Consider the following 64,668-nt stretch of genomic DNA (forward strand, 5'->3'; position numbering starts at 1 on the left):
ACAGGAGTCCTAGGACTTACGATCAGAAAGGTGAGGGAAAGGCGGAAGATAGATGGCTGTGGTCAAATACAGCAGCTCCAAAACATGGAAGCAGCTGTTTCTAGTAATGCAAGCTACAAGATGTGTTCTCATGGGTGCTGCAAGAGACTGAGGAAGTGAGAAACCATTAAGTTAAATGGTACTTGGCACGAATGTTAATATTAAAAGAAGCCTGCCTACTGGAAACAAGCAAGCCTAGGCTGGATCTGGAGGCCTGAGTCCTACTTACAGTTTTCCTAACAAACTGCCGCCTTAGGGAAGTCACTGCCATTCCCTGGGGTTGAACCAGAAGACATCTCAGAGCTCTTCCTGATCTAAAAGTTAAGGACTTTTGGACAATGGCAGGGACGGTTGAAGAGAAGGACACCTTTTATCGGGTTAGTTACCCCCTCTTCAAAGGGACGTCCGGAACCTTTCTTCTGTGCTTTCTGCCCGGACGTGCAGAAGTGGAGGCCGGAAGTCATTTGTCGGGAGGTTCCGGGTTCCCTGGGCTACTACGATGGCGATGAGTTTCGAGTGGCCGTGGCAGTATCGCTTCCCGCCCTTCTTTACGTGAGGCTCAGACCCCGAGAAGCCCCGCTGTGCCTCCCTCTCCGCTCCGGACCCTGGGCTCAGCCCTGCTGCTTCACATAGGGAGGGGGAGAAAGAACCCAGCTATCACCACCCTAGTCCCTGCTTCTTCCCCTTAACGCGCCCGGGGCGCTGTCTCTCGCCCGCTGACGCCCTCTAATTCTGCGCCCCACCTCCTTCACCCGGCAGGTTACAGCCGAACGTGGACACCCGGCAGAAGCAGCTGGCCGCCTGGTGCTCGCTGGTCCTATCCTTCTGCCGCCTACACAAACAGTCCAGCATGACGGTGATGGAAGCTCAGGAGAGCCCTCTCTTCAACAACGTCAAGCTGCAGCGTATCCTCCCTCAGGCTTCCCACCCTTACCTGCCGCGATCTCGTAGATGCACTTCCACTTTCTCAAGTGCCCAGATTCCAAACCCCCAGCCTTTCATCCATGATAGATAGGTTCCCCCAAAACTGGATCTGGGAAAGAGCGAGCATGTGTAGCTGACATCCATTTTACCGCTCCCACCCGCTCAATGCAGTACCAAACCCTAGGGTCAGCCCCTTGTTTTAGGCAGTAATGAATGCTCTGGTGTCATTCAGGTCTTAGGCTATCTGCCTCTGCCGTTGAATCCCAGCCTTATCAGCCTCAGCCCTTTTGGCTATTTGAATCTGCTGCCCTCTCCTGTCTGAGGCTTAAACCTCTACTATCACTAATAACTTTATCAGCTCACCCCAAATCTCCAGCCAGAGAGTTAGGATCATTTATTTTTGCTGCCTGATTCATCCCTAAAATATCTCAAGGGAACGGAGGGGACAGAGGGTGAGGAATGTTAGCACCTTTCATTTTCTAAAGCTTTTCCTTTTCATCAGAAGAATTTCTCATTACCCTCTTCCCCACCAATATCCAGAAAATGGTAATTTATATGCTGTTGGGGAATTGTATGTATATATGTGTGGGAGGGAGGTGGGGGCAAGTGGCTCTCTGTACTGACTGGCAATTTTGCTCCCACCCAAATCAAATGTATGCCATTCCCTTAATGTTTAACCAGGGAAGCTCCCTGTGGAATCAATCCAGATTGTATTAGAAGAATTGAGGAAGAAAGGTAGGTTCAGTTCCCTTTATTTCTTATTTTTGCCTCTTACTTGGGTTTTTTGAAGGAAGATTAGGAAAGTATTTCCTCTTTAATAACTCTTTTCTCTCTCCTGACTTGGAACCTAGACAGTTCAATTCCCCCCTCCCTCCTTTGTATACAAAATTGAAATCTCTCCATCTGTGCCTTAAGACCTGCAGAGAGGTAAAAGGAGGAGAATGGTGCCCTGTAGATAGTAATAGTAAATCAAATATTGAATCTCTGAAAGCTGAGTCTCTTCCACTCTGTTCCACTTGAGTATAAGTGTCTGTTTTACAGGGAACCTCGAGTGGTTGGATAAGAACAAGTCTAGCTTCCTGATCATGTGGCGGAGGCCAGAAGAATGGGGGAAACTCATCTATCAGTGGGTGAGAACATTCTCTAATTAAATACTCAGCAGTGGCCCATTGTGGAGGCGAACTATATCTGTGCCCCAGCAGATAACTGGTGTTCCCAGATCCAGACTGAGCAAAGTGGGGAGGGGGCAGAAAGAGGAGGTACAAACCTTCCAGGCAAGCTTCTTTTTCAGTGACTCAATTTCCCTGGCTGCACAGAATTTCCCTTTCTTTGCCTGTAGACATCCAGGGACTACATGAGGCCATGTTTGGAGAATGCAGTACTGGGAACCATGGGTGCTATTGTTGGCTAGAGTCTCTGGCCACAGGAGATAAATGGGGAAAGGAAGAAAAAACCCCCAACAACCTGGAGCCCCTCCCCCACTGCATCATTATGGGGCTGTCTACAAAATGAATAGGACATTCTGAACCAGTGTGTGTGTAGGGACAGAATACTCTCTCCCCCAAATTCCGAGCCACCACAAGCCCTAAACTTTCCCAGGGGAGAGGGAAGGGGAAGAAGCATCAACAATCCAAACATAATAAACACACACTACCTGTTCCTGAACAGGAAAACAAACAGAATGAGAGGTCACTCCTCAGACACGTGAAGGCCTGTGGTTTAGTGGTTCTGAATGTCTGTGTACACATATAAATATAGCACCTGCAGGGTTTGTGGGTTTCAGACCACTCTGCAGAGGGAACAGTGATCTCTGCTTTGGGACTAGGTACCATTCCTGGATCAGAGAGGTGTTGCTGTTGAGGTTACCTTCTCTCAGGATATTCCTGGTCCCTATTTAATCCCTGTTTTCTGTCTCCACAGGTTTCCAAGAGTGGCCAGAACAACTCTGTGTTCACCCTGTATGAACTGACCAACGGGGAAGACACAGAGGATCAGGGTAATGCCTTCCTTCCCACCCCCCTCTTAGTTTTGTCCTCTGAGTCCTCTCCCCTGTCTTGATAAAATTGGCCTTCAGATTTCCCATTTCTCTGCCTCTGAATTCCAAGTACTACATAGTAAAAAATTTCATAGCCCACGTCCAAGATTCCATAAACCACCTGAACTCATGCAAAAAAAAAAAAAAAATTGTGTGAGTGTATGTACATTTTACTAGGGATAGAGTCTATATTATTTTAAGATTTTCAAGGGCATCTATGACCATGAAAAGTTAAGAATTACTGGTGTAGATGCCAAGTGAGGAACCAGGGCCAGGGATTAAACCTGACATCTCATTCCTTGCTGACTCAGGCTTTCTTTCACCCTTTATTCTTATAGAAGGCTCAAGATTTGTGGGCGTCAACTGAAGAGATTGGGTTAACACCTCTACCTCCAACCCTTTTTTAATACTTTGATTTCTGGCCAGGCAAGGATTTGTATATTTGATTTTTGCATAGTGTAAACACACTCGTACCTCTTTTCTCTCTGGCTCTGTATTTTGATCCCCAGGATCATGAAAAGTTCCAGTTTTACCTGGGGTAACAAGGGGCACCTCCCCTCTCTGCCAAGCCCTGGCTGCCCCAGCAGAATTTACAGCTCTTGGCTTTTCCCCCTGCCTTGCAGGCCTCTGCTTGCTACTCCCACCATCACCCATGACTTCAGTGCTGCAGCCTTGCCCAGTCCACCACTTAGGTTGGGAAAAACTGGAGGCTCTTTCAGAAAGTAAGCTTCCTGACTTAAGAGCTGGGCCCCCGCAAGGGGCGAGATGTGCAAGCCTGTTAAGGCTTGTCTCCTGCCTCTTACATCTCCACGTGATATCTGGCATTATCTCTAGGCACTCAGCTGGCCCTTGACTCCTAGCCTTGCCCCCTTTTAACTAGGAAAGGGCAGATATGTGCTGAGCCTTAACAGTCTCCTTGCCTGGGATTCTGGTTATACTTTGTGTTCAGACATTCTCCTGATGGGTATAGATGTGCAATTAGGGTCAGTGTCCAGTGATAAGGACCCTGGCTTTACCTAGGCATAACTATCAGGGTGGGTCTCCTTCTTTGTGGCCCCCAAGCAGATGGTGTCACCCTTGTGCATCAGCCACTAATGAGGAAGGGTTGTGGGGATTGAGTCTGACATGAGAACCAGGGAGGGGGAAGTAAGCATTGAATTCTCACTTTGTGCTGACATAGGCTTTCTTCCATCCCTTACTCTTAAAGAGTACTCCGGAAGTGTGGGAGGTAGCTGCAGCAGTATAGGTGGCATCTGCGTCCCCTACTTTTCAAGGTCTCAGCTTCCAGCTACACTGCTTTCCTCAGAGGGCCCAGGCTCCAAGGAACTGAGTGTCCCTGACTGCCCCATCTCTCCCTGTCCAGAGTTTCATGGGCTGGATGAAGCAACCCTACTGCGGGCTCTGCAGGCCCTACAGCAGGAGCACAAGGCAGAAATCATCACCGTCACCGATGGCCGAGGCGTCAAGTTCTTCTAGCAGAGTCCTGTCTCCCTTTTTTTTCTGACCTCCCACCCTTCCAGGGCTTTCAAAAGGAGACCGACCCGTGTCCTCCCAGACCGGATCTGTGACTCCACCAAACTCAAAAAGGGCTCCAATCCTGAAGGCTGGGACCCAGGGATGGGTTTTCCACTTACCCCACATCTAGGGTAGGGTGAGGCTGAGGCACCAGGGTAAAAGATGTGCTTATTGCTATCCTACCTCCTCTCCCATCCTAGACTGTCCCTGACTCAGAGTCTGTAAACCTAACACTTCACATATGTTCCCATATGTAAGTACATACACACACACGCCTACACAAGCTTCTGTCTCCTCCCCCTCCCACCTCCTTAGCTGCTGTTTTTTCCCCTGTCAGGCTGGTGCTGGATCCTTCGGGGATGGGGGAAGCCCTGGCTGCAGGCAGCCTTGCGGGCAATTTGAAGATAGGAGGCCCAAGAAGGGGCCTGGCAGTGGGAGGCGGGGCTGGTCACTGATTTATGATATTAAAAAGCTCAACTCCCACTGCCTGCCTCCAAGTTAATACTGGAAAGGGGATAGGGAGGGCTGTGAACTGTTACCATTTGAGTAAATCCCAGCCCACCTGAGGGGAGAGAAGGCCAGGGGCCTTTGTGAATGAAAAGGTCCCCCAGGACTGGGGGGTTCCAGTGAGCCTGTGGTTTCACATCCGCTAGGTAGGCTATGTGGGGGAGTGCTGATGGAACACAGCTTGGGGACAGACTGCTTTCTGTGTCTGCAGGTGGAGTTACTTCCCCTCACCTCATCTCCCCCATTAAAGTCCTGTATGACTTTGAAGCCCCTCCCTCCACCCATCTGGTTTGGGTGGGGTAGTTGTAGTCTGAGGGGAGTTGAGGGGGCAGGTAAACCGGATGTGGACTTTGGTTTATTGGAGACTTTGGCAAACAAGCGGGAGGAAGGAGAGCCCGCACAGCAAAAACAGCGACTCTGACCAGGGCCAGGCTGGGGCCAAGATGGAGGGGGTTTGACTGAACGGGTGACCCCGGCCGTTGGTTTTGGGAAGAGGCATGTCCTGGGGTGCAGACACTCATCCCTGTGCAGCCGGGGGTAGGGGGAGGAAAACGGCATCAAAGAAAATCAGACCTTTCTCTCTACTGACCTCAGTATGGGCCTGGGGCTTCTCCAGTCCCTAGCCGGTGCCGTCTTATCTGGGGTGCGCAGACGGATGGTAGCCTTTCCCTAGCCACCCCGTCAGGGCCCAGGAGCCGCGGTTACGTTTCCTCTCCCTGTCCCCAGCGTCCCGCCCCCTACACCCCCCACCCATCCCCGCACTAACACTCCAGTACGGGAGGACACGCACCGGGCTCCTGCCTGGATAGGAAACTGAAGGTCGGTGCGCTGGCAGGCCCCGGGGAGAGGGCCAGCGGCCGGGGGCGGGGCAGCGGCTGAGGTGAGCTGCTCCGCGAACTCCGCACCGCCCTCCCCCAGCTCCGGAGGGGGCAGGGCGGGGAGCGCTCCCGGCTCCTCGGGGAGGCCCAGGGGGGTCGGATAGGGGCGGGGCCGGGGGCGGGGCCGCTGGGAGGCGAGCCCGGTGCTGGGGCCCCAGCTGCTCTGCCCAGGCGCTGCGCACCGAGCCAGTCAGCCTGTCAGGCTGCCTCTTCTCCAGTCTCCCGGCTTGCGGCTCTGCGGCGCCCGGCTTTTCCCCATGCTGGCACTCCCGGGCCCCGAGACCGTGGTCCCCACGTCCCAGACCGAGGCCGACCTGGCCCTGCGGCCCCCGCCGCCCCTCGCCGCCGCAGGGCCGCCCCGCCTCGGGCCCCCTCCTCGCCGGGCGCGCCGCTTCTCTGGCAAGGCTGAGACCCGGCCGCGCTCTTCCCGTCTCAGCCGCCGCAGCTCCGTCGACTTGGGACTGCTGAGTTCTCGGTCCCAGCCAGCCTCCCTCGTTCCTGAGCCCCCCGATCCGCTGGCCTCCGCTGTTCCGGGCCCCGCAAGAAGTCCACCGCCCAGCTCGGAAGAGCCCCCTGAGGGCACATGGACGGGGGGAGTCCGGACGAAGGCTGCAGACTCGGCATGTTCCGAGGTCGCGGGCTCTGCAAGAAGCCCGGGGTCTGGGGAGCCGTCGAAGGTCCCCGAAGCTGCGGCCCGGGAGCGGCGGCGGGAGCTGGAGGAGAAGGAAGACACGGAGACCCAGGCTGTGGCGACGTCCCCAGACGGCAGATATCTCAAGTTTGACATTGAGATTGGACGTGGCTCCTTCAAGACGGTGTATCGAGGGCTGGACACGGACACCACTGTAGAAGTGGCCTGGTGTGAGCTGCAGGTGTGACTGGGTGCCCCTCAGTGGCACTTGGGGATGGGACCCTTTGGGGGGTCTTGGGGTGGGAGACCTGTGAACAGCAGCAAGGGAGGGACATGTTTTTTCAGTCAGATATCCAGATATTCCACTCCTCTTGCTCTGATGAGCTATGGATCTGGCTGACTCTGGGCTGCAGAAGGAGAAACTGAGGCAGGTAGTGTATGGTGGCTCCCCTACGGACATGGATATTCCCGCCTTTAAAGTCTTCGTACCCAATCCTGAGAGGTGGGGAAAAGGGGATGGAAATTGGATGAGGGAGCCAGTTGGAATCTGGGGAGACTGACCCCACCAATTTCCTCCTGCAGGTACCCACTATCTTCCTCTCTCTTTTCCCTAAATCCTAAGACCCTTAGTGTGATTCTGGTCCTCCCCAACCCCTCTCCCCCTCCACCCCTCTGCCCTGCACCATTGCAGCTTAGGAGGTGGGGAGGCCAGAAGCTGGGGCTGGGTCCTCTCCACCTCCATAAGATTTATGAGAGCTGTGGCAGGATGGAGCTCTCCCAGACTCTTTCTGGAACAGTCAGACTCTGGAACATCTCCATAGCTGGGGGGTGGGGGGTGGTCAGGGAGCTCCAGTCCTGGCCTGAGTTTAGTCCTGTTTCTCAACCCACTGCCTACTTGAGCTTTCCCTTCCCAGACCTTGTGGGGAGTAGGGGGATGTGGGTCCACAGGACCTTCCTCCCATGGCTCGCTTTCTGTCTATTGGTGGGGAGAACTCAGTCAACTCTGAGTCCAGGGCTTCAACTTCCGATTGGGGGATGGAGCCCAAGGAAAGGGTCTCTCCCCTCCAGCCCTGGCATGGGGCTTGCCCCTTGCTCCTGCCAGTGCTGCACCCCAGGCTCGAGGCCAGGCAAAGAAGAGGCAGCCAAACTCTGGGTGGTGGAGGGGGGAGCGTTGAGACAGGGTGGCTGGTCTTGTATTCTTTCTCTCTTCTGTACCTCCTCCACAGCCTCTGTACCTTCCTCGGCAGCTCTCCCACCTCCTGTCTGAATCTAGTAGTTACCAGTTTATGGGACCAGCCCCCTTCCTGGCCCCAATTCCCTGCTCACCGCCTGCCTGCTGCCTGCCTGGTGCCTGCCCACTGCCTGCCCCTGTTCTCCCTCTCCCGCCCCACAGCCAGCCCGGGCAGCCACAATGGCGCTATTGAGCACTGGGCTCTCCCACCTGGCTTCATAAAGGCGCTTGTGTCCAGTGTGGGGGGGTCTAATGGGTGGACCCATGGCCCAGGAGGGGCACATCCTTGGAGCAGTCCGAGGGGGCAGACTGGCAGTTCAGGGTCTAGGGCCTACTGGGCAAGCGTTCCCACACACCTGGCCCTATCTATCAGCTCTGATCCTCACCTCTCCCCCAGCCTCACCACATGTGCCCCATCCCCCTCTCCTGGGTTTGGCATGACCTCCTCCTCCATCCCACAGACTCGGAAACTGTCTCGGGCTGAGCGGCAACGCTTCTCAGAGGAGGTCGAGATGCTCAAGGGACTGCAGCACCCCAACATCGTCCGCTTCTATGACTCATGGAAGTCAGTGCTGAGGGGTCAGGTTTGCATCGTGCTGGTCACCGAACTCATGACCTCGGGCACGCTCAAGACGTGAGCTCTGCGCCTGGAGGGGACGGGAGGAGGGCTGGGATGTGTCCCAATCCTTCTGAAATTTCTCCCAGGCTCCTCAAATCCTGCATGTGCAGGCCCAAGTCCAGGCTTGCTATCTCCCACCCACCCATTCTGTGTCCCTGCCTCCGTGAATGGCAACGCCCACCGAGCACACCAGCCAAAAACGTGGGCGTCTCTGCAGATTCCTCCTCTCCCTCCAGGGTAGGCATAACATACACTTCCACCCCTCCACCTCCATCAGACTGTCTTCAAGTCCCTCCTTAACATCTCCTTACTCACTTTCTCTGCCCCTCTTCCCCCTACACACACACCTCTCTAGCCTGGAGCCTACAGCAGCTCCTTAAAGCGGCTCCCACTACTCTGCCTCTCTCCAAGCCAAAATCTTCTGACATCCAGGGGGAACTTTCTCATTTGCAAATCTGATCTCATTATTCCCCTCCTTAAAACCTCTTTGAGGCATCCCTTGGCTCTTGGGATAAAGTCCTCACTTATTAACCTGCTCACAAAGTCCTTCGGATTCAGCCTCATCTTTAGCCTAATTTCCAGACAAACTGAATTCCCAGCATCTCCTCCCACCCTGCCCTGTCACTCACTGCCTCCAGTGCCTTTGAACAGGAAACAAGCCTGTCTGCCTGGAAAGTCTCCATCCTTTCCCCTTTCACCCTTGAACTCCAATTCACCTTTCAAGATGCAACACACAAGTTATTTCCTCTGTGAAACCCTCCCCCGCCTTTGGGGTACTTAGTCATCTTTCCATGCTCCTGCAGCACCTAGGCCAAGGCCCTGTCTGAGAACTTACCACCCAGCCGGTCTGGTAACCTCACGCTACCCACTCCACCTCCTGGCTCAGTTTGTCCACAGGGCTGGCGTGGACCTAGAATAGGAGAATGCTCACAGGAGACACAGAGGCATGGCGCAGGTGGAGCGAGGCAGAGCTGCCCGGTGAGGGCCCTCTCCCCCGCATACGTGTCCCCACCGCGACCCTGGCTATGCGCCCTGCGCTCCCCCAGGTACCTGAGGCGGTTCCGTGAGATGAAGCCTCGAGTCCTTCAGCGCTGGAGCCGCCAAATCCTGCGGGGCCTTCATTTCCTACACTCCCGGGTGCCGCCCATCCTGCACCGGGATCTCAAGTGTGACAATGTCTTCATCACGGGCCCTACTGGCTCTGTCAAGATCGGGGACCTGGGTCTGGCCACGCTCAAGCGTGCTTCCTTCGCCAAGAGCGTCATCGGTGCGTCCCTGCAGGAGAGCCCTCACAATTCCTACCTCTCCCTGCGGAGTCCTTTGAGATCCGAGGCATTAGGAGACCATGGGGAAGCTGGGGAGACCTGTAGCACCTTCCTGACCCCCCAACATACACACATAGGGGAGGGCTGGCCACTTGGCCTCCAATATCCAGCACCCTGGGATGCTAGCCTGTGGGACTCCCACGTGGAGGGAGGAGGACAGAAGGCAGGCTCTGCAGCCAAATCCCTGCTGTGAATCTTACAGGGACCCCGGAGTTCATGGCTCCCGAGATGTATGAGGAAAAGTATGATGAAGCCGTGGACGTGTATGCCTTTGGCATGTGTATGCTGGAGATGGCTACCTCAGAGTACCCATACTCCGAGTGTCAGAATGCCGCGCAGATTTACCGCAAGGTCACTTCGGTAAGAGGAGGTGGGAGATGAGAGGGAATTCCAGTCCCCCTCACATTTTTCTGCCCCCACCACCCAGCGGTCAATGCCCTTTCCCTTAATGAAGACAGGCCAGACTCAAAGATATCCTGCTGAACGCCAAAGAGTACTAGATGCACGTATACCCTCTCCAGTTACGAGCTATTTAGAAAAATATGTGTAGCGGTCCCAGAGTTTACAAACGATTTCACATCCAATCTCTTACCAGATCTTTCCAGCTCTCCCGGGAGGTGAGCGGGGCAAATGTTATGCCTTGTGTTTTATAAAGGAAATAACAGGCTCCGTGGGAGACTTGTTCAAGGTCACACTGCCAATATGTGGGGAGACTGGGGTTGAAAATCACCTCTCCCAGTAGCAGTCGCTGTGCTTTTGCCACTGCACACGCTGCTCTTAGACGGTGTGTGTGTGTGTGTGTGTGTGTGTGAAGCAGAGAAGGGTACAGAGGATCGTAGGCCTCATGCAGCCTCCGTCCCTAGGGTACAAAACCGAACAGCTTCTATAAGGTGAAAATGCCAGAGGTGAAGGAGATCATCGAAGGCTGCATCCGCACCGATAAGAACGAGAGGTGGGGAGGAGGGGCGGGGTGGGGATGCGGGCGCGGGCTGCAGCGTGGCCTCAGCGTGGGCCGCAGCGTGGGCCAAGCGGCTTGGCTCACCGTGGCACCGCCCCCAGGCTCACCATCCAGGACCTGTTGGCTCACGCCTTCTTCCGCGAGGAGCGAGGCGTGCACGTGGAGCTGGCGGAGGAGGACGACGGCGAGAAGCCAGGCCTCAAGCTCTGGCTGCGCATGGAGGACGCCCGGCGTGGAGGGCGTCCACGGGACAACCAGGCTATCGAGTTCCTGTTCCAGCTGGGCCGGGATGCAGCTGAGGAGGTGGCACAGGAGATGGTGAGAGGAGAACAGACTGTGCAAGACATGTGTGGAGGGTGGTGTGTGTGAGCCCCGAACTCAGGGGCCGGTACAAAGGAGCATGCCACTGGGGTGGTGGGAGGAGGGCCCAACTCTCCTGCAGACATCTCCTGCAGGTGTCTTCCTGCCTCTCTCCCTAACACACCCGCACTCATGCCCTGTGTTCCTGACAGGTTGGCGTTTCCTTTCCCAGAACAAACCCTGGGCCCTCCAACCTCCTTGCTTTTGTTCAAACTGATTGATCCATCTTCCCGGGATGGCCTTCCCTCCATATATTTATCCATTTATTTCTCTCTCTTTAGTCTCTCTCCACCCCCACCCCTCTCTCTTTTTCTTTTTTTCTCCATGCTTAGAATCATCAATTTCAGGAAGCCTTCTTCTCCAGAGTTAAAATTAAACTTTCCTTTCCACTTCATCAGGTCTTCCATGGCAGCACCCCACCACATACCTGTTCTGATTTCTACGTGGATACTGTCTTATCTTTCTCTTCCACTAGACCAATAGCCCACATCCCTGCATGGCTTACAGGCAAGCTCAGAGAGATTGAATACTTTATTTAAGTCCCCCAGCAAGTAAGCAGTGAGAGCTGGGTTTAAACTCAGGTTGTTCACATTTCAAGTCACATCAGCCTGCTCCATCTCCTTTCCACATCCAGTAAACCTTCTCTGAAATGAATAAGGAGGTGACAAATGGAAGATGGTAGACGGGTAGAGGCATCTATGGGAGACAGAAGATGGGGCAGGGGGAGGAGGGAGAAGTTTGGGAGCTAGTTTAGGAGCTGGTGGTGAAGAGAGGGAATATGGTGTTCTCCAAAGAGAAATGGCACCTGAAAGGGTGGAGATAATCTGTGGCGAGTCAAGAACCTTAGAATGTGCTTAAAATATGGCAGAACAGGTCTTCAAAGCCCAGCTCAAACCAGACCTGAAATCAAATCCTGATCCAGTACTTACTAAAGGGATTCTCAACCTTGACAGTATTGACATTTTGGACTTAGTAATTCTTTATTTGGGGAACTGTCCTATGCATTGTAAGATGTTGAGCAAAATCCCTGGTCTGTACTCACTAGATGCCAGTAGCTGCTTCTCATAGTTGTAACAACTGAAAATGTGTCCCAACATTGCCATTGTCCCTTAGGGGGCAAAATCCTCCCCTGACTCCTCAACCCCCGTTGAGAACCAGGACTGTAAAACCATCTGAAGGTCATTTACTTTACTTATCTCTCTCTAGAATGGGGCTGATAGAGGAGCGATTGTACTCAGTGATTGAGTGCCTGCTTCCCATGTATGAGGTCCTGGGTCTAATCCCCAGTACCTCCCAAAAAACAAACAAAAAACCTAAAATGGGACTGATGAAACTTGTCTCAAAAGCTATTGGGGTGCTTGCTTCGGCAGCACATATACTAAAATTGGAACGATACAGAGAAGATTAGCATGGCCCCTGCGCAAGGATGACACGCAAATTCGTGAAGCGTTCCATATTTTTTTCGGGACGTGGAGTTGTCCTGGGTGGTGCTTCACGGACAATTACGGGACATTGTAGATCCCCCCAGGGCCCACTGGATGGAACGTGAGAGAGTCTGGGCTATGATGTGGACCATTGACTATGGGGTGCAGTGATGCTCAGAGGTGAACTTGCCAGGTGCAATGGATGTGTCATGATGATGGGAGAGAGTGTTGCTGTGGGGGGAGTGGGGGGTGGGGGCTGTGGGGTTGAATGGGACCTCATATTTTTTTTAATGTAATTAAAAATAATAATAATAAATAAATAATTTTTTTAAAAAAAGCTATTGGGAAGTTTTAATGATAATGATAATGTAAGAATTTGCCAGGTAACATAGTGGATAATTAGTAAATGTTGGTTACCTTCCTTCCCTACTCCACCCTGGAAGCCCCAAGGAGATGTCCAATCTTTGAGAGGTGTCCCAACCTGTGCTTCTCACCCCTCTAACTCCAGGTGGCTCTGGGCTTGGTCTGCGAAGCTGATTACCAGCCAGTGGCCCGTGCAGTACGTGAGCGGGTTGCTGCCATCCAGCGAAAGCGAGAGAAGCTGCGCAAAGCTCGGGAGTTAGAAGCCCTTCCACCCCCAACAGGACCCCTGCCAGCCACTGCCCCCGTGGCTCCTGGCCCTCCCAGTACCTTCCCGCCTGAGCCCGAAGAGCCAGAGGCAGACCAACACCAGCCCTTCCTCTTCCGCCATGCCAGCTACTCATCTACCACCTGTAAGTCACCCCTGACCTTGGGACCTGGGTCCCAGAACCCTTGACCTTTGCCCCCCACCCACCCAGAAGTTCATCCCAGCAGCACTGTCACTCACCTTACCTTCCACCTCTAGCCATGAAGCTCCCTCTGTGAAAGAACACTTCCATAGCCCCAGTCAGTCATTGCTCAGGCAGCTCCCCTCCTTTGCCATCACTCCTCTTTATTTCCCCTCTTTTGATCCCCTCCCTCCCCCACCAGCGGATTGCGAGACTGATGGCTACCTCAGCTCCTCTGGCTTCCTGGATGCCTCAGACCCTGCCCTTCAGCCCCCTGGGGGGGTGCCATCCAGCCCTGCTGAGTCCCATCTCCGCCTGCCCTCGGTGAGAGGGGGTCACGCGGGGGGCTCCCAGCCATTCCAAGCCTATGACCTGTGTCCCTTCTTCTGAAGTCCACCCCCATGACCTAGCCCCATATCCCTGGAAGTCCACCACTCTTGTCCTCCTCATCTTCCCCAGTTCCACGTCCTTACTACCTCAGCATCCTTGCCATCATCTCCCTGGATGCCAAGGATTATTTTCCCCTGACCTCATGAACCCTTGTCCTATTTCAGGCTTTTGCTCTATCCATTCCACGTTCTGGCCCTGGCAGTGACTTTTCCCCTGGGGACAGGTATGTTCTGGTGTGAGTTGGAGTGCTAGGGTGAGCTGTATGGAATGTTGGGGACCCAGTGTCTACTCTGACGTTCCTTCTATTTCCTTTCCCTTTTCCAGTTATGCCTCAGATGCAGCATCAGGCCTTAGTGATGTGGGAGAAGGGATAGAACGGATGAGGAGACCCCCAGGAAGAAATCTCCGGCGCAGACCCCGATCCCGGCTGCGGGTCACTAGTGTAAGGAAGGGACACAGGAGACAGGGACTAGCCTAGAAGGCCCAAGAAGGACCTGTCAGTGGGATGGCGGAGGTCAGCCAGAAAAAGGGAGTAGCAGTGGGCGATATGGGTACCCAAGAGGCAGGAGATGGTTTCTAATATCAGACCTGGGGAGTGGAGCCTGCTTCTCTAATCCCAATCTGGCCACTGTCAAGTGGCTGCAATGGGATCTGGACATGGGATGAGGACAGAAAGCTTGACTCGTCACCTCTGCTGTCTTTGAATCTAAAGGTCTCAGACCAGAATGACAGAGTGGTTGAGTGCCAGCTACAGACACACAACAGCAAGATGGTGACCTTCCGATTTGATCTGGATGGGGACAGTCCAGAAGAAATCGCAGCTGCCATGGTGAGGGGGCAGAGTGATGAGGACAGAGTATTTGGGTCTGAAACAAGTGTCTCCCTCCTGATGACCCCTGGTGCTAAAACCCCTCAAGCCAGACAGCAAGAGCTTTTGAGACTAACAGAGATAGGGTAGACATACACGTGCTACATGTAAAGTGCATGCCAGATATGCAACACTGATGTTTTAAGAAAAGGAATCGGCTGGGACAGCGGGGGGAAGCAATGGGACTCAGGCAAGGTCTCCACAGATGGAGAAGAAAGGCAGTGAAGGGTGGAGAGGGTGTGTCTAGCTGGACGTCCAGCATAAACAAAGGCATGGGGTAGGGAGTGACTTGGATATAGGGCTGGGAAGGCTTCAAGAGGAGACCAACACTAGAAGTAAGGGTTCCTGTAGGAGAATCACAGGAAACAAGGCTGGACAGGTAGAGTAGGCCTGGATTTTAGAAGGTCTTAAGAATTAGGCAGAGTGTAACATGGTGAGATAAGGTTTTAGGGGGCTGGGGGTTTGGAATCCATATGGAAGACAGACACAAGAGGCCAGATATGGACCAAAGAGATATGGGGAAAAGAAGAGAAGAAGTGAATCTGAGGACTGTTTCAGGAAAATGACTTACTCATAATCCAATAACCTATTGACATACTACAATGCATATAAGGGATGCTCAGTAAATATTTGCTGAGTTGATAGGATAGGGGGTTAGGGAGAGGGGAGGTCAAGGGCACCTTGTAGCTTGGAGGGACTGGGCTGATGGGAGCAGGTCACCAAAGGAAAGAGGAAGTTGGAAAGGAAAGTAGGGTTTTTAGGGGTCATGATGAGGTTGAGTGATAGAAGAATAGCCAAGAGAGATCCTTTAAAGACGTGGGAAATGGATCAGGAGGAGGATTTAGGAAGTCAGTACAGAGTTGAGAGGGAAGGGAGATGGGCTGGCAAATCCAGAGGCATAGAAGGCCTGAGAGTATATCTCAGTAGATGGCCCAATTCCGGAATGGAAAGCGGAGGGGGGCAGGGCAAGTCATTTAAGAACACAGCGGTAGGGCCAGAGAGGTAGGAAGAGCCCTAGAAGGAAGATGTTAGTAAAAACTGAGGGATGGAAGGGTGGGCACCCTTGAGCTCAGAGGGAGGGCTGGGAAGTGCCTGAGCCACTGAGGATACCTGGGGACTGGGGGCAGGAGAGGAAAGCAGGCAGGGCACATTGGCACAGAGGTGCCGCCTGCTCTCCCCAGGTGCGGCATGTTGCCCTGGGCCCCTCCACTTTGGGGTTCAGGAGAGGAGGAGCCTCCATGGGAAATGACCAGGACAAGGCCTGGAACTCTGGGGAGGAGGCCCTGGGGGAACCAGGGTCGCCCCCAAAGGACAGTCCTCAGTCCCAGTCCTTAAGTCCTTCTTGGTGCTCGAGGGAGCAGTTGCAGCCTGACAGCTTCCTAGGCCTGCCTAGAAATCCTACTTCCCCTTGCCCCCCAGGTGGCCCAAGGATTACCCTACTAGCACTAGCACTCTGGTATCCCAACCACGAGGCTGAAGGGGGACCTTGGCTGGTAGGGGGGGCCAGCTGTGGAATGGGTACCACCTTCTTGAACCTGACCTTGTCATCCATCATTCTGGCTTTAGGCCCTCATCCCCCTTGACAGGTTATCAGAATGGAGAGGGAGTGGATGTGGTTCAAGCACTTGAGCGCCTGCTTCCCACATGAGAGGTCCCAGGTTTGGTCCCTGGTGTCTCTTAAAAACAAAAAAGCAAACAAATGAAAAAACCAACTCAGGGGAGCAGTTGTGGCTCAGTGGTTGAGTGCCAGCTTTCCACATGTAAGGTCTGGGGTTCAATCTCCTGCCCTGGTACCTCAAAAAAAAAAAAAAAAAAAAAGAAAGAAAAAAGAAAAGAAAAGAATGGAGAACACCTGCTCAGGTATGCAGGGTTCCCAGTGATGTGCTATGGAGACATCTTTTTCTTGGCTTCTCCTTCTCTGCCCTGTGGGTACCGGATTCCCCTAAACCTGCCAAGGCCCTCCAGCAGGTGGTAGGCTCCCTACAGCTGCTGCTCCCATCCCCTATCAGATGCCCCTGGTTCCTGGCTGCTCTACCACCTCGCTCAGGGGGCTGAGGTGATTGCCCTCACTAGCCTCCTGTAGATAAGCCAGGGAGGGCCAAGACCCAGCTCCCTGGGTCTCCACACCTGCTGCTAGCCCCCCAGACCCTGTCTCTGGCCACCCAGGGCCCAGTGATCCCCCAAGCTCTTCTCTCTTCCCTGACGCATCTCTCCCTCTGATCCCAGACACTCATTCTCCATTGTCCCTCTGGAGCAGAGTGAGTCCCCCACCCCCGGGCAGGTTCTGTTCACAATAAAGCAGTGTTGGTTTGCGGGGGTGGGAAGTGAGGAGAGAATTGCAAGGAGTTGGCATAGGGTGAAGCCTGAGGCAAGGCCACCCTGCCTTTTGTTAGAGGAAGGTCTTTGTGTGAGACCAATTCAGTGGCAATGGGGCAGAGGATGCCAGCCTCTGGCTTGAAGGAGGGAAGGAAATGGTAGAGACTTCAGGAACTCTCTCTAAAGCTTCTTCTCCATCATATCATTCACCTTGTGTGCGGGACAATGTCAAATATCACCTGGCACATGAGGTTTATCACCTTCTATCAAGCCACTTGATTTTTCCAGTCTTTCCTCTGGCCACACTGGTTTCCTAATGGTCCTCTGAAGAGGCTGGAGGGAAGCCTTTCAGCCTCTGCTTCCGTCTGCTCAGGGATTTCTCATCCTGAGAGGATTTTCTACTGGGCTTTCAAGCCCACACAGATCCCCTCCAGCAAAAGTAACCGTGCCTCCCCCATTCAGGGTCCCTTGCCCTCTCTTGTCTCCTTACCAGTCTACCTTCTTCTCTGAAGCAGAATTCTCCTAAGACTTAGATCTGATTTTATTGACTTTTGCCCCCAAAACTCCATGTGGCTACAGAGTGAGGTCCAACTTCCAGAGCCTGGCCTTTAAAAATCATAGCACTTGCAGCTATACTTGAGGCCTCACTATTTGTGACTGCCCTGTCCCTTTGTACCTCAAACCTTTTGCTCACGCTGCTCTCTTGGCCTAGACTGCCCTTCTCATCTTGATGAACAGTGTGGAATAGAGGAAAGGATGGGCTTTTATGTAAGACCTGAGTTCAAATTTCGGCTGTTATTTACTATCTCCCTTAACGTGGGCAAGTTCCTTAACCTCTCTGAACCTCAGTTGCTCAGCAATAAAATGTGGATGATAATACTTATTTTGCAAAGATGTTCTGAGGATTAAATAATATATGAGAGGTGTCCATACATGATAGATCCTCAATAAGGGGTTACTTTTCTTATTCATCATTCCTGCTCAGCTCCAAGGACTTCCCCTGTGAAGCTGTCCCAGCTTCCCTCCATCCACCTGGGGATAGTATGACTTCCTCCCTGTTTAGAATAGCATTTTTATCCATCTCTCACTTATAAGCGCCCTAGTTATCATGGGCTGACTTGAAATGTATTGGGTTATCTATTTGTCTCCTCCACTGGGTTGTGGGTTTCTTCAGGGTTTGGATTTTGTTCCCCCACAGGACCTAGTGCAATGCCTGAAATAGTAGGTCCTAAATAAGTGTTTGTGGAAATGACTGTTACCATTTATTGCCTTATTTTTACTTACTTTCTGTGGGTATGTGGGGGGATATGTATGTGGGCCTGCAATGTATACTTTATAAGCCTTATGAAGGCAGGAATTGTGTCCCAAAGCATGGGAGGCAACAGTGGTATATGGGAAAGAATTCAGGCTCTGGGTTTAGATAGACCTGGGTTCAAATCCTGTGATCCTGGGCAGACTGAATTTAACCTCTTTGAGCATTGGTTAGCTTAACTCTAAAATGGAGGTATTAATACTACCCCAGAAGGCTGTTGGCGATGGTAAATGTGATAATACATGTAAAGTGCCTGGTCTATACCATCCTATCAATATTAGCTCCTTTCCTCTAAGCTGTTTTTACTGTACACCACACATACATTGCTTAGCATGCCGTAGGTACTTACTAAACACTTGTTATAGGTTGGTGGTTGACAGAAGCACTGGTTGTGAGGGTTGGTTTTTAAAGATCAGGGACAAGTGGGGTTACTGAGCCCTCATTCGTCATCCTACTGACCCTCTCCAGGTGTATAACGAGTTCATTCTGCCCTCGGAGAGAGATGGATTCCTGAGCCGGATTCGGGAGATTATCCAGCGTGTAGAGACCCTGTTGAGGAGAGATACAGGCTGTGTGGAGGCTGCTGAAGACACTCTGGCCCCCCAGGTCAGACCCCTCTGGGCACCCTCCAGGGGGAAGAGACTCTGCTCCAATGTTCCATCCTCCACAGTCCCCTTGGATCGAAATCCTCATCTCTGAGACCCTAAAACTGTGGTTCTTAAGCTTTGTTGGATCATGAACTCCATTTGAAAACCTAATGAAAGCCATGGACCCTTGTTCTAAAAAACTGTTCAATGTCTGTTTTTTAAAACTCTTGATTTTGAAAAAATTTCAAAGTTACAGAAAAGTTTCAAGAATTTTACAAAGAACTCCCAGGTGCCCTTTGTCCAGGTTGAGCAAATGTTAATATTTTGCTGCATTAACCTTATCATTCTCTTTTCCTCACCTTCTCTAAATGTATATATAAATGTATTATTTATTTCTGAGCCATTTGAGAGCAAGTTGCAGAAGTCACATATGCCCCTTTTAGCACACATGCTTTGGAATCCCTCGAACTCATCTGTGGACTCCTCGAGGTTCATGGGTGCTAGCCTAAGAGCCCCAGCCTGAAACCTCCCATCCAAATCCCAGCTCTTCCCACTGACTGTGGGCCCCCTTCTCTCCCTCAGGAGGAGCCAGTGCCAGTGCCTGCCCTCCCGGGCCCCCTACCATACCTCTCCAGTGGTATGTACTGAGTGCTGCCCCTGCTCACCCCAGGCGTGGGGGCTGCTCCTGGGTTTGCCTGGGAAGGGCATAAGGAATGGGAGGTAGGAACCTCAGTATGCCCTCTTCCCCAGCAGAGCCCCAGAGCAGTGCTTCCCTGGAGCAGAAGAGCTGGACGGCCTTCTCCACCTCCTCATCTTCTCCTGGAACCCCCTTGTCTCCTGGAAACTCATTTTCCCCCGGAACCCCTCTTTTCCCAGGTCCCATCTTCCCCATCACTTCTCCCCCATGTTGCCCCAGCCCCTCCCCATTCTTCCCCATTTCATCCCAGTTCTTTTCAAATCCCCCTCCACAACCTCCCAGCTCTCCACTTCCATTTTCCTCTAGTGCATCCCAGTTTCCAATCCCATCTTCCCCGTTTCCCCAGCGTCCACTCCTCGCAAGCTCTCCCCCCACATTTTCTCCCAGTTGTCCTCAGGTCACTGTTAATGTCCCTTCCTTTCCCCTAAGTCCCTCCCCTCCCCTCCCCTCCACCACAGCAGCTCCTCTCCTCTCTCTGGCTAGTGCCTTCTCCCTGGCTGTGATGACTGTGGCCCAGTCCCTACTATCCCCCTCACCTGGGCTCCTTTCCCGATCTCCTCCAGCCCCTCCTGACCCCTTGCCTAGTTTACCTCCTCCTCTTCCCCTTGTTCCTTGTGGCCCAGAGAGCCCTTCACCCCTCATAGCCGAGGTGGGGAGTGAGGTGAGTAGGAAACCAAGAGATATGATTAGGGAGGCTTTATTTTGGATCTTCTCCTTACGGACCCACATTTTATAGGCCTCTCCAAATCCTGCTTGGCCATTCCTGGGTGAAACCAGACTGGCACCCATCTCTGAAGGTGAGGTCTCTAACCACTGATCTTCCCCTGCCCATTATCCCCACTCCACTGAGCTCTCTCTTTCTATGCCTCCACTTTCTCTCTCTACAGAGGGAAAGCCCCAGCTTGTTGGGCGTTTCCAAGTGACTTCATCCAAGGAACCAGCTGAGCCTCTTCCCCTGCAGCCAGCATCCCCAGCTCTCTCCAGTTCTCTGAAGCCTCCAACCCCTCAGCTGGCCTCGGAGAGCTCAGATACCGAGGATAGTGCTGGAGGCAGGCCAGAGATCAGGGAAGATCTGGCTGAGAGTGACCGTGCAGCTGAAGGCCTGGGGGCTGGAGCTGAGGAGGAGGAAGGGGTTGATGGGAAGGAACCCCGAGGGGGGGTCAGCCCCCCAGCCCTGGGCCATCCCAGCCCCGTGTGGATGAACTACTCCTACAGCAGCCTGTGTCTGAGCAGTGAGGAGTCAGAGAGCAGTGGGGAGGATGAGGAGTTCTGGGCTGAGCTGCAGAGCCTTCGGCAGAAGTGAGTCTGGGGAGGTTGGAGGAGCAAGAGGCAGACTTGGGAGAGCAGGATGTGTGGCTGGCCCTCACATGCACCTGGTGCATCCTCAGGCACTTGTCAGAGGTGGAGGCACTACAGACGCTGCAGAAAAAGGAAATTGAGGACTTGTACAGCCGGCTTGGGAAGCAACCCCCGCCAGGCATCGTGGCCCCGGCTGCCATGCTGTCCAGCCGCCAACGCCGCCTCTCCAAGGGCAGCTTCCCCACCTCCCGCCGCAACAGCCTTCAGCGCTCCGAGCCCCCGGGCCCTGGTGAGCCTGCAGTCACCCAGCTCTCACCTTTCCCCTGAAATGCCCTCCCTACCAATCTGGCTTTCTTCTAGGCCCTGGGGAATCTGCCCTTTGGTCTGGGGGCACTAGCCCCCCTCTACCTGAGGCCCCTTTTCTCACTCAGTGCTCTCCTTACCCCATCCTGCTCCCAGGCATCATGCGAAGGAACTCTCTGAGTGGCAGCAGCACCGGTTCCCAGGAGCAGCGGGCAAGCAAGGGGGTGACATTCGCCGGGGATGTTAGCAGGATGGTGAGGGCGGGCCCAAGGGAGGGAGAGTCCAGGGAATGGTAACTGGTGGCAGCTTCACCCTCCTCCCACCTTGGAGGTTTCTTCAGTGCCTTTTCTTTTCCCTCTAGTGAATCCAGAACAGAAGCCATGTGTCTCCCCGACACCAGGGTCCACACCATGGGGCTTATGCTCTCAGAACCTGCTTTTTCTCTCCACCACAAGTCAGCCAGGAAGACCCCAGCGCTGAGGGGGCAGAAGGCCAGGGGGCATGGAGAGTGTGGCCCCATTATAGGGAAGAACCAAATATGTGGGTCCTGTTTGCTCTGTGTAGGTGTTAGTCCTGCAGCCTACCATCCTCATCCCCACCAACTCCCCAGCCAAGTCAACCACTAAGCAATCCCACCCAAGCCCAGATGCTTCTAGAAGGCCCACTCCAGTGGGGAGAGTGGAGGGAGTGTTCTCACATTGGACTTCCTGGCAGCCAATAAAAATGCTTAACACGAGGGCTCTGTCTGTGTGTCATGCCTTAGGAGCGGCAGGCAGGCAGGCAGGCATGGCCTTGGGTGAGGCAAGGGAGGATTTAGAAAGGACTCTCCTCTCACAATGGGAGGCAGGAGGTGGAAACTGCCAAGCTTTTTGGCTGCCTGCCAGCAATTCATGAGGAAACTGTAAGGTTGGTAATCTACTTGACCAAGCTAAGATCCCCTCCAGACCCCAACCTAGGCCTGTACAGGTAGGCCCTGCTTGTCCCTCATCCTTCATCGACCTCTCTGAAGGGTGTGAAAAGGTAGTAGAGGGAAAAGTTGAGGGTAAAGGTGTGTTGTTCTTGGGGGTGGAGCACAGAAAAGTGACCTTCCTCTCTCCCCAGACATGGTTCAGTCTAAAACAGCCCAGTGACCTGCCATGATCTCTTCCTTAAATCAGGTGGAAAGATCTCACGGAAAGTCATTCTAGTTAAACATTTACGGCTCCCTGGGGCAATGCCACTGCTGCAGCTACTGCCTGTGGAGCTTTCCAGCATGAAGTGCCCTGCCATCCCTCATCACACTCACTTGGCTCCAGGAGAGAGACTCAGTTTATTATTCTCAACTTGACCTCATCTTTCCCACCTTAGGCTCCAGCATTGCACAGAGCTGCCACCCCCATCTCTGTAATAGTTACACCCTCTTGGGTAAACCACAAAGTCAGGCATGGGAAAAGCCAGGGTTGCACATACTTCAAACAAGGAAACAATCTACAAGAAGGACTCAGTCAATGCACACAGTGCGTGTGAAGTGGGCAATGTTCTTTTCATGACCACTGGATGCCAAAGTTCCTGGCTTCTTGGGCTCACTCTCCTTCCAAGGTTAATAAGTAGGCCAGCAATGTTGTAAGCAGGCTTCATTTTCTATGAGTGTTGTGGGGCATCATCCACCTTGTGAAGGGGCCCCAGCAGGCCGGAGGTGGGTAGTGTCCACTTGGATCAGGGGCCTGCCGACCTTGCCAGGGCGCGGGCTCGAGCAGCTTTGGCCTCATCCTCCAGCTCATCTAGGAAACGCTCCTGGGACACCGAGTAGAAGGTGTAACCATCTGAGGAGGTGGGTTTAGGAAACCACCCGGAATATGTACAGACCGTTTTCCTATATTTTCTCCATCCGCCCTTGTTAACTCCCATTCTCCCCAATCTGATTCCTGCCTCCTGCCCTCTGTTCTAAGTCCTACCCGCAACTCCATTAATAAATCATATTAAAAGAGCATGTTAGAGGGAAGCGGTTGTGGCTCAACTGATAGAGCGTCCGCCTACCATATGGAGTGTCCAGGGTTCGATACCCAGGTCCTCCTGACCCGTGTGGTGAGCTGGCCCATGCGCAGTGCTGCCGCACGCAAGGAGTGCCATGCCACACAGAGGTGTCCCCGCATAGGGGTGCCCCATGTGCAAGGAGTGCACCCCGCAAGGAGCTGCCCAGCACAAAAAAAGCACAACCCACCCAAAAGTGGCACCGCTCAAAGAGCTGACACAGCAAGATGATGCAACAACACAAAAAGCGACATGGTTTCCCAGTGCTACATGACAAGAATTCAAGTGGACACAGAAGAACACCCAGTGAATGGACACAGAGAGCAGACAACGGGGGGAAAGGGGAGAGAAATAAATAAAATAAATCTTTGAAAAAATAAAAATAAAAGAGCATGTTAGAAATGGCAAAGCATGTAATTACACATCGTCTCATTTCAACCACACATAAGGTATTAACCCCAATTTACCCAAACGTTAAACGCTTGGCCCAGCGTTATTCAGTTAGAAGTGGCCAAGATTTCACAGCCCAGGTTCTTCTATTAACACCACACTGCCCTCCTATGTGCTTCTGCTCCCCTTCCCCCGCCCCTATTTGCGATCTCCCGTGGTCTACAGTTGGGTCGGATACAAATAGCCAGCACCAAGGCCCCGATGCTCAGGCCGGTCACGAGGTTCCGGGTCCGGCGCTGTGGCAGGGTCTTCTGCCACTGGGCGAGCTGCACCTGCCGCATGAATTGCAGCTGCGCGGGGGTCAGTTTCTCCCGCGTCGGATCGATGCGCTGAGCCAAGGGAGCCTGCCCATTCTTAGTATCCAAAGGGCCACCAGCTCCAGGTGCCGCCATGATGCCGCCCTGCCCTTTCTCGGGCTCCGGCCGCAGGGCTCCCTGGGAATAGTACGCCGCAAGGAACTCCGGGATTTGTAGTCCGCGTTTCCTTTTCCCGACAGAACTGCGGCTCTAGGCGATAGGGGAGAGGGCGGAGGAGGCGACTGTGCTTTGTGATTGGCTGAGTGGTCCGTGGCCGTTGGGGTGGGAAAAGGCTGTAGAGGGCTGCTGAGTTTTCCTCAGACCTGAGGCGAGGACACAAGCACCCTGGAAGGGAACGAGGAACCCAAGGTGTGACAGAAGACTCTGGAGCGAAGCTAAGGAGCCGGTTTATGGCAACTGTGAAAAGTCCAGGTGTCCAAAAAGGGTTCTAAAAATGGACAGACCCGGGAGGCCAAGAGTGGTCTCCCTCAGTGACTTTCAGTTTGGAACTGTTGCCACAGAGACGATCGAAGACGCTCTGCTCCACTTGGCCCAGCAGAATGAACAAGCAGTGCAAGAAGCTGCGGGGCGGATGGGCAGCTTTAGGGAGACCCGGATTGTCGGTGTGGATGCAGGACCTGGGCGCCCGGTTTATGGGGGAGTGGGGCATCTATCTTTGAGGCACCGACCTCGAGATTTTGTTTATTCATTCAAATAATTTTTATTAGAACCTCTTGTATGCCAGGTGCTGGGGATATAGTGATGAAGAAGTCCCACCAGCACCCTACTCTTGATTTCTTCAATATGAATACTTACTATTGGCATTACCTGGGATAGAAAGATGAAATAGAGAGATACAGTCCTTGCTTGCAAACTATGTGCAATCTTTGGGGGGATATTAGGACAAATACATGATTAAGTACAAGTGGGGTGAGATAAGTGACATAAGAGGTAAAACAAGATTTTTTTAAAAAAGTGATAGGGTGAGGTGAGGGTAGGAAGAATTAAGGGACTCCTCCACGAATCATGGCATTTGAGGTGGACCTTGAAGGATGACATTTTGATTGGTGAGGTGGAGGGGAGGGCAGCATTTCTACCAAAAGGGGATAGCATGAGTGAAGCTGTAGAGGTAGGAAAACTGAGGGTAAGTGTGTGTACAATGTAGCCCAGGTTGACCAGAGCATGTGTAAGAGTCATCGTTATTAAGACTGGGAAGGTAGTTTGGGGGCATTCCAAGTGGGACTTTGACTGTCAAGGTGGGGAGTTTATACTGGGTTTACTAGGAAAAGGCTTTTGAATAAGGGAGTTATATGACTGTAATCTTTGCTTTAGAAAAATTATTCTAGAGGAAGGTTGTGATGGAAAGGATGGATTGGATTAGAGAAAGCTAGAAGGTAGGTAGACCAGTGGGGTCTGTGTCAGGGGTCTAGGTAATATGGAAGAGGGAGTGACAAGGGAGGACAGATTTAAAATGTTTCAGAGGTAAAATTTAGGGTTCTGCAATGGATGATTAAGAAATGAAGGCAAAGATGACTATGCCAAAGGATTGAGCCTCAGAGACTGGGAGTGTAATGGTGCCATTAACAGAAACACAAGCACCCATATATTAAAATAAATAAAACAGGAGAAAACTTGACTTTTGTTTGGGACAGATAATAGCCTTGGTTTTTGGATCTATTCAGTTTAAGGTGCTGGCAGACCATCTAGAGGAAGGTTTCTGGCCGGCTGTTTAAAAAGGTAGGTCAGGAAAGAGATCAGAACTAGAGATAAAGGTTTAGGAGTCATCTCCATAATTACATTGTTGAAACATGGCAGAGGATGAGCTCCTAGAGGGAGAAAAGAGAAACAAGTCAAGGACAATCCCTTGGGGAGCATTTTGTGTTCAGGGAATTGGAGTAGGAAGAAGAGTCATGACAGAGATAAAAGGGATGGTTGGGAGGTAGGAACAGGACCAAGACACCTTGGAAGCCAACAGAAGAGGTTCAAAAAGGATGATGGTTGGCAGTTTCAAATGCTTCAGGGATATCACAGGAATGAGGATTGCAAAAAGGTCATGATATTTAACAATTTAGAAATATTTGCTTTGAGACAGTCATTTCAGCAAGCTGGAAAAGATGGAAGCCAAATTGCAGAAAATGAGTATGTGAATGATGAGGATGCAGCAGGTTTAGCCTAGGCTTTTAAGAAATTTTAAGTGAAGGGAAGAAGAGAAGCCCTAGTTTCAGAGGGTAGAAGGGGAGGGCCTTAGTTAATAGCAGATCTGAGTATGTTTGCAAGCTGACCAGTGGCCAGCGAGAGGTGTAACCTCATTAATTCCACCTAAACCAAGCTCAGTTTTCTTGGCAAATTAAAGTGGAAAAGAGAAACAATTGCCCAGAGAATTCAGACCCAAGCTAAAACAAACCAAGCAAGTACACACCTACCCACAAAGTACAAAACAATGAAATAAAGCCTAACCTTCAGCAAATAAAAGAACTGGCTAATAACGTATAATTACATAGCCTAGGGGTATTTTGCTGATTGCTTAAAATAATTATTTTCTTCATTGGACATTGCTAGGAGGGCAGTGGTCTCTGTAAGGAGCAGGCTGTTGAACTGTCTTGTGCTAGTTTGACTTTTTGTTGCTGTTTCTTAAATAGCTCTTTTCCTTAAGAATGTCAGATTTTCTCCGAAGATATATGGTTATTTGACTATCTGTAATTCTTTCCTGATCAAAGCTAAAAGTTCTGAGGTCTTGAAGAGCTATCTTCATTTACCCTTATTTCTACCCTCTAATGATACTGCAAGCTAAACAGAATTTTATCTGGGGCTGTTCTTTCAGAGAAACAGAGGCGGCTTAAAATCTTGCCAAGGTATTTTGTCCTTCCCATCTTCCCAATAACTTATTTCCCCCCAAAATTGGGCTATGTTCCCTGATTTAGGGGCTGTTTCTTCAAAACAAGCCACTCTCCAGTAACAAACTTGCTCTTGGGGAGAAGCTCAGCCACCACAGATTTACCTAACAAACTGGTAGTGGAGAGACAGTGTCCAGCTGCAAGGTGAATCATGTTTGTAAAGCAACGGGATTCTCCAGAGGGTGGTTATTAAACAAACAGTGTCATAAAGAACATTGAATCTCCAGAAGGGATCTTTCTGTTCCTGCCAACATTCCACTGAAAACTGAATGTAGGGGTTAGGTTTTTCATCCATCCAAGTCTTTCTTAAAGCTAGAAGTTCCCAGCATGGTGCAGAGGCCAAGAAGACCAGCTGGGTGTATTTGCATGTAACTAGCCGAGGCTTTTATCAGCTGAGACCCACCTGAAGGCTCAAAGGTCACTGAGGGGGCTTGGTGGACCCTTGGCTTTGACATTTCAGCCAGCCTCCTTTCTGTGCCTCTAATGTCCCTATTGGCAGCAAAAGAAACTAAGCTTAGCTATGATTGTTTCAGTATCATCTTACTCACCTCCTCACCTTCCCTTGGTCCCATCATGGCTTTTTTATACAACGCCAAGAGCTCACAGAGTGGTTGTGAATTAGGCTCTTCTTTCCTATTTTGGCAGAGTTTGTTTTTCTCCTGTCTGAGCAATGGTGTCTGGAGAAATCCGTGAGCTACCAGGCTGTAGAAATCCTAGAAAGGTAAAGCCCTGAGCAAAAGGTATCTATGAGAATGGCTAATGGACCCAAATCTTTAAGTGCTAGCTACGCTTTACCTGGAAGCCTGGTTTGGCATCCTCTCTATTTCACTTGTAATTGTAAGTTTCTTGTACACCAATGTATTTTTTTTATTTTTAAAGATTTTTATTTATTTATTTAATCCCCCACCCCCCGCCCCCGGTTGTCTGTTCTCTGTGTCTATTTGCTGCGGTCTTGTTTCTTTGTCTGCTTCTGTTGTCCTCAGCAGCACGGGAAGTGTGGGCGGCGCCATTCCTGGGCAGGGTGCACTTTCTTTCGCGCTGGGCGGCTCTCGTGGGGCTCCCCTACGCGGGGGACACCCCTGCTGGCAGGGCACTTCTTGCGCGCATCAGCACTGCTCATGGGCCAGCTCCACACGGGTCAACGAGGCCCGGGGTTTGAACTGCGGACCTCCCATGTAGTAGACGGACGCCCTAACCACTGGGCCAAGTCCGTTTCCCCACCGATATATTTTGGAGAGGATAAAATGTAGCAGAGTTTGAAGCACAAACTTCTTATAGTTGTGTATGGATTGTTTACTCTCACCTTCCTTTCCTTACAGGTTTATGGTTACGCAGGCAGAGAACATCTGCAGGCAAGCCACACTTCAGCTGAGAAATAATGAGAAGACAGAGTCTCAGAATTGGAGGGCTCTGAAAGAGCAGCTTTTTAACAAGTTTATCCTACGTCTTGTGTCCTGTGTTCAGCTGGCAAGCAAGCTTTCCTTTCACTACAAAGTAAGGAGCTTGGGTTGTTCATGGACATCTGAGTGTTAGGAAGAAACAAGCTCATGCAAAGGTTGCTGTGAGAAGCTTACTTCTAAGCAAGGTGCTACTACTCACAGGGAAATTCCAGAGTGCAGCTATGCTTCCTTAGCATACCTCCTAAACACACACACATACACACATAGTCACACAGAGGCAGTTATTAAGTAGCCTGGAGTTCTGTTCGCAAAGTATAATTGCTGGACAGATGCCATCATTCATACAGGTCACCTTTCCTCCCCTTGAACGCAAGGACAGTTTATATAAGGTGCCTGAATTGCCAACATACCTATCAGCATTAAAGGCAAACAATTATATTTATAAAGGATAAAATGCCTCCGCATCACCACCTAATGCCTGTACAGTAAAATATCATTGCCTTATTGAATTTTATCTTCTATGGCCAGATGCTGCACTAGATGCCACAGCTACAACAGTAAAAGTACTGTTTGTGCTCTTGGGGAGCAGATGTAGCTCAAGTGGTTAAGCACCTGCTTCCCAGGTTTGAGGTCCTGGGTTCAATCCCCAGTACCTCCTAAAAAGAACAAAAAACAAAAACAACAACTGTTCTCTCAAGAAGTGCTCTGACAAATATAAACATGGAGGGCTATGGTTGTACCTCATCAGCCTTGGAGAGTCAAGGAAGTGTTTTTTTAGAGTAAATGACTTCTTGAGGGAGATGGGTGGATCCTAAGGACAAAGGAGAAGACTTAGGGAAAGCAAGGACAGAAGGGGGGGAAAGGAAGGACGAGCCAGGTATAGGAAACAGTATATGTAGCAGCTTGGAAGGGGAGAGCATGATGGCATTGGGGAATTGTAAGTAATTGTAAGGGGTAATTATCAAGAGAGAAGACTGGAGATGAAGGCATGGACTGGACTATGAAGGGTTTTATATACTAGGACAAGGTGTATGATCTTTTTTTGTTTGTTTTTCTTTGCTCAGATAATCAGCAACATCACAGTTCTGAATTTTCTCCAAGCTCTAGGGTATCTATACACTAAAGAAGAACTGCTGGAATCGGAGCTTGATGTTTTGAAGTCCCTGAACTTCCAAATCAATCTGCCTACTCCCCTGGCATATGTGGAGATGCTCCTGGAAGTTTTAGGTACTTTACTAAGTATGTCAGGGAACACGGATTGGAGTTTTCCCTAGTAGGCAATAAAAAAATGTGCCCAGGGGTTAGGGGACAGTGGGCAGAACCTGCCAATATGGAACAGCAGGAATCCCAGTGTCTCTGGATGGTTGAGGAAGTTGTCCTCTTTGGCACTTTTCAGGGAAAGTAACTCAGAGGTCTTGGGAGTTGGTTTCTACTTGGAGTCACTAGACACTCTCCTTTATTCAGGATCAAAGAGTTGATTTTATAGAGGGCCAGGATAAGAGAGGAACAAACAAATATAATTTAATTACATATATATACTGTAGATAGAGATTTCGTGATCTCTCCCTTTGTCCTTTAAAACTGGCCTCCAGCCAAAGTTTTCTTATAATAGAACATAGTATCCAGGAAGCACATTAGAAGCACAATAGCTTTATATCACCTGACAACTGTGATTATGATCAGAGAAGACCCACTTTTAATGCTCCTCTCCATGCTCACATTCCATCTAGGATACAATGGCTGTTTGGTCCCAGCCACACAGCTGCATTCAACCTGCCTGACCCTGCTCGACCTGGTGTACCTTCTGCGTGAACCCATATATGAGAGCCTGCTGAGGGCTTCAATTGAGAACTCTACACCCAGTCAGCTGCAAGGGTAAGGCAACTCCTATAGAATATACTCCTTCTAGAAACAGGAAATGGTGGACAGACCACAAAACCTTGGGGAATAGAATTAGCCTGCTTTTAGGCATGTAGGCCACAGATAGCCCACACAGTTACCTAGTTCTTAATTAACTTCCAGTGTGTATCTTGGATGCAGGTGCCTGAGCCCAATCAGCAAAACTTGAAAGATTTTTACATTTAAATTTAACTTATTTATTATTGCCGGTGGGAAAGCAAAATGTTACTGGCAATTTGGAAGACCTTGACAGTCTCCGAACATAACTAAACAAGACATAATTCAGCAATCATACTCCTAATTTTTCCAAATGAGTTGAAAATTTATGTCCACAAAGAACATCGAGCAACTAATGTTTATAGAGTCATTGTTAATAACTGTAAAAAATTGGGAGCAATCAAGATGTCTTCAAATGGATGAATGGATAAACATATTCTAGTACTTCCATTCACTTGAGTTGTAGTACTATTCAGCAGTAAAAACAAAGGAACTGTCAAGTAAAAAAAAAAAAGGAGGAACCATAAACACATACTGCTGAGTGAAAGAATCAAATATGAAAAAAGCCACTACTATGTAATCCAACCAAATGACATTTAGGAAAAGTCTAAACTATAAAGACCATTAAATATTGGTGGTTGCCAGCGGTTGGGGTGAAGGAGGATGTAGAGATGTAGTACATGTCAGACAGTGAATGTATTCTATAAGATAATTTAATGGTGGATACATGACATTATGCATTTGTTAAAACCCATAGAATTGTGCAACACAGAGAGAAACATCATGTAATCTATGGATTTTAGTTAATAATAATGTATCAATATTAGTTCATCAACTATACACACTACCCACACTAATGCCAGATGCTAAAATAGAGAAACTGTGTAGAGGAGGTATATGGAAATTCTCTACAAATTCTGCTCAATTTTTCTGTAAACCTAAAAGTGCTCTAAAAATAAAGCCTATTAATTGAAAAATGAAACCTCATGGTCTACCTCTTTCCACTCTATGCAACTTTGGTTGCATCCATATTTTGACTATTGTGAATAATGCAGCTATAAACATTGGTATACAAAAAAAATTAACTTATTTCAAGTAATTAACATACATTTTTCTCCAGTTCTTCCTTTACAGCTGCTTGTGACTTGAGATTACTGGCTTGCTTTTATAGCCATGTAGGGAAAAAATCCAATCACAGAATCACAGGATTGTAATTTGCACAAGTGTTTGTTTACTGTAAAGTCAGATTGTTAAAAGGCCTCACAATTACATTCATTTGGGAGCAGATGGAACAACAAAAGTCCTATAAACCATTCAGACTGTAGGGTTGTGTTTTAACCCCATTGCCTTGGGGGGATAGGGGAAGAAGGGGTCAATTAGCTATGATTTGACTTTTTTCTTCCATGTCTAAAAAATCCAAAATATCAATATTAACAACTCATAGTTGAAGGCCCATGACCTTAGGATTTGGAAGATCAAGTCTCATTCTAGCACCAAAATTAATATGGTTTCAATCCTTCAGGGAAAAGTTTATTTCAGTGAAGGAAGACTTCATGCTTTTGGCAGTAGGAATCATTGCAGCGAGTGCTTTCATCCAAAACCACGAGTGTTGGAACCAGGTATGTATCACTGCGCAGGACAACTTGGTTAGATTTTATTTAATAGAAAGCTTTCCCTAATTAGTTAAAGTAAAGAAGAAGGCAACCTACAAATCTAAATGCCAATGCTAAGACCCAGGATTGGATAAATGAGCAGGATTTGTGTAGGGAAAAACTAGGGTAGGAGCTAAAAGTTCTCCAGCTTTCCTCTCATGAAGTGAAATTATAAATGGAGGGCTAAGTTTAGCTTATTTCCCTTTATAATGATGACCCGCTATTATGTTAAAGTATGCAATAAGTATGCGTGCTCCTAAAGAGAAAATGCCAAGGCCAAAATCTCCCTCTCACATTTCAGAGAACCTATCTCCAGCAGAGGGAAATGTCTAGCACAATGTTTTCTTGCTAACAATATCAGGGTAAAGGTATCCTAATGAAATTTTGCTACTGGTAAACACTGTAGTTTGTATTTAATCTTCCTTGTAAGTTTAAAAAAAAAAACAAACTAAAAAATTTACATGTGCCTTGAGAGAGCATCCCAAGAACTGTATTTGTGCCCTAACACATGTTGAGATTATTTAATACTAAGAAATCCATCTCTATTTCTGAAGGTTGTGGGGCATTTGCAGAGCATCACTGGCATTGCTTTGGAGAGCATTGCCGAGTTCTCGTATGCAATCCTAACTCACAGCGTGGGAGCAAACACTCCGGAGGCACAGCAGCCTGTTCCCCACCTGGTGGCCAGAGCTCTGAGGGCTGCTGCTTCCTCCAACACATGAGGCAGGCTGAATCCACCAAATATAAACAGCCTTCCATCACTGCACGCATCCCTCCCTTTGTTTATGTTCATTACTCAGGGTACAAAAGTTCCAAGAATCTTTTGAACTGTATTTGTGTTCCAATGTCATGCTTATTTTTCTGAATCAGAGAAAGAGTTAAGGTGGACAAATGTGTCCTTTTGTTGTATCAGACTGAAAATGTCTAGGAATCAGGAGGAGAATATTAGTGAAGTGGTTTCATTTTTATTTCACAAGATATTTATGGGTTTTCTTTCACTGTTAAATTTCATTAAAGAGAGAACATCAAACATGGAGTTTAGTATTAAGCAGGGACTCCAAAACCCAGACCATTGGAGTGACCTTGTCTGAGCATCAAGGAGGTAGCCTTATATTTCCCTTTAAAGTTAGTATAGGGAGCGGGAGTAGCTAAGTGGTTGAGCACATGCTTTGCATGTATAAGGTCCCAGGTTCAATCCCCAGCACCTCCTAAAATAAACTAAAAATTAAAAATCAAGTTAGTTTAACATCTCTGCTCCATTATTGAGATCTACACAAATAGGGCATCCTATTAACTGTCTATTTTCACTAGGGTTTTGTTTTTAAATATGTTTAAACAGAATTTCCACATAGCTGCACTTGAACTCAGTTCTACCAGAATACAAAGTGTTTCAATTCAGTTAAAGAAAAACCCAAGAATGCACCTCCAGTTATCAGACTGCAGCATATCTTTTATTACAAATAATTAAATCTCTCCAGAACACCTCAAATAGTATCAAACACCATATGATAGCTCTAACACAGAGCAGAGTAAGCATTCAGTACTAGAACCAAGAAGTATTAAATTTCAAGCTTCTGATCATATCACGTGGTGACCAAGCAAAGCTTATATGTCATTTTCCCATGTTTTCCAACTGTGTCTCTCACACATCTTAATTATCTCAGTAGAAAGATGTTTCTATTTCATACTGTAAATGCAGGAAGTTGAAAGAGATAAAATCCAGTGAGAACACACCAATCTCAATTCAATTCTTAGTTAAAAAACAATCAAACTTAAACTAGTTGTTCTGAGGGAAAGGAAGGCATGAGATTAAGAATCAAAACTATGACAAGACTGGGTGGCTATATATGGCATATTGTAGCTCTGGAAACTGTCATATGATATTTTAAATAAAGTAGCTTTTGTAGTTTTTTTTGTTTTTTTGGTACTATAAACGTGCTCTTTAATATTACCCAATTTTGATTTAAAACTTTTTTTTTTTGCAAACAAAACATGAAACCTTTAAAGGCAAACATCTCCCTAAAGAAAAGTCATTTATTATAAAACTGTGAGGATACCCAGGCAAGACCCCACTTAAGATTCGTCAGCATGAACTTGAGAGCTTTTGTCCACTGTTCCTCAGAGTTAAACTGGGTTTTGATGGAATAGGATCCGCCGCTGCCTCCTGTGTCTTCAATCTTGCCTTTCTCCACATCCATCCTGCAGATGGGCACAGCAGAGCTCATTAGTAACTGAGATCTGAGTTAAGTCAGCTCAGGCAAATGGGCAGGGACTTGCTCATGGGACCATTCACGTCATTTTATCTATTAAAGAACTCTTGGCAAGGAACGGGTAGTGTATTTTGGATTTGCTTGAAAGCCAAAAATCAAGAAGGCTGTCACAAGAGCCTCATTGTCATTGCAGAGTACAGGAACAGGACACACACCCAAACAGATGAGAAAGACTGGAGCAAGGGCTAAATGAGGGTTACAGTACTCCTCACTGTTTTTCCAGGCATCCTTGAGCTCATGAGGAAAGAAAGGAGGCAGAAGAAAGGAAATGCTTTGTTTTGGGGTGAACAGAAGCAGCTCAGCCTTACTCCCTTGAACTAAGGCTTTCATCTATTACTAGACTCCTTGACCAAAGAAAGTATTTCTGTATATTTCCAGGGGCTTCAGGAAAAACCTTCTGGAAACTGGAGTGTAGGCAGGTTTGGGTTCTGTGCCAATAAAATCCCCCAAACCATCTAAGACAAACACTCTTTCCCTCCAGGGACCAGTGGTAACATTTTGACCTGCTTACAATGTTGGATTGGACTTCGCCGACAAACAAATATGATTTTGCACCATTTTCTACTTTCCCACCATCTATACAATGCTTTGCCTCCATTCTTCTCCTTCAGTTCTGCTCAATTTGGTTCTACTATAGGTTCATTCAGCTTTGGGGGACACTGACCTGTAAGGAAGACAAAAACGTGTCTCGCCTTTCTCAACTTCTTCTTTGAATTGCTGCACACAGTCCAGGAAAGCCACCATTGCATGATCAAACTTGTTGTCCCAAAAAAACCGCAACCCCCCAGAACAGTATAATGGTAGCTCCTGCCCAAGAAAAGAGAAGTGGCTGTCAATGTGGCACCAAGACAGGCTACCAGAGATTGTTCCCAATTCTATCATCTCTCAAGTTGTGTTCTAGTAGTACTCCATTGGAAATAAAAAAACTGTGGTTGGTTTGGGAGCAGATATAGCTCAAGTGGTTGAGCACCTGCTTCCCAGTATGAGGTCCCGGGTCTGATCGCCGGTACCTCCTAAAAAACAAACACTGTGGTTGGATTCTATTTTCCATAACTCAATAAACGGCAATAACCTTGGGCAAATAACTATAACTTGAGACAGTTTCACCACCAATGGAAATGTACAAAATAACCATGCCACGGTGATCCCTTCCCTTCCTTGCGCATACCTACTCCCCTGATCTGCCCGTATCCCTTCTCAACAAACTGTAAAAACCAAATTTTTTTCTAGAGGCTCCGAAGAGCTAGTCTTGAACTTACTACAGACATTGAATCTTTAGAAGTGTGTAAGAAATACACTGTCTAAGAAATAAAGAATGCCAATATCAAAACTAAACCAGTTAACTTGTTTGGAGATATAAGAAATCTATATTCCAGTGAAAATGGAGTTTGTTAGAGTACCTTAGATTTGTCTGTCAGAGACTCCAGATAGGAATGGTTTCCATAGGGAACAAGTCGATACCTAAAATGGAGATGCAGACAGAGATGGATAAAGGACTTTCTAAAGTGATTACTGGGAAGTTATAACCCAGTGATTTCCAATTTTTATTGTACCCAAGAACTTCTTTTATTATTCCCAGGGCTCTCCCCTCAGGTCCCCAAAGGCTCCATGTTTTAAATGATTTTGTTTACCCAACAAACATGTATCATATGATTGCCTGGGGGAAGGGGGGCTTTTGTGTACAAATGTGTGTTTTAGATCAGACTTAACAAAGGAAATCTGAAAATAGCTTGAGGGACACTAAGGTCCTGGAGACCCTAGGTAGGAAACCACTACCATGGTCCTGCAGCATAGTAACTGCTTGATCAGAAGAAAAAGTGAGGGGAAAATCAGAAGCTGACAGTCTCCACCCAAAGAAAACTCCTAGTTTGGTGGGGGTAAGGGCTTTTGCCAAAGTAGAGAGTAGTACCAGGCTGGAGAAACAGATTATATGAAAGACACCACACCCAGAAAAGGACTACATTTCCTACCTCTGAAATTTCAGACCCATCTTATTGGCCAGGGCATGAAGCAGCAACACTGTCTGGCCCCAAGCAGCATTAATCTCATTCCATTCCACAGGAACACTGGGCAGGCGACCCAGTCTGAAGTTGTTGATCGTGCCAAATTGTCCACTGTGCCTGTAGAGGAAGATAGAAGGGCAAGGAAAAAAACAGAGAACTTAAAACTTTGCAACTTTTGGGACTTCTGTTCTTACTCAAAACCTGAATAAATCTCTCTCCTTATCTTCAGATTCATATATCCCAAACTCTACTTGGCACTTTAAATACATGTCCAAAACCTGAGTCATCATCTTTGCCCTTACTGCTCAGAAACCAAAGTAGAAATTTGGGTGTTCTCCCTGAATCTACCCTATTCCTCCCCCAAATCACCAATCTCTGTTGATTTTATCTGATTTTATCTCTTAAATCTCTTAAACCTGTCAATGCCACTACCCTATGTTTTCTGTTTAGATTCCCTCTCGCCTCTCCTTACCAACAATAATGTTCCTTCCACCAAGTTGCCGGTAAAGCTAGCATCAAAATGCAAAGGTAATTATGCCACTTCCCTGTCTCAAATGCTTCAGTGGCTCCCACTATCTTTTGGATAAAGTCCAAATCCCCTAACAAGGCCTACAAAATCCTTCAGGATCTGGTAATTCTCAGTTTCATATCCTGTCCCCTTCTCCCCTTTGCATTCAATCTCTAGTTACAATAAGCTCCTTTCAGTTTGCTGAATTCACCACTCCCTCTTTCCTGTTTCTTTGCACATGATGTTCTCTCTGCCAGGAACAATCCCCCCCTTTTCAGACTTCTTCAGGTCTCAGCTTAGACATCAACCTCCTCCAGGGAAAAACTTTCCATGTGGCCTTCCCAAATTGGGTAAAGTGCTCTTCTATGTTCCCACAGTATCCTGGGCTTACCATTACCTCACTGTATTACAACTGCCTATTACTTGTCCATCTCTTCCACGAGATTATAAACAACCAGATGGCAGGCTGTAAATTTTTTGCTGTTACCCTCCTAGTACTTAGCACAGTGCCTATCACACAGGAGAAGTGCAACAGAGATCAGTTAAATGGATGAACATCAAATGAGTTACTATATGAATGACCCTGGGGTAAGAAAACAGCACCAGGCAGATGACCAGCTTTGCATAGCTCAGACTGTTCCCTTTCCTTGGAGTGGTAGATGTCCCCAATCTGATAGAGCCTATCCCATTACAAGAAATGAAAGAAATCTAGATACCAGTCCTTTTTTCATAGGGAGGTAGGCATCCTGGCTTAATGGTCAACAGCTAGATTCCAGATATGTAGCACTTCCCCAATGCTCTTCACACTACAGCTCTCATTACCAGATATGGAAGGTTGCATTAAAGACATTCGTTTTCTTCAGCTTGTCCAGCTGCATCTGGGCATAACGCATCTGGTTTTCTACACTCTTCAGCTCGTCATCCAGTTCCAGCTGTTGTCGTTTAAATTCACTGTATTCCCTCTGATACCTGCGAGAAGCCAAGGTACCCAGTGAAGGTTGTTGGTTATGGTGCGAAAGTTTCCCTCTCACCAGCCCTCTGACTTATTCTAGTGATGATGATTCATCTAAGTACAATGTCTTTTATAACTGGCACAGATTCCAATCAGAGGAGCACACAGGCCCCAGTCCTTTTTGCCTGGGAGGGACAGAAATATCTCAAATTCCATCTGCCCAAATGCAAAAAGGTGGAGGAAACAGGACTCTTCCAAAATGGGACAAAGCACCTCTTGTATTTCTGATCTTTTCCAGAAGTGAGATAGGTAGGTTAAGAGTGGCTTCTTCCATGTATTAGTCATAACTGACCTATAGCTTCACCTCTATGTGTTTAATTGTACTTGAGATAGTTAGTATACACCTCTCCAGTGGAACTTGTATACTACTCTGTCAAAAAAAATTGTCTTTTCCCTCCTTCCTTTCTTTTCAACTAAAGGGTGGATACTCTGCCTCCTCCAGAGACAGATGGTTCTCCCAGGTCAAGAGCACTAATGAAATTTGTGATGTGAGTGGGAACTAATGTAGGTTAATATTAACTTTCCAGATGACACTGGGTTCAGTAGCTGATTTACCCAAATGAGCCCAGGCCCTATAAGATAGAGCCCTAACTAGAGCCCTGGCCTCTCCACTCTATTTAGTCTACACGCTTTCACTTAATCATACTGACTCTTCATACATAACCCTCCCAAAAAACCTCTAGAAATAACATGCAGGCCTAGAAACAACATGCAGGATCCAGAGGTGATATCCTGCTGACTGACAGCTGATTACAGCTCACAAACTACTTCTACACATTTGGCTGGAAGCTATTTCCTCTCCTTAAGGATGTGTAGCTAGAATAGGGTAGTCACTCACTGAGCTTCTTCCTGATCCAGTCTCTCAGTCTCAGCCTGGACCTTCTCGAGATTTTCTGCCACTATCTGGCGGTTCTTTTCCACATCTTCCAACTCCTGTATCAGCCTCTCTTCCTCCAGTGCCAGTTCCTTTAGCTCTATCTGCAGTTGTTCACTATCATCCTCATTCATTTGCTCTAAGATCTCCAAACAGCGTCTGCCAAGGACACAGTGAAGCATACTTACCAGAGGGAACCTGCTAGTCGTTTGCCTAAGTGAAGCACAGCTGCTGAGTAAGGGCCATGTGGTCTTAGAGCAGTAACAGTTCTAAGACCCAGATCTGTTTCTGGGCCTTGGCTCTGGGGGCACTCACTTGTAGTTCTGACACTCGTTTTCAGTGACGTTGAGCTGGGTGTCGAGCTGGTCTAAAAGAGTGTCTGTGCATTCTTCACACAGTGGGTGATCCACATCTGTCTGGCCTGACATGATGTCAAAAAGGTCCCCAGTAACCTGGAAGTATGAGAGTCAGGGAAGGGCCTCCCCCATGCTACTTGCCCAATTGCCCCTTCAACAGCCAGGCCCACTGCTTGCCAATGAAATGAGGCAGACTTGCCTTCAGTCTTCGGCTGAGGTTCTCCATGGTGCCACCATCAGATGCCTCCCCGATCAAAGTGAAGCTGTTGGCACTTTCTGTAGACATCATCCTGCAGACAGACCCCGCCCACAGGCCACATGAGGGAGCAGAGGCCTCCTCCACCTACTGCAGTGCCAGTGGCAGAGACTCTCAAGCACTGGCTGAGGGGCTTCAAGGTGTATACCCACTCCTAGCCCAACTGACCTCCCAAGGGTACCTCTCTCCCAAGGGAAGGCCATGCTGGTCTGCCACAGGGGCACTGAGCACAAAGGTTAGCCTAGATGTACTAAAGAGGGAGAGAGGACATCAAAAATTGATCAGTGTGTGTCTATAGTAGAAAAGGAAGAAGAATTAGGAAAGACCAGTTTAAAATTATACCCCTGACCAGCAACCTTTACATGTATCATCAGTGAGAACTAAGGACATGACCATTTAACAAAATTTGCCAGTTTATAACTTCTCAAAAGTCTATTTCTTCTTTCAATTAATCACTCCCTCAACTTTTCTCAATTTCTTCACCTCTTCCCACTGTTGTGAGTGGCTATAGGAAAATATCAGTACTGGATGGTGATGGGCCAGGAAGAGGAGAGAACATCTTTCTGGAAGAGCTGAAAGAGTAGGTGATAATGTAACTCCATCACCTGGCTCCAGATTTTAATTCCTAGGTTCAATTAAAAATCAAATGGCCTTCAGCAAGGGACAGGTGACTGAAAAATAGTAGGCACCTGGCTGGTGGGATGAATCTGCGAGAGACACCATCCTGACGAGTTTCAACAAATGGTTCCTGGCAAGGGAAAAAGAGAACATTAGAACTCCCAAACAGCTTCAGAACTACTTGGCTTTATTCTTGATAACCAAAGGACCTGATAAATCAGAAATTTAACAAATAGGTATTATTTAGTCAAACCTTGAATACATATGCTAAGATAGGACCTGTGGTAAAGATGCTTCCTAAGTCCCATTTGATTTTTTTTAAAAAGATTTATTTATTTATTTCTCTCCTCTTCTCCCCCCTCCCCAGTTGTCTATTCTCTGTGTCTCTCTGCTGCTGTCTTCTTGGTCCGCTTCTGTTGTTGCCAGCGGCACGGAATATGTGTTTCTTTTTGTTGCGTCATCTTGTGTCAACTCTCTGTGTGTGTTGCACCATTCCTGGGCAGGCTGCACTTTCTTTCGCTCTGGGCGGCTCTCCTTACGGGGCACACTCCTTGCGTGTGGGGCTCCCCTACACGGGGGAAACCCTGTGTGGCATGGCACTCCTTGCGCACATTAGCACTGTGCATGGGCCAGCTCTGCACTCCTTGCGCGCATTAGCACTGTGCATGGGCCAGCTCCACACGGGTCAAGGAGGCCTGGGGTTTGAACCGCGGACCTCCCATGTGGTAGACAGACGCTCTAACCACTGGGCCAAGTCTGCTGCCCCCATTTGATTTTTTGTGGCAAAGAACATTATTTCCTAATTGTGGAATTCTATTATGGTTAAATTTACATTTTCTCAATATTTAACAGTCAAGGGTAGGAGACAGAATGCCCTAAATCATGATATAGAAAAAAGCCAGATCAGACTGCCAATGAAGTTTGCCATAGCACAGAACAAAGATGATTTATATGTGCACAAACTATTTTGACATTTTGGCACTTTAAATTATCACTGATGCTATTACTTTATATATAGTTTAAAAATGAATAAATCTTTAAAAAGTGAAAAAAAAAATAAAAATGATGTGTTCTCTAACACTGACAATCCTTTCTGACTGGGGTAATCGCATAATCCATTATCCAAACTCAGATACTTTTGTTGTTGTTTTTTTTATTTTTTAAGAGGTACTGGGGATTGAACCTGGGACCTTGTACATGGGAAGCAGGCGCTCAAACCACTGAGCTACACCCACTCCCCAACTCGGATACTTTTGAGAATGGATATTAATAGTGGACAATAGATGTAAACCAGAATACCCTGGAAGGAAGACCCGGCACATAGATCATCCCATCACCAACCTAATAGGGCTTATTCTGCTCCAAATAAAGAAGAGCCTCTTCTCACATTTTTGAATGGGTTCCTCATTCGTTAACCCTGTGACCTAAAGTGCACTTCTGTATCCTGACCATTTAGAATGGCTCTTGTTAACCAGAGACTCCAAAAGTCTGAGGGCCCTATGAGCACCAAGTACCCTGCAGAAACTCAGCCTTCATTCCCACATTTTCATAGCAAATTCCCCACTTAGAATATTTACAGTTTGGGGAGGAGAAAGGAGAGGATAGTTTTATTACCTCTCCTGAGTTAGCCCCTTCCTCCTGGGTCTCTCCTTGTTTCGCCTGGGCTGTGGCAAGTAGTGGAGCTAAGGGCAAGGAAAACATGGAGTCAGAAACAGTCTTATCACAGCAGGAAGCTTATGAAAGTATGGGGAAAGAATCTGAAACATTTTCATCACCACCCCCATCTCCAACTTTCTTAGAGTACCATTTATACAAGGAAGAATCTCTTCTTTCCCTACTTCCCCCATTAAATCAGATTAAGGAATTGTTTATTTTTTTACGGCATGATAATGGTATCATGATTATGTTTTAAAGTATCTTTTAATAATACTGAAATACTTAATGGTATCTATATGTTTAGGATTTGCTTTAATATAATTCTGGGATGGGGGATGTCTGGGGCTTGTAGCTGAAACATGGCTGGATGTGTATTAATTGTTGCAGCTAAGTGATAAGTACAGGAAGTTCATTATATTTTTTGAGAATGCCCATAATAAAAGTTAATATGCCCCCTCCCCCAGAATGTCAGGCAAAGAATATGAGAAAACTTTCTGACTGGGAAGAGGAAACTGTTCTGTATTACAATGATCTGGGTTATTAAGAACTGAACATTTCAATATATGACAATTTATCTTTTAAATAAAGTCTTAAAATATAATAATTGAGTGGGTGGGGGATGAGAAAAGAGTACAGATATAGGTAACACAAGAATAGTAGAATGTTGCTAATTGTTGAAACTGAATGATGGACTTAGTATGTTTAAAAATATCAATAATGAATTAAAAATATACATTAAAAAGAGTTAAATTTTCCTCAAAGTAGAGAAATCAGGTAATAATAACAGCTAATATTTATTGAGTACTATTTGCCAAGCAAATTACTAAAGTATTTATGTGCTTTGTCATATCTGATCTTTTTTTAAATAATTTTTTTTTTTTAGGGCCAAGCATTTTGCTGAGGGTCCTCTAGGGGGTTGAGGAAGGGGTGGGGATGAGATCTGATATCAGCAAACTGGCAGGAAACTCCCGATCTTGCTGCTGCAGAAAAAACTGTCATATTTGATCTTTACAACCATCTTATAAGGTAGGCATCCTCATTTCACAGATAAAGAAACCAAGGCTTAGTGAAGTAACTTGCAAGAAATCACTCAGCTAGTAAATGAGTCAGACTTTAAACTCAAGCAGGTGACTTCAGACCCATGAACTTATAACCTGTTGCCTATTGTTTTGTTTTGTTTTTCTCCTTCTAACTTCATCTCATTTCTTGTTCTTCTTGGGATTTTGGAGTCAGATTTTAATATATTTGAGACACCTCTGCCCCACTTACCAGCCCTTGGACCAAGTCACTTAACCTCTCTGGGCCTCAATTTCTTATCTGTAAACTGATGATAAAGATGGTACTACCCCACAGAGGATGTTGTAGGGATTAAAAGAAGTGATGGATGTAATGCACTTAGCATATGGTAAGTCCTCAACAACTACCGTTTATTATTACATATATTATGTGTATATAGGAATAGGAATATTATCCTCTGCCACAGCCAGAGCAGAAAAATAAGGGCCTTTCTTTGCTAGAGAAAGCCCTCAGAAGCACAAAACGTGAGAACTCCTTCACTTTTCCCGAAATCAAAACAGGGATCCAGAGAGATGAAATGACTTTACTCGGTTCACACGGGGAAGTCCATGGCAGACTACAGATAGGCAGATGCCGACAGCTCCAAAACAGCCCATTTTGCAGTCTTGACTACCCTGATCCCAAGGGTCTCGCTGACCTGTAAGCTCCTGTATGGTGACACGGTCCAGGATCTTGAAGCTCGTGTCCAGTTTCAGGGGCTGGCTGCAGCGCTGGCACACGAAGCTCACCTGCATTGTGCTGCTGGACGTCTTAGACCCCTCCATCCCTGCGGCGGTGGAGAGGAGGCTATGTTAGGGAAAACCGGCGCCCTTGAACCCTCGGCTCAAGTCTCTTGTCTGTCTTGGTGGTGGTGGTGGTAAAGGGGAAATTTTTCACGGTTCCCACTAGAAGCACTACGGTAACAGGCAGACCTGCTTCCGGCCAAAAGAAATTTAGAGCTCGGGGACAAAGGAGGGGGTGCAATAGGGGCAGAAACGATTCCCAAGCTCCCTTCTCAGGTCCCTGCTCAACCCGCGAAGCTCTTCACCTCAGGGCCCGGAGCCCGCCACCCAGGTTCGTTCTACCGCGGGGGCACGGTGGCCTGGGGTCTGCCCCGGGGGAAGGCCTCCAGAACCCCCATCGTCCAGTTTTCAGCTATTTCCTGGACCAACAGCGGAAGACTTCTGCCTGGGACCGGACGTGACATCACCACGCCCACACGCTCTCGGGCGGTCGCGTCTAGTCCACCTGCATTCCGGCCCGACAGCGGCCCCCAGAGACTGAACTAGGAAGCGCAGCAGGCTCCCCGGGCAGAGACGCGAGGATGCAAGGGGATGTGGAAGGAGAAGGAAGCCGCTCTGTAATTCGGCCCTTTCTCAGGTTTTGTCACTCCGGAGCGGAGCCACTTTAATTTTTGAAAAATTTTTCTTTATTTTTGAAAAATTTCTCTTTAGGAGAGCCAGGCTGTCTTTCAGACACCCCCAAAGGAGCGGTAGACACAGTGGGAGGGGTGGGTGAGAAGGTTAGTTGTATTGTGTTTCATCTTAATTTTAAAAAATTCAATTAATCAGAAAAGTTTGAGAACTCCAAGATACTGAAACGTAGTATGAGGTTATAAAAAAGACACATTTTTGTGTTGGTGCAGAAATTGATCAGTGGAACACAAGAGAGTTCAAAAACAGATCCAGTGTACAGAATTTATGATGTGATGAAGGGTGTACTTCAAATCATTGGGGAAATGATCTGTTTAATAATCATGAATGGGGCCAAACAGCCATGCAGACTGTGGTCTTCTACTTCACTTTTTACACCAAAAGAAGTTACAAGTGAGTCACATAGTTAAGCATCAAAAATACAATGCTGAAGCTGCTAGATTTAGAAAGCATGAGTGAATATTTTTATAATTTTAGAGTGGAGAAAGTCTGTTTAAGCAGGTCATGAAAACTGGAAACCAAAAAATGAAAATATTGTTGAGTTTCATTCCTTAAAAATAAAAATTTTCTGAACTATCAAGGACCTTGTAAACAAAATTTTAAGAAGAAAAATATGGAAAGAGTTATAGCTCATAAGACAAAAGACAAATTTCCTTCATATACAAAACTCCATTCAATCAATAAAAATACTAATAAGCCAATAACGAAACCAGCAAAGAATGTGAAAAAGCACCTAGCAGAAACACAAATGCACATGGTTGGTCACTTAACAATGAAGTGAGTTAAACTGCAGTGAGGTAGATTTCTCATTCATGAGATTAGTAAATGTTGAAGTAGTTGATAGCATCCAGGGTTGATGAGGGTTTGGTGATCTCTCACTGTTGACTGGGAGTGTAAATTAATGTAATCTTTTTGGAGGGCAATTAGAGACAATCTGTCAATATTTAGAATGTTTGTGTTCTTTGACTCATAAATCCTTTTCCTAGAAATTTCCCCAATAGATATGTAAGTGCCCAGATATATATGTACAGGAATATTCACTGCTAAATATCATTCAGTAAATTAATTATAGTATTATTTATTCACTGAAATATTATGCAGACACTAAAAAGAATGAAATAAACATGTGGAAAGAAATTATGAAGTATTGTTCATTCATTCAACAAATGTGTTGAGAACTCACTATGTACCAAAGTTTGTTGTAGGCTCTAGGGATTCAACAGAAAGAAAAAAAAGAGAGACAGCAATCCATATCCTCATGGAACTTTACTGTAGTAGGAGAGGCAAATAGCTAAGGCAAATAAATATAGTGATAATTACTACTATATATAATATATTATATAGCAATAATTACTAAGGAGAAAAATTAAGCAGGGAAAGGAGATTTTTTAAATGTGTGTAGGTTAGGGGTGGGGTCACATTTTAGAAAGTGGCCAGGGAAAGTCTCATTAAGAAAGATTTGAATAACGACTTGAAGAGGGTGAGCCAGGAAGTCCTACATACATATATCTGAGGGAAGAGCATTCCAAACCAAAGGAACAGCAAGAGCAAAGTTCCTGAGAATAGAGAGTTCCTGAGAAATAGCAAAGAGACTGGTGGGGCTAGAGAATGGATTAGGAAAAGAGAAATAGGATATGCAATCAAAGAGGAAAGGGTATGGGGACGAGGTTGATTACCTAGGACCTACTTGAATGTAAAGCTCTGGCTTTTACTCTGAGAAAGGAAGCCAGGGTTTTGAGCAGAGTGACATGATCTGACTTGCTTTGTTTTTCTTTTTAAACAAACTTATTGAGGTATACTTTACATACAAAAAATTCAACTATTTTTAAGTGAACACTTGAATGATTTTTAGTAAATTCATCAAACTGTGCAACCATCAGCACAATCAATTTTAGAACATTTTCATCAGCCCTCAGACCAACCTGGTACATATTAGCAGCCACACCCATTTCACCCCAACCCACCTAGTCCTAGGCAACCATTAATCTACTTTCTGTCTTTAGAGATTTGCCTGTTCTGGAAATTTCATAAAAACGGAACCATACAATGTGTGGCCTTTTGTGACTGCCTTCTTTCACTTAGCATAATGTTTTCAAGGTTGCAGCACAAACCGGAACCTCGTTCCTTTTTATGACAGAATATTCTATTGACTGGATGACCACATTTTATTTATCCATTCATTAACAGATGGATATTCAGGTTATTTCCACTTTTTGGCTATTATGAATAATGCTGCTATGAGCCTTCGTGTATACATTTTCGTGTGGCCATGTTTTCATTTCTTTTGGGTATATATTAATACATAGAAGGAGATTTGTTGGGTCATATGGTAACTCTTTGTTTACTTTTTTGAGGAACTGCCAAACTGTTTTCCAAAGAGGCTGCATTGTATGAGGGTTCCAATTTCTCCACATCCTTCCCCAAACTTGTTAGTATATCTTTTTCATTACAGCCATCTTTGTGGGTGAGAAGTGGTATCTCATTGTAGTTTGGATTTGCAATTCTCTGATGGTAAATAATGTCAATCATTTTTTTCAGGTGCTTATTGGCCATTTATATACCTTCTTTGAGGCCATTCATATACCTTCTTTGATGAAATGAATTCAGATTCTTTGCCCATTTTTAAATTGACTTGTCTATTACTAATCTGTAAGAGTTCTTTATATATTCCAGATACTAACCCCTTATCAAATACATGATTTACAAGTATTCTCTCCCATTCTGTGGACTGTTCATTTTTTGATAGTGTCCTCTGAAGTAAAAAGTTTTAAATTTTGATGAAGTCCAATTTATCTATTTTTTTCTTTGTTGTTTGTGTTTTGATATCATATGCAAGAAACCATTGCCTAATCCAAGCTCATGAAGATTTATACCTAGGTTTTCTTATTAGAGTTTATTTTTTTTCAGACTTACTGTTTTCTAGCATCAGAAGAAATTTTTTTCACTTTATTTTGTACTTTTAATAACTGAAAATCTAAACAATTAAAAAGAAAACAGTTGAGTAAAATCATACATTTCTCAATTAAATGTACAAATGCATATAAATTTTTAAAAAAGATTTGTTTATTTATTTATCTCCCCTCCCCTCCCCTCCCTTCCTCTCCCCTCCACTCCCACCCCGGTTGTCTGTTCTCTGTGTCTATTTGCTGCGTCTTGTTTTTTTGTCTGCTTCTGTAAGTCAGTGGCACAGGAATCTCTGTCTCTTTTTTGTTGAGTCATCTTGTTGTGTCAGCTCTCTGTGTGTGCAGCGCCATTCCTGGGCAGGCTGCACTTTCTTTCGCACTGGGCGTCTCTCCCTACAGAGCGCACCCCTTGCGCGTGGGGCTCCCCTACGCGGGGGACACCCCTGCGTGGCGCGGCACTTCTTGTGCATATCAGCACTGTGCATGGGCCAGCTCCACACGGGTCAAGGAGGCCCAGGGTTTGAACCGCGGACCTCTCATGTGGTAGACGGATGCCCTAACCACTGGGCCAAGTCTATTTCCCCTAAATTTTTTAAAAATCATACAATAGATTACACAATATATTTGGTTCATTGTAATGCAATCTTATAGTATTTGTCCTTTTGTGTCTGGCTTGCTTCACTCAACATAATGTCCTCCAGGTTCATCCATGTTGTCATATACTTTATGACTTCATTTTTTCTTTAGCTGAATTATAATCCATCTTGTGAATACACCACAGTTTGTTTATCTATTCATCGGTTGATGGACACCTGGATTTTTCCAGCTTTTGGCTGTTGTGAATAATGCTGCTATGAAAATCAGTGTGCAGATAGATCCCTGCTCATGTCACTGCTCTCAGGTCTTCTGGGTATGTTCCCAGTAGCGTATTGCGGAATCACGTGGCAAATTTATGTGCAACCTCTTTAGGAACTGCCAAACAGTCCTCCACAGTGGCTGTACCATTCTGTATTTCCACCAATAGTGAATAAGTGTTCCTATCGCTTCACATCCTCTCCAACGCTTGTAGTTCTCTTGTCTTTTTAATAGCGGCCATTCTGATAGGCATGAAATGATATCTCATTGTAGTTTTTATTTGCATTTTCCTGCACATTAGTGATGTTGAGTGTTTCTTGTGTTTTCCTGCCGTTTGTATTTCTTCTTTGGACAAATGTTTGTTCAAGTCTTTGGCCCATTTTTAAATTGCATCATTTTTATTGTTGAGTTGGGACATCTCTTTATATATCCTGGATATTAAACCCTTATCAGATATGTGATTTCCAAATATTTTCTCCCAAGGAGTTGGCTGCCTTTTCACCCTTTTGACAAAGTCCTATGAGGTGCAAAAGTATTTAATTTTGAGGAGGTCCCATTTATCTATTTTTTCTTTTGTTGCATGTGCTTTGGGTGTAAGGTCCAAAAAACCACCACCTACTACAAGGTCTTGAAGATGTTTCCCTACATTTTCTTCTAATAGTTTTATGGTCCTGGCTTTTATATTTAGGTTGTTGATCCATTTTGAGTTGATTCTTATATAGGGAGTGAGATAGGGGTCCTCTTTCATTTTTTGATTATAGATATCCAGTTCTCCCAGCACCATTTCTTGAAGAGACTATTTTGTCTCATTAACATTAACTCAGTAGGTTTGTCAAAAACCAGTTGACTGTATAGGTGAGGGTTTATTTCTGGATTCTCAATTCTATCAATGTGTCTATCTTTATGCCAGTACGATGCTCTTTTGACCACTGTAGCTTTGTAATGTTACAAGGTCAGGAAGTGAAATTCCTCCTATGTCACTCTTCTTTTTTAGAATGCTTTTGGCTATTCTGGTGCACTTTCCCTTCCAAATGAATTTGGTAATTGCCTTTTCTAATTCTGTAAAGTAAGCTGTTGGGATTTTGATTGGTATTAGGTTGAATCTATAAATCAGTTTGGGTAAGATTGGCATTTTCATGATAATTAGTCTTCCAGTCCATGAACACAGAATGTCTTTCCATTTGTTTAGGTCTTTTAAAATTTCTTTTAGCATTGTTTTGTAGTTTTCTGCATATAAGTCCTATACTTCTTTGGTTAAATTAATTCCTAGGTATTTAAGCCTTTCTGTCGCTATTGAAAATGGAAATTTCCCCCTGATCTTCTCCTCAGATTGTTCAGTACTAGTGTATAAAAACATTATGGGGAAGTGGATGTGGCTCAAGTGATAGGGCTCCCGTCTACGACATGGGAGGCCCTGAATTTGATTCCTGGGGCCTCCTGATGAAGGCAGACTGACCTGCACCATGGAGAGCTGATGGCTGATACTTTGGAGAGCTGATAGCCCACTCCACAGAAGGCCGAGGCAGCAAGATGACACAACAGAGGGAGACACAGAGAATAGACAGTGAGACACACAGCAGACCAGGGAGCTGAGGTGGCTTAAGCAATTGAGTTCCTCTCTCCCATGTCAGAGGTCCTAGGATCGGTTCCTGGTGCCTCCTAAAGAGAAGACAGGCAGAGAAGAATGTGCAGCAAGTGGACACAGAGAGCAGGCAGTGAGTGCAGGCAGTAAGGGGGGAGGAATAAATAAAATAAAATAAATCTTTTAAAGAATTACTGATTTTTGCATATTGATCTTGTATCCTGCCACTTTGCTGAACTCATTTATTAGCTCAAGGAGCTTTGTTGTGGATACTTCAGAATTTTCTAAGTACAGGATCATGTCATCTGCAAATAGTGGGAGTTTTACTTCCTCTTTTCCTATTGGATACCTTTAATTTTTTTTTCCTGTCTATTTGACCTAGTTAGAAATTCTAGTACAATATTGAATAACCATGGTGACAATGGACATCCTTTTCCTGTTCCCAATCTTAGAGAGTGTATTAGTCAGCCAAAGGGATGCTGATGCAAAATACCAGAATTTGGTTGGTTTTGATAAAGGGTATTTATTTGGGGTAGGAGCTTACAGATACCAGGCCATAAAGCATAAGTTACTTCCCTCAGCAAAGTCTATTTTCACATGTTGGAGCAAGATGGCTGCTGATGGCTGCAAGTGTTCAGGCTTCCTGGGTTTCTCTCTTCCCAGGGCTTGCTTCTTTCCAGGCTTAGGTTTCCTATCTTTCCGGGGCTCCAGCTTAAAGCTTCAGCATCAAACTCCAACATCAAAAACCCTCAACTCTGCCATTCCTTTTATCTGTGAGTCTCCACCCACCAAGGGTCCGGTACTCAACACCCTACTGACATTTTTAATGACACTTACTGATTACTTAATCAAGTAAACCTCTGAATCCAATATAATCTCATATACCCAGAGGAAAAGATTAGTTTACAAACATAAACCAATATTTCTTTTTGGAATTCATCAATAATATCAAAATACTACAGAGGGGAAGCTTTCAACCTTTCCAAACTGGAGTATGATGTTGGCTGTGGGTTTTTCATATGTGCCTTTTATCATACTGAAGAATTTTTCTTCTATTCCTATCTTTTGAAGTGTTTTTATCAAAAAAGGATGCTGGATTCTATTGAATGCCTTTTCTGAGTCAATTGAGATTATCATGTGTTGGTTTTTTTTCCCCTTTAATTTGTTACTGTGGTTTATTATGTTGATTGATTTTCTTATGTTGAACCAGCCATGTATACCAGGAATAAAACCCACTTGGTCATGAGGTATAAGTCTTTTGATATGCTGTTGGATTCGATTTGCAAGTATTTTGTTGAGAATTTTTGCATCTATGTTCATTAGAGAGATTGGTTTGTGATTTTCTTTTCTAGTAGTATCTTTATCTGGCTTTGGTATTAAGGTGATGTTGACTTCATAAAATGTGTTGGGTAATTTTCATTCCTCTTCAGTTTTTTGGAAGAGTTTAAACAGAATTGGTGTTAATTCTTTTTGAAATGCTTGGTAGAATTTCCCTGAGAAGCCATCTGGACTTTTCTTTGCTGAGAAGTTTTTGATGATGGATTCAATCTCTTTAAAAGTGATTGGTTTGTTAAGTTCTTGTATTTCTCGTAGTGTCAGTGTAGGTTGGTTGTGCATTCTAGGAATTTGTCCATATCATCTAGGTTGTCTAGTTTGTTGGCATACAATTTCTCATAATATCCTCTTATGATTCTTTTTATTTCTGTGGGGTCAGTTGTAACTTTCCTCTTTCATTTCTGATTGTATTTATTTTCACCTTCTCTCATTTTTTCTTTGCTAGTCTAGCTAGGAGTTTGTCAATTTTATTGATCTTCTCAAAGAATCAGCTTTTGGTTTTGTCAATTTTCTCTATTTTTTTTGTTCTCAATTTCATTTATTTCTGCTCTAATCTATTATTTCTTTCCTTCTGCTTGCTTTGGGATTCGTTTGCTGTTCTTCTAGTTTCTCTAATTGTTCAGTTAAATCTTTAAATTTAGCTCTTTCTTTTTTTTTTTTTTTTAAAGATTTATTTAATTTTCCCCCCTCCCCCGGTTGTCTGTTCTCTGTGTCTTTTTGCTGCGTCTTGTTTCTTTGTCCGCTTCTGTTGTCGTCAGCGGCACGGGAAGTGTGGGCGGCGCCATTCCTGGGCAGGCTGCTCTTTCTTTTCACGCTAGGCGGCTTTCCTCACGGGCACACTCCTTGCACGTGGGGCTCCCCCACGCGGGGGACACCCTTGCGTGGCACGGCACTCTTTGCGTGCATCAGCACTGCGCATGGCCAGCTCCACACGGGTCAAGGAGGCCCGGGGTTTGAACCACGGACCTCCCATATGGTAGACGGACGCCCTAACCACTGGGCCAAAGTCCGTTTCCCCTCTTTTTTTTTTTTTTTTTTTTTTTAATATGGCCATTTAGAGCTCTAAATTTCCCTCTCAAGCCTGCCTTCACTGTATCCCATAAGTTTGATAAGTTGTGTTCTTGTTTTCATTTGTCTCGATATATTTACTGATTTCACTTGCAATTTCTTCTTTTACCTACTCATTATTTAGAAGTGTGTTGTTTAGCCTCCATATATTTAGAAATTTACCTCTTTCCTGTCTATTATTGATTTCCAGTTTCATTCCATTATGATCTGAGAAGGTGCTTTGTACAATTTCAATCTTTTATATGTATTTAGAGCTGCATTGTGACATAATATGTGATCTATCCTGGAGAAAGATTTATGCACTTGAGAAGAAAGTATAATCCTCTGAATTTGGATGCAGTGTTCTATATATGTCTGTTAGATCTAACCTATTTATCATATTGTTGAAGTTCTCTGTTTCCTTGTTGATCTTATGTCTAATTGTTCTATCTAATGATGTGAGTGATGTGTTTAAGTCTCCAATGATTATTATAGAGAAGTCTATTTCTCCCTTCAGTTTTCCCAGAGTTTGTCTAATGTATTTTGGGGCCCTCTTGTTAGGTGCATAGATATTTATGACCGTTATATCTTCCTAGGGAATTATCTCTTTTTTAATATATAATGACCTTCTGTATCTCTTATAGTTTTTTTTTGCATTTAAAGTCTGTTTTGTCTGATATTAGTATAGCTACCCTTGCTCTTTTTTGGTTACTATTTGCGTGGAATATCTTTTTCCAAACTTTCACTTTCAACCAGTTTGTATCACTGGGTCTTGTATGCAGTATACAGATGGCTCATACATTTTTATCCATTCTGTCAGCCTGTACCTTTTGATTGGAAAGTTAATCCAGTCACATTCAATGATATTACTGTCAATGCATTATTTATTTGCACCATTTTATTCTTTGGTTTTCATATGTCATGTATTTTTTTAAAAAGATTATTTATTTATTTCTCTCCCCTTTCCCCCCTCCCCCACCCTGGTTGTCTGTTCTCTGTATCTATTTTTCTGTGTCTTCTTTGTCCGCTTCTGTTGTTGTCAGTGGCATGGGAATCTGTGTTTCTTTTGGTTGCGTCATCTTGTTGTGTCAGCTCTCTGTGTGGGCGGTGCCATTTTGAGGCAGGCTGCATTTTCTTTTGCACTGGGCAGCTCTCCTTATGGGGTGCACTCCTTGTGCGTGGGGCTCCCCTATGTGGGGGACATCCCTGCATGGCAGGGCACTTCCTGTGCGCATCAGCACTGCGCATGGGCCAGCCCCACACGGTTTGAGGAGGTCTGGGGTTTGAACCGCGGACCTCCCATGTGGTAGACGGACTCCCTAACCACTGGGCCAAGTCCGCCACCTATCATATTTTTGTCTGTCCTTTTACTCTTTTGATTATCCTTTCTGCTATTCTTTCTTCTAGACTCTCCTCCAACCCTGTCTCTCCTGTCTTTTTATTTCTTGTTCTAAGGCTTCCTTTAATATTTCCTACAAGGGTGGATTCTTTTTTGCAAACTCTCTTAGATTCTGTTTGTGAATATTTTGTACTCATCTTCATATTGAAGGACAGATTTGCTGGATAAAGAATTCTTGGGGGAAGCAATGTGGCTCAAGTGATTGGGCTCTTGTCTACCATATAGGAGGTCTAGGGTTCAATTCCTGTGTCCTCCTGGTGAAGGCAAGCTGGCCCATGTAGAATACTGGCCCATGCAGAGTGCTGACTTGTGCAGTGTGCTGGCCCACACAGGAGTGCTGGCCCACATGGAAAGCTGGCATAGCAAGATGATGCAACAAAAAGAGACAAAGAGGAGAGACAGTAAGAGATGCAGCAGACCAGGGAGCTGAGGTAGCACAGGAGACTGAGCACCTCTCTCCCACTCTAGAAGGTCCCAGGATTGGTTCCTGGTTCCACCTAAAGAGAAGACAAGCAGACACAGAAGAACGCACAATGAATAGACACAGAAAGCAGACAGTGAGTGCAAAACAATGGGGGAGGGGGGAAATAAATTTTTTAAAAAAGAATTCTCGGCTGGCAGTTTTTCCCTTTCAGTATCCTAATTGTATCATACCACTGTCTTCTAACCTCCATAGTTTCTGAAGAGAAATTTGCGTTAACTCTTCCTGGATGTCCCTTGTACTTGATGGTTTGCTTTTCCCTTGCTGCTCTGAGAATTTTCTTTCTATCTTTGACATTCGACATTCTGAGTATGTGTCTCGGAGTAGGTCTATTTAGATTTATTCTGATTGGAGTACAGTGAGCTTCTTGGATATGTAATTTCATTTCGTTCGTGAGAGTTGGGAAATTTTCAGCAATTATTTCTTCAAATACTCTTTTTGTCCCTTTTCACTTCTCTTCTTCTGGAACTCCCATGACACGTATGTTGTTGCATTTCATGTTGTCATTCAACTCTCTGAGCCCCTGCTCAATTTTTTTCCATTCTTTTCTTTCTTCAATTTTAGTTGTTCTGTCTTTGGTGTCATTTATTCTTTCTTCTATCATTTTGAGTCTGCCGCTGTATGCCTCTAGTTTTTTGTGGTTTTTTTTAAGATTTATTTTTTTATTTATTTCCCCCCTCCGCCCCCCCCCCCAGTTGTCTGCTCTCTGTGTCCATTCACTGTGTGTTCTTCTGTGTCCACTTCTATTCTTGTTAGCAGCCCGGGAATCTGTGTCCCTTTTTGTTCTGTTGTCTTGCTGCATCAGCTCTCCGTGTGTGCAGTGCCATTCTTGGGCAGGCTGCACTTTCTTTCCCGTTGGGCGGCTCTCCTTATGGGGCGCACTCCTTGTGCGTGGAGCTCCCCTACACGGGGTACACCCCTGCATGGCAGGGCACTCCTTGTGCACATCAGCACTGTGCATGGGCCAGCTCCACATGGGTCAAGGAGGCTGGAGGTTTGAACTGTGGACCTCCCATGTGGTAAGCAGACACCCTATCCATTGGGCCAAGTCCACTTCCCTCAATGTCTTCTTGATGTCATTTATCTCTTTAGCCATATTGTATTTTAACTAATTAATTTGACTTTGGAAACTTGTATGCTTCTTGCTGATTAGTTCTCTCAAATTCTGCATCTCTTCTGGGGCTTTGATATATTCCTTTTCATGGGCCATGTCTTCTATTTTTCTAGTATGACTCATAATTTTTTACTGATGTCTAGGCATCTGATTAGGATATAGTCTACTCAGATGCTCAATTTCTTTCTCTTTTGTAAGGATTTAGTGGTAGGAGGCTGTGTGTTACCACTGCTCTTTGATTCTTGGCTCAATCTGGATTGTTAGGATTATCCCTGCTGGTTGCTCAGAACTGGGCACTGGACCCAGTAATTGGTTATAGACTCGCTTGCTAGGGCCTTGGGGAGGGAGGCTATTGAGGCAGGAAAAGGCATCGCCTACTTATTTTTAATTTTTTTCACATTTTCTCGCATTTTCTTGGTCTGCTGGCAGATGGAGCTCTTTGGCAGTTCTCAGTTCAATGCCTTGTTGGAGTCTATATGTTGCAACAGAGACTGGATTAATGTGATAGAGCTTCCTGTCTGGAGGCTAGGAGCCTTTAATTCAAACTTTCTCTAAGACAGTTCTCCATCCTTCTCTGGCAGCCCCCTCCCTTTTCCTGGCTAGGAAATATCTCCACTCCCCTCTGAGTCCTCAACAGTCAGTCCCGGTAGTAGAGAAGGTGTTTGGGAGGGTCCTGTATCTTTAGCTCCCAAGGCAAATAATGGCCTGGCCCCACTCAGCCTGGAAGGGCTCCTGGGACCCAGCAGACCAACTTTGTGAGTCAAAAGCTGAGTCTGCCTTGGGCTGTGTCTCTCTTTCTCTCCTTTCCTGGGGCATCCTCAACAAAATCCTCAACAATCAGTCCCACCTAGAAGAGAGGGAGACTGCGAGGGTTGGATTTCTTCAGTCCTTCCCTGGCTCCCAGGGAAAACCACCACATGGTCCCACCTGGGATGGGGTGGCTGGTGGGACCCAGCAGACCAAATTTGTGGGTCAGAAGCTGAGTCAGCCTTAGGCTGTGTCCCTCTCTCTCTGCTTTCCCGGGGTGGTGGATCCCTGGGGCCCACTTTGTCTGTAGTTGCAGGCCCAGAGGCCTTAGAATTCTGACGGGTCTTTACTGTGGGGGACGGTGCTGGCAGCAGCAGCCGTTGGTTTCAACTCACAGTTCTGTCCTTGTGATTTCTCTCCTTTGCCCCTCTCTCCTCTGGGTTGTGTCCAGCCTTTGCCTGGTGTCCTAAACTTTAGAAGATCTTTTTCTAGGCTGTTTCAACCTGTCCTCTAGCTATTTTTCTGGAGGGGAAGAGAGTCCCGTGTCTTTCTAGTCTGCCATCTTCCCAGAATTTCTTATAAGAGTTTTATAGTTTTACATTATAATTTAGTTTTTGATACATTTTGAGATCATTTTTCTAAATGGTATTGTCTTTTTTTAAGTGATTTGATTCTTCAGCTAAGACAGCAGAAGAGATGATTTGTTTTACACATGTTAACACTCAGCCACAACTGAGATCAGAACTAGTCTGGAATGTCACAAGTCCTGTGCAAAGGACGAAAGGGACTGCTTTGGTGTGAGCAAGGTGGATTTCTCAGAGGTGTTCACGGAATTTTGACGACCATTGGACACTATCCATTGTGAAGAGTTCTAGACAGTAGCTTGTAGTCAATAACTTGTACCAGCATCCCAGGCATCTGCATTCCATATTCCTGCTCCCCTCATCTCCATGGGTGCCCATGCTAACGGTTTGCTTGGACTTCTCTGCCTCATCTTTCTTCTTTTGTGCTTTAGTCTGTGTATTTGCTTCTTCCTCCACTTGCCTTTCATGGCACGGAAGTTTCCAGCAAGATGGCATTAAGGCTGAGAGGATGTTGTCCATTTTTAAACTGGGTTATTTATCTTTTAATTTTTGAGTTATGTAAGAATTTTTTATACAATTTAGACACAAGCCCTTTATCAGATACACGATTTACTCCTAATATTTCCCCTAATCTATTACTTGTCTTTTCATTTTATTAATGGTGTCTTTTGAAGTGCAAAAGTTTTGAATTTTAAAGAAGTTCAGTTGTTCAATTTTTTATTTTATAGATCATGTTTTAGGTGTCATATCTAAGAAACTTTGTCTAATTCGAGGTCATGAAGATTTACTCATATGTTTTATTCTAAAAGCTTTATAAATTTAGCACTTTCATTTAGGAATATGATCCGTTTTGAGTTATTTATATATATATTTGTTTATTTATTAGACAAGTTGTGAGCTTACAAAATAATCATACATAATGTGCAGAATTCCTAAATATCGCCCCTCCACCAACACCTTACATTGTTGTGGAAGATTTGTTACAGATTATGAGAGAACATTATCAGACTATTAACACTAACTATGGTTCCATAGCTTACATTTGGTATGTATTTTCTATATGCCTCTATTATTAACACCATTTGTTAATATTATGTTTGTTATAGTTCATGAACGAATACTCCCATATTTATACTGTTAACCATAGTCCATCTTCCACCATGTAGTTCATTGTGTTATACAGACCCATGCCTTGTGCAATCTATGCAAAGTGTACACCAAAACAGTGGCTCCATTTTGAGTTATTTTTTTAATGTATGGTATGAGATAAGGGTCTAAGTTCATCTTTTTTGCATATGTATACTATATCCAAATGCCCCAGATGTCGGTTGAAAAGACTATCTGACTTAATTTATAACTGGGTCACTTGGTTGCTGTTGAGAATTGTCTGAAGATGGGCAGGAGTGGAAACAGGGAGTCCAGGTAGAAGGCTTTGGGGTTAATTGATACAAGAAATGATTGTCAGGAAGTGGACGTGGCCCAATGGATAGGGCGTTCACCTACCACATGGGAGGCCCATGATTCAAACCCAGGGCCTCCTTGACCCGTGTGGAGCTGGCCCACGCACAGTGCTGATGTGCACAAGGAGTGCCATGCTATGCAGAGGTGTTCCCCGCGTAGGGGAGCCCCACGCACAAGGAGTGCACCCTGTAAGGAGAGCTGCCCAGCGCAAAAGAAAGTGCAGCCTGCCCAAGAATGGCACTGCACACACGGAGAGCTGACACAACAAGATGACACAACAAAAAGAAACACAGATTACCGGTGCCTCTGATAAGGATAGAAGCGGTCACAGAAGAACACACAGTGAATGGACACAGAGAGCAGACAACTGGGGGTGGGGGGGGGTGGGGAGAGGAGAAAAATAAATTAAAAAAATAAATCTTTGAAAAAAAAAAAGATTGTCAATTGAAATAAAAATTTTAGGCAGTATAGATTGTATACTTTCATTTATATTAAAAAACAAATGTTATATGAATAAAAATGTCTGAAATTGTGTGCAGCAAGCAGTATCTTTACTAGATAATGGAATGGGGACTTTTTCTTTTACTTCATACAAGTTTGTAATATAAGATTTTTTTTACAGTGGTTATATAATTCATTTACAACAAAATGAAGCTTTTAAAAAAGATAAAGGGGGAAGCAGCTGTGGCTCAATCAGTCGGGCTCCCATCTACCATATGGGAGGCCCTGGGTTCATGTCCGGGGGCCTCCTTGTGAAGGCAGGCTCACCTGCCAGCGCTACAGAGTGCCGCGTGGCCTGCCAGCGCTGCAGAGAGCCAACTCAGCATGCTGATGCAACAAAAAGGGAGACAAGCAAAAACACAAAAAAAGCGTGCAGTGAATGGACACAGAGAGCAAACAACAAGCAAGCTGCAAGGGGGGAGGGGAAACAAAATATATAAATACAGACACAGAAGAATGCATAGAGAATGGACACAGAGAGCAGACAGCAAGCAAAAAAGCTGCAAGGTGGGGCGGGGAGGGCGGGAAAGATGAAGGGAAGCAGATGTGGCTCAAGCGGTTGGGCTCCTGTCTACCACATGGGAGGTCCAGGGTTTGATTCCTGGGGCCTCCTGGTGAAGGCAAGCTGGCCCAAGCAGAGTGCTGGCCCATGCGGTGAGCTGGCCTGAGCAGAGAACTGGCCCACAGGGAGTGCTGCCTGTACAGGAGTACTGGCCTGCGTGGCAAGCTAGCCCAAGTAGAGAGCTGGTGCAGCGAGATGATGTAACAAAAAGAGACACAGAGGAGAGACAATAAGAGACACAGCAGACAAGGGAGCTGAGGTGGCACAGGAGATTGAATATCTCTCTTCCACTCTGGAAGGTCCCAGGATAGGATCCTGGTGCCGCCTAAAGAGAAGACAAGCAGACATACAAGAACACACAGTGAATGGACACAGAAAGCAGACAACAAGGGGGGGGGGATATAAATACATCTTTTAAAAAAAGATAAATACAGCAATATACAAAGGAAAAAAAAGGAAAAAATACAGCAATACAGGAAGTTAAAAATGGTGATTTGAAATTACCCACAATTTCACAATTATCATTTTTAGATTTCCCTTTTAATGTATTTTCTTATCCATTTTTAAATGGTTGTTTGTAGTTGCAATGCAATTTTTGCATTGCACTCTCTTTTCTAAATTTAACATTACTAATAAATATTTTCCATATTGCTATACTGTTTGTTATTGTAATTTTCATTTCTCATGACTGCATTACATTACATAAAGTGTGCTACCTTAATGTATTCCTTTATTCCTTGGACATTTCTGTTGCTTCTAGTTTTGGTGATTAAAAAATGCCACAATGAGGGAAGCAGATTTGGCTTAACTGATAGAGCATCTGCCTACCACATGAGAGGTCCGCGGTTCAAACCCCGGGCCTCCTTGACCCGTGTGGAGCTGGCCCACGCACAAGGAGTGCCGTGCTACGCAGGGGTGTTCCCCGCGTAGGGGAGCCCCACGCACAAGGAGTGCACCTTGTAAGGTGAGCCGCCCCAGGTGGAAAAAAAGCACAGCCTGCCCAGGAGTGGCGCTGCACACACAAAGAGCTGACACAGCAAGATGACGCAACAAAAAGAGACACAGATTCCTGGTGCTGCTGACAAGAATGCAAGTGGACACAAAAGAACACACAGCAAATGGACACAGCAGATTGTGGGGGGGGAGAGGGAAGAGAAATAAAAATAAATAAATGAATCTTTAAAAAAAACTGCCACAATGAGGAGCCTACTGCTTCCTTATGATAAAGTCTCAAAATTGGGATTACTCAATTAAAAGAGTATGGCTATTTCATGTCTCTTGATTGACATTGGCAATTCTTTTCCAGAGTGGTTGCACAAAATTATATTCTGCCTCTAGTAATGGATGAGAAAGCCTGTTTAATGATACATTTGGAGAACAAAGGGAAAAAATGGCACATCTCTGTTATTTTGTTATATTTTGTTACTGGTAAGGCAGAATATTTTGTCATATATTTGCTTGTTATAGTTCCTTTTTTTGTAAATTATCTGTTTGACATCCTTTTTTTTTTTTTTTAAAGATTTATTTATTTATTTATTTAATTCCCCCCCTCCCCTGGTTGTCTGTTCTTGGTGTCTATTTGCTGCGTCTTGTTTCTTTGTCCGCTTCTGTTGTCGTCTGTTGTCGTCAGCGGCACGGGAAGTGTGGGCGGCGCCATTCCTGGGCAGGCTGCTCTTTCTTTTCACGCTGGGCGGCTTTCCTCACGGGCGCACTCCTTGCGCGTGGGGGATACCCCACACCGGGGACACCCTTGCATGGCACGGCACTCCTTGCGCGCATCAGCGCTGCGCATGGCCAGCTCCACACGGGTCAAGAAGGCCCAGGGTTTGAACCGCGGACCTCCCATATGGTAGACGGACGCCCTAACCACTGGGCCAAAGTCCGTTTCCATGTTTGACATCCTTTGTTCATTTATCTATTGGGTTCTTAATATCTTTCTAAATTTTACAATCAATTTGCGGAAATAGTTTATTTAAGATATTTTCCAAATGTGCAAAGTTTTCAGTTTTTATAAAGCCAAATTTGCTTATTCTTTTTCTTGGTGACTTTTATTGCTTAAGAAGTTATTCTCACTTCCAGAAGTGACTTTTCAATTCTTTTAAACATATGTAGTCCTCCTAAAATTGGTATTGGATGTGATATGTGGAACTAGATTGGTTTTCTCCCAGTATTGCTAACTATAGTCTTTACAGCCTCTTCTTTCTCTAGGATCTTTCAGCATGAGATCCCCTCTAGAGGAGGTGAGTGGAATCATCTCCAAAGAATTTTCACCTGGACCTGGTGTGGCAGATTCCTGGTCCTGTGTTTCTTCCTGCTTGGTTACCAGAAAGGTGTTTCGGAAGGGTGTAGAGCAGTAACTTGGGCTTCTAGAGAGGTAGACTTCCTTTACCTAGGTTTCCTGAGTTTAAAACCTGTCTCTAACACTCACCAACCCTGTGACCTTGAACAAGTTATTCAAGTACTCTTTTGTTTGCTCATTTATAAAAAGTAATAATTATATATATATATTTGTATATAGGGTAAGGGTAGTGCGATAATTAAATAAGCTAATACATGTAAAACACAGAGAATAATACCTAGCACATGGTAAGTACTATGTGTGACCTGCTGCTTGGGGATTATATGACAGTTGATGTGTATAGTGCTTGAAGGGCTGTAAATAATCAGCAACATCCTAAGTCATAGATTCAACAAATACTTACTGAGGACCTGCTATGTTCCAGACACTGTTCTAGGTCTGGTGAACTAGTGGTGAACTGCTCTAATAGTTTATATTCTAGAGGAGAGATTTTGACAATAAACAAATAAACAAGTGAATAAGATTATTTTAGATAATGGTAGGTGTGATGAGGAAAATAAAAGAGGATAATGTGGTAGAGGGAAAGGGGGCAAGAGTTCATGACTACTTCAACTGGGGGTTTAGGAAGGCCTCTCTGTAGATATTTCATTTATTTATTTCTCCCCATGTCCTCATTGCTTGCATTTGCTGTATCTGTTTGTCAAGTGCTGATCTTTTTAGGAGGCACCAGGAACTGAAACCGGTACCTCTAATGTGGAAGGGAGGAGCCTAATCTGTAGACATTTGTGCTAAGATTTTAATGACGAGGAGCCAGTCCTAAAACAACAACAACAAATAAGGCAGATCATTTAGAGAGTGGTAGGCCACAGAGATGATCATGAGTTTATTCTGTTAGGTTGGGAAGCCAATGAAGGTGATAAGCAGGAAAGAGCCATGATGCACCTGACCTTTTAAAAACTGTCTACTGAAGAATAAAATACATAGAGAAAAGGGCATAAATCATAAGCATAGAGTTCAATGAATTTTCACAAATGAACACACTCATGTAACCAGCAGCCAAGCCCCCTCTCCCTGATCTTTTCCAGTTGCTTTCCTCCCCAGGGTAAACAACATCCTCAATCCTAACACCACAGATTAGTTTTTTTTTTTTAAAGATTTATTTATTTATTTAATTTCCCCCCCTCCCCTGGTTGTCTGTTCTTGGTGTCTATTTGCTGCATCTTGTTTCTTTGTCTGCTTCTGTTGTCGTCAGTGGCACGGGAAGTGTGGGCGGCGCCATTCCTGGGCAGGCTGCTCTTTCTTTTCACCCTGGGTGACTTTCCTCACAGGCGCCCTCCTTGCGTGTGGGGCTCCCCCACGCGGGGGACACCCTTGCGTGGCACGGCACTCCCTGCGCGCATCGGCACTGCGCATGGCCAGCTCCACACGGGTCAAGGAGGCCCGGGGTTTGAACCGCGGACCTCCCATGTGGTAGACGGACGCCCTAACCACTGGGCCAAAGTCCGTTTCCCCACCACAGATTAGTTTTGCCTGTTTTTGAACATCATGTAAGTGGAACATACAGTTTGTACTCTTTTGTTTCGGGTTTTTTTTTACACAATATTACGTTCATGAGTCATCCATCTTGTTGTATGTAGTTTAAGTTCTTTCATTTGCAATACTGTGTAGTATTCCATTGTATGAACCTGTAAAAATTCAGTTTTCCATTTACTGTTGAGGGGCATTTGAATAATTTCCAGTTTGGGGCTATTGTGAATAGTGTTGCTATGAATATTCTTTTTTTTTTTTTTTTAAGATTTATTTATTTATTTAATTTCCCCCCCTCCCCTGGTTGTCTGTTCTTGGTGTCTATTTGCTGCATCTTGTTTCTTTGTCCGCTTCTGTTGTCGTCAGCGGCACGGGAAGTGTGGGCGGCGCCATTCCTGGGCAGGCTGCTCTTTCTTTTCACGCTGGGCGGTTCTCCTTACGGGCGCACTCCTTGCGCGTGGGGCTCCCCCACGCGGGGGACACCCTTGCGTGGCACGGCACTCCTTGCGCACATCAGCGCTGCGCATGGCCAGCTCCACACGGGTCAAGGAGGCCCGGGGGTTTGAATCAAGGACCTCCCATATGGTAGACGGACGCCCTAACCACTGGGCCAAAGTCCGTTTCCCAATGAATATTCTTGTTCATGTATTTTGGTGACTATGTATATGCATTTCTGTTGGGTATGTACTTAGAAGTGGGACTTCTAGGTCATAGGTATGCATATATTCAGCTTTAGTAAATATTGCCAAATCCATGGTGAACATACTAAAAGATAATTTGGGGTGCTACGGGGAGACTGGAAAGTGGGAGATGATGGCAAGGATGATAATTGAAAGATCACTTAGGAGCCTATTGTAATAGTCTTAGCAAAGGATGACAGTGACTTTGACTAGGATAATAGGTGAAGAAATGGAGAAAAGAATACTCATACAGGTGCATTATATTGGTAAAGTTGGCAAGACGTGCTGATGGACTAGTAGTGTGGAAATATGGGAAAGAGAGGAAACAAGGTTGACTGCTGGGTTTTTAGTTCGAACAACCACATGGATGTACTAGTCAGCCATGGGGTGCTGATGCAAATTCCAGAAATCTGCTGGGCTTTATAAAGGATATTTATTTGGGGTAGGAGCTTACAGATACCAGGCCATAAAGCATAAGTTACTTCCCTCACCAAAGTCTATTTGGAGCAAGATGGCTGCCAACATCTGTGAGGGTTTGGGCTTCCTGGGTTCCTATGTTCCTGGGGCTTGCTTCTCTCTGAGTTCAAGGTTCCTTCCTTCCTGGGGCTGGCTTCTCTTTCCTCCGCAAGCTCACTTCCTGGAGCTCCAGCTTAAGCCTTCAGCATCAAACTCCAACATCAAAACTTCAACATCAGAACCCACCCCCCCACCCCCGCATCAAAACTCCAACTCTGTCCTTTGCCATGCCTTTTATCTGTGAGTCACCACTCACCAAGGGGTGGAGACTCAACGTCCTAATGACGTGGCCCAATTAAAGCCCTAATCATAACTCAATCATGCCCAGGTACAGATCAGATTATAAGCATAATATTTCTTTTTGGAATTCATCAATTACATCAAACTGCTATAGTGGATGACTGTGTTAGTTACTGAAATGGGGGAAACTAGGAATAAAACAGGTGTGTGGAAGAACCAAGAATTCTGGTTTGACCATGTTAAGTTTGAAACACCTGAAGATATCCAAGTAGAGAAATCAAATAGACAGTAACTCAATGGAGATATTAGGGCTGGAGATATAAATTTGTAGGCATCAGCATATAGATGTCATGTAAAGCCATGAAAATGGTTAAGACCTCTTAGGGAGAACATATAGACAGAGAATAGTGGACATAAGACAGCCCTGGAATACATCACCATTAAGAAGTGGAGCAGAGGAGGAAGAGCCATCAAAGGAAAAGGAGGCTGGAGGAAAATCACAAGGACAAGTTGCCATATGGGTTTTAAAAAGGAATGGTTAATGTATTGAGTACCACTGAGAGTTTCAAGCAAGATGAAAAGAGGTCCCAATTGGTATTGTCAACATGGAAGTCACTGGTAACTGAATAAGAACAGTCTCAGCAAAAAAGTAGGGTTAGAAAGCTTGGTTGGCGTGGATCAAAGTGAGGTGAAATAGAGTAAAAGACAATAAATGATCATTCCAAGAAGTTTTGCCATGAAGAAGAGCACCGAAATGGAGTATTAGCAAGAGGGGAACCTGGTTCAAGGGAGGGTTCTTCTCAAGATGGGAGATATTTGGTCATGTTTGGAAATGACCCAGTAGGGAGAGATAAAATATGATACAGGAAAAAATGGGCATAATCACTGATATACAAACCTTGAGAAGGTGAAAGGGGATGGGATCCAATGCACAAAAGAAAAAGTTGGACTTTGATGGGAATAGGGATGTTTCAATGAAAGAGAAGAAATGGCAGAAAGTATTTGCAGGATGGCAGATTTGGTGGAGGCCTGATGAGGAAATTCTCATTTGCTTCTGTTTTCTCAATGGAAAATGAGCCATAAATTGGAGACTCGAGGGGGGGATATTAGAGTTTCAGGGAGATGAGAAGGTATGACAGTCATTTTGGAGTGTGGGAGAATAAACTTG

The 64,668-nt window shown here is 45.9% G+C and overlaps 5 protein-coding genes and 1 non-coding gene across 16 annotated transcripts; 4 read left to right on the plus strand and 2 right to left on the minus strand.

Annotated features, from left to right (window-relative positions):
* The first annotated feature begins 473 nt into the window (after positions 1 to 473).
* On the plus strand, positions 474 to 4,996 carry VPS25 (vacuolar protein sorting 25 homolog). The gene is made up of 6 exons (XM_004484597.5): positions 474 to 591; positions 799 to 944; positions 1,645 to 1,698; positions 2,005 to 2,093; positions 2,884 to 2,959; positions 4,362 to 4,996. The coding sequence occupies exons 1-6, from the start codon at positions 539 to 541 to the stop codon at positions 4,472 to 4,474; spliced, it is 531 nt and encodes a 176-aa protein (XP_004484654.1). The 5' UTR covers positions 474 to 538; the 3' UTR covers positions 4,475 to 4,996.
* Positions 4,997 to 5,394: 398 nt separating this feature from the next.
* On the plus strand, positions 5,395 to 21,763 carry WNK4 (WNK lysine deficient protein kinase 4). Of its 9 annotated transcripts, none has more exons than XM_012521998.4 (19): positions 5,395 to 6,770; positions 8,222 to 8,394; positions 9,426 to 9,646; positions 9,907 to 10,064; positions 10,568 to 10,656; positions 10,764 to 10,980; positions 12,955 to 13,219; positions 13,458 to 13,579; positions 13,810 to 13,868; positions 13,970 to 14,087; positions 14,358 to 14,474; positions 18,610 to 18,747; positions 19,311 to 19,365; positions 19,479 to 20,086; positions 20,162 to 20,222; positions 20,313 to 20,724; positions 20,814 to 21,013; positions 21,156 to 21,281; positions 21,389 to 21,763. In XM_012521998.4, the coding sequence occupies exons 1-18, from the start codon at positions 6,156 to 6,158 to the stop codon at positions 21,272 to 21,274; spliced, it is 3,747 nt and encodes a 1,248-aa protein (XP_012377452.2). In that variant the 5' UTR covers positions 5,395 to 6,155; the 3' UTR covers positions 21,275 to 21,281; positions 21,389 to 21,763. The 9 variants fall into 9 exon arrangements, with proteins under 9 accessions (XP_012377452.2, XP_058140276.1, XP_004484646.2 ...); XM_058284293.2 differs by having other exon boundaries at positions 21,156 to 21,239; XM_004484589.5 differs by having other exon boundaries at positions 21,184 to 21,281.
* On the plus strand, positions 12,377 to 12,483 carry LOC111762201 (U6 spliceosomal RNA). Its single transcript, XR_002795375.1, has one exon. It is a non-coding gene; the product is annotated as a U6 spliceosomal RNA (small nuclear RNA).
* A 554-nt stretch (positions 21,764 to 22,317) lies between the features above and the next one.
* Positions 22,318 to 23,929, minus strand: COA3 (cytochrome c oxidase assembly factor 3). The gene is made up of 2 exons (XM_004484596.5): positions 23,666 to 23,929; positions 22,318 to 22,829 (listed from the first exon to the last, which is right to left on the minus strand). Exons 1-2 carry the CDS (start codon positions 23,877 to 23,879, stop codon positions 22,723 to 22,725), a joined length of 321 nt encoding a protein of 106 aa, XP_004484653.1. The 5' UTR covers positions 23,880 to 23,929; the 3' UTR covers positions 22,318 to 22,722.
* An 80-nt stretch (positions 23,930 to 24,009) lies between these two features.
* CNTD1 (cyclin N-terminal domain containing 1) lies at positions 24,010 to 34,565 on the plus strand. Of its 2 annotated transcripts, none has more exons than XM_058284301.1 (7): positions 24,010 to 24,406; positions 27,323 to 27,398; positions 27,997 to 28,171; positions 29,142 to 29,304; positions 29,808 to 29,952; positions 31,496 to 31,592; positions 34,377 to 34,565. In XM_058284301.1, exons 1-7 carry the CDS (start codon positions 24,238 to 24,240, stop codon positions 34,395 to 34,397), a joined length of 846 nt encoding a protein of 281 aa, XP_058140284.1. In that variant the 5' UTR covers positions 24,010 to 24,237; the 3' UTR covers positions 34,398 to 34,565. The 2 variants fall into 2 exon arrangements, with proteins under 2 accessions (XP_058140284.1, XP_004484643.1); XM_004484586.4 differs by lacking the exon at positions 34,377 to 34,565 and adding an exon at positions 32,180 to 33,536.
* BECN1 (beclin 1) lies at positions 33,055 to 43,484 on the minus strand. Of its 2 annotated transcripts, none has more exons than XM_071210675.1 (12): positions 43,283 to 43,484; positions 42,893 to 43,021; positions 41,137 to 41,204; positions 39,594 to 39,652; positions 38,848 to 38,938; positions 38,608 to 38,744; positions 38,257 to 38,451; positions 37,229 to 37,375; positions 35,866 to 36,015; positions 35,296 to 35,356; positions 34,560 to 34,702; positions 33,055 to 33,824 (listed from the first exon to the last, which is right to left on the minus strand). In XM_071210675.1, exons 2-12 carry the CDS (start codon positions 43,017 to 43,019, stop codon positions 33,656 to 33,658), a joined length of 1,347 nt encoding a protein of 448 aa, XP_071066776.1. In that variant the 5' UTR covers positions 43,020 to 43,021; positions 43,283 to 43,484; the 3' UTR covers positions 33,055 to 33,655. The 2 variants fall into 2 exon arrangements, with proteins under 2 accessions (XP_071066776.1, XP_058140283.1); XM_058284300.2 differs by having other exon boundaries at positions 38,608 to 38,750; positions 38,854 to 38,938; positions 43,283 to 43,438.
* Between the last annotated feature and the right edge of the window lie 21,184 nt (positions 43,485 to 64,668).

Source organism: Dasypus novemcinctus, chromosome 21 (assembly GCF_030445035.2).
Source record: "Dasypus novemcinctus isolate mDasNov1 chromosome 21, mDasNov1.1.hap2, whole genome shotgun sequence".
NCBI lineage: Eukaryota > Metazoa > Chordata > Mammalia > Cingulata > Dasypodidae > Dasypus > Dasypus novemcinctus.

Bases quoted from the DNA above. Each gene is read 5' to 3' on its own strand.
- VPS25 (XM_004484597.5), top strand. From the start codon at position 539: ATGGCGATGAGTTTCGAGTGGCCGTGGCAGTATCGCTTCCCGCCCTTC. The intron at 2,094-2,883 runs GTGAGAACATTC...CTGTCTCCACAG, and splicing joins GGAAACTCATCTATCAGTGG to GTTTCCAAGAGTGGCCAGAA. The intron at 2,960-4,361 runs GTAATGCCTTCC...CTCCCTGTCCAG, and splicing joins GGAAGACACAGAGGATCAGG to AGTTTCATGGGCTGGATGAA.
- BECN1 (XM_071210675.1), bottom strand. From the start codon at position 43,019: ATGGAGGGGTCTAAGACGTCCAGCAGCACAATGCAGGTGAGCTTCGTG. The intron at 38,745-38,847 runs GCAAGTCTGCCT...TCATACTTCCAG, and splicing joins ACCTCAGCCGAAGACTGAAG to GTTACTGGGGACCTTTTTGA. The intron at 33,825-34,559 runs GTCAGTGTCCCC...GCCCATCTGCAG, and splicing joins CGTTTTTGTCTTCCTTACAG to GATGGATGTGGAGAAAGGCA.
- CNTD1 (XM_004484586.4), top strand. From the start codon at position 24,238: ATGGACAGACCCGGGAGGCCAAGAGTGGTCTCCCTCAGTGACTTTCAG. The intron at 24,407-27,322 runs GTGTGGATGCAG...CTATTTTGGCAG, and splicing joins TAGGGAGACCCGGATTGTCG to AGTTTGTTTTTCTCCTGTCT. The intron at 31,593-32,179 runs GTATGTATCACT...CTATTTCTGAAG, and splicing joins ACCACGAGTGTTGGAACCAG to GTTGTGGGGCATTTGCAGAG.
- COA3 (XM_004484596.5), bottom strand. From the start codon at position 23,879: ATGGCGGCACCTGGAGCTGGTGGCCCTTTGGATACTAAGAATGGGCAG. The intron at 22,830-23,665 runs GTATCCGACCCA...CCACCTCCTCAG, and splicing joins GGCCTTGGTGCTGGCTATTT to ATGGTTACACCTTCTACTCG.
- WNK4 (XM_058284293.2), top strand. From the start codon at position 6,156: ATGCTGGCACTCCCGGGCCCCGAGACCGTGGTCCCCACGTCCCAGACC. The intron at 20,087-20,161 runs GTGAGTAGGAAA...CACATTTTATAG, and splicing joins TAGCCGAGGTGGGGAGTGAG to GCCTCTCCAAATCCTGCTTG. The intron at 20,725-20,813 runs GTGAGTCTGGGG...GTGCATCCTCAG, and splicing joins CTGCAGAGCCTTCGGCAGAA to GCACTTGTCAGAGGTGGAGG.